At 44.2% G+C, this 70,037-nt stretch overlaps 5 protein-coding genes and 1 long non-coding RNA gene across 8 annotated transcripts; 3 read left to right on the top strand and 3 right to left on the bottom strand.

The window, feature by feature from the left end:
• Positions 1-12,885: 12,885 nt before the first annotated feature.
• Positions 12,886-24,098, bottom strand: enc3 (ectodermal-neural cortex 3). Its single transcript, XM_006803286.3, has 4 exons — positions 23,786-24,098; positions 21,686-22,720; positions 20,823-21,597; positions 12,886-14,153 (listed from the first exon to the last, which is right to left on the bottom strand). The coding sequence occupies exons 2-3, from the start codon at positions 22,706-22,708 to the stop codon at positions 20,851-20,853; spliced, it is 1,770 nt and encodes a 589-aa protein (XP_006803349.1). The 5' UTR covers positions 22,709-22,720; positions 23,786-24,098; the 3' UTR covers positions 12,886-14,153; positions 20,823-20,850.
• A 3,965-nt stretch (positions 24,099-28,063) lies between these two features.
• On the top strand, positions 28,064-31,250 carry timm13 (translocase of inner mitochondrial membrane 13 homolog (yeast)). Its single transcript, XM_087836335.1, has 3 exons — positions 28,064-28,320; positions 28,698-28,766; positions 30,240-31,250. Exons 1-3 carry the CDS (start codon positions 28,201-28,203, stop codon positions 30,336-30,338), a joined length of 288 nt encoding a protein of 95 aa, XP_087692461.1. The 5' UTR covers positions 28,064-28,200; the 3' UTR covers positions 30,339-31,250.
• On the bottom strand, positions 30,484-38,973 carry tmprss9 (transmembrane serine protease 9). 2 transcript variants are annotated; one of them, XM_087836333.1, is made up of 15 exons: positions 38,832-38,973; positions 38,630-38,757; positions 38,476-38,543; positions 38,220-38,395; positions 38,096-38,140; positions 37,430-37,543; positions 37,111-37,276; positions 35,848-36,122; positions 35,556-35,698; positions 34,670-34,952; positions 34,489-34,626; positions 34,243-34,411; positions 33,898-34,163; positions 32,402-32,538; positions 30,484-31,800 (listed from the first exon to the last, which is right to left on the bottom strand). In XM_087836333.1, exons 1-15 carry the CDS (start codon positions 38,971-38,973, stop codon positions 31,639-31,641), a joined length of 2,412 nt encoding a protein of 803 aa, XP_087692459.1. In that variant the 3' UTR covers positions 30,484-31,638. The 2 variants fall into 2 exon arrangements, with proteins under 2 accessions (XP_087692459.1, XP_087692460.1); XM_087836334.1 differs by having other exon boundaries at positions 34,489-34,602; positions 34,679-34,952.
• LOC148095946 (uncharacterized) lies at positions 33,646-35,872 on the top strand. Its single transcript, XR_015717202.1, has 3 exons — positions 33,646-33,780; positions 33,868-34,171; positions 35,842-35,872. It is a non-coding gene; the product is annotated as an uncharacterized LOC148095946 (long non-coding RNA).
• Positions 38,974-41,733: 2,760 nt separating the features above from the next.
• Positions 41,734-60,872, bottom strand: lsm7 (LSM7 homolog, U6 small nuclear RNA and mRNA degradation associated). Of its 2 annotated transcripts, XM_087836152.1 has the most exons (14): positions 60,660-60,872; positions 59,528-59,704; positions 57,715-57,832; positions 55,225-55,343; positions 54,756-54,813; positions 54,574-54,624; positions 52,553-52,645; positions 52,013-52,141; positions 49,367-49,473; positions 49,042-49,198; positions 48,824-48,961; positions 43,077-43,167; positions 42,894-42,965; positions 41,734-42,196 (listed from the first exon to the last, which is right to left on the bottom strand). In XM_087836152.1, the coding sequence occupies exons 2-14, from the start codon at positions 59,701-59,703 to the stop codon at positions 42,054-42,056; spliced, it is 1,452 nt and encodes a 483-aa protein (XP_087692278.1). In that variant the 5' UTR covers position 59,704; positions 60,660-60,872; the 3' UTR covers positions 41,734-42,053. The 2 variants fall into 2 exon arrangements, with proteins under 2 accessions (XP_087692278.1, XP_006803350.1); XM_006803287.3 differs by lacking the exons at positions 48,824-48,961; positions 49,042-49,198; positions 49,367-49,473; ... (6 more) ...; positions 59,528-59,704; positions 60,660-60,872 and adding an exon at positions 43,409-43,463.
• Positions 43,724-46,816, top strand: LOC102778543 (kelch-like protein 23). Its single transcript, XM_006803288.3, has 3 exons — positions 43,724-44,729; positions 44,861-45,272; positions 45,391-46,816. Exons 1-3 carry the CDS (start codon positions 43,760-43,762, stop codon positions 45,692-45,694), a joined length of 1,686 nt encoding a protein of 561 aa, XP_006803351.2. The 5' UTR covers positions 43,724-43,759; the 3' UTR covers positions 45,695-46,816.
• Positions 60,873-70,037: the final 9,165 nt, after the last annotated feature.

Genomic DNA, 70,037 nt, shown 5'->3' with positions numbered 1-70,037 from the left:
TGACTGGAAAGGAAAAACTCAATGCATCATGGGAATCCCCGGCAGCCTACATCTATTGCAGCATAACTAAGGGAGGATTCAGGGTCACCTGGTCCAGCCCTAACTATATGCTTTAGCAAAAAGGAAAGTTTTAAGCCTAATCTTAAAAGTAGAGATAGCGTCTGTCTCCTGAATCCAAACTGGAAGCTGGTTCCACAGAAGAGGGGCCTGAAAACTGAAGGCTCTGCCTCCCATTCTACTTTTAAATACTCTAGGAACAACAAGTAGGCCTGCAGAGCGGGAGCGAAGTGCTCTAATAGGGTGATATGGTACTACAAGGTCATTAAGATAAGATGGGGCCTGATTATTTAAGACCTTGTATGTGAGGAGCAGGATTTTGAATTCAATTCTGGATTTAACAGGAAGCCAATGAAGGGAAGCCAAAACAGGAGAAATATGCTCTCTCTTTCTAGTCCCTGTCAGGACTCTTGCTGCAGCATTTTGGATTAACTGAAGGCTTTTCAGTGAGTTTTTTGGACATCCTGATAATAATGAATTACAGTCGTCCAGCCTGGAAGTAATAAATGCATGAACTAGTTTTTCAGCGTCACTCTGAGACAGGATATTTCTAATTTTAGAGATGTTGCACAAATGGAAGAACGCAGTCTTACATATTTGTTTAATATGTGCGTTGAAGGACATATCCTGGTCAAAAATGACTCCAAGGTTCCTCACAGTGTTACTGGAGGCCAAGGTAATGCCATCCAGAGTAAGAATCTGGTTAGATACCATATTTCTAAGCTTTTCAGCGCCGAGTACAATAACCTCAGTTTTATCTGAGTTAAGAAGCAGAAAGTTAGTGGCCATCCAAGTCTTTATGTCTTTAAGACATTCCTGCAGTTTAACTCATTGGTGTGTGTTATCTGGCTTCATGGACAGATAGAGCTGGGTGTCATCTGCATAGCAGTGAAAATGTATGCTATGTCTTCTAATGATGCTGCCTAGGGGAAGCATGTATAATGTAAACAGAATTGGTCCTAGCACTGAACCCTGTGGAACTCCATAATTAACCTCAGTGTGTGAAGAGGACTCTCCATTTACATGCACAAATTGGGGTCTATTAGATAGATATGATACAAACCACTGCAGTGCAATACCTGTAATACCTACAGCATGTTCTAATCGCTCTAACAGGATATTATGGTCAACAGTATCGAATGCTGCACTAAGGTCAAGAAGGACAAGCACAGAGATGAGTCCACTGTCAGAGGCCATAAGAAGATCATTTGTAACCTTCACTAAAGCTGTTTCTGTGCTGTGATGAACTCTGAAACCTGACTGAAACTCTTCAAATAAACCATTCCTCTGCAGATGATCTGTTAGCTGTTTGACAACTACTCTTTCAAGGATTGGGTTAGGAAAGCTAGCAAGGAGTATATATCCATGCTAGCATTTATGGCGCCTAAAACACATTTATGATACACACATACTACACACTTGTAACATCTAACAAAAAACAGGCTTAATAATGACAATAATTGAACTAAAATCACAATCAGAAACATCCAGGTGGCTAAATATGCATTATATGTGTGTTTTACAGTGTTGGGAAGAAATGACACCCACCTCTCCCACAGGGGAATTGTAGAAAAGGGGAGAGGCAAAAGGGGCACACTGTATTTATAGGGTTGCACCAAAGAAGAAGAAGAAAAGAATAAGGAGGGGCTCTAACTGATAATGAACATAACTACAGGCTTGGAGGTCCTAAAAGTCAGGTATGAAAGGAACGGTTTGGGGGTTTAGGACACATTTTGTGTAATTATAACAATGTGATTTATGACCCTGTTACACGTGCATTTGCCATTGCGCCTCTGGAATAATCTCCCAGTTGATATCAGTACATCGGGATCAATTCAATCGTTCAAATCCCGTTTAGAAACACTAGTTTAACTCAGCTTTTTTCAAATTAGTGTGACGTTCATTGGGCCTGCAGTACGCCGTGTTAATGCAGTTTTAAGTATAATTGTGCTATTTCTTCTTTGTTCTGCCCGCACTGCGGTTTCATGTGAAGCACTTTGATGTACACTAGCCTCTTAAATGTGCTACATAAATAAACTTTTTATTCATAGATCATCAGTCAGATAAATGTAGAGGAATAAAAAGTGTAACATTTTCCTGCCATGAGGAGCCGAGTAGAAGCACAAGCAGGAAATGGAAATACTTGAGTATGTATACAGCACCCCAAAACTGTGCTTGCAGTAAGTGCAGCACTTAGTACCATTTAGTCTGGACCAACCCACAATCAGGGGTCGTTATCGTCATGACGACTTGAAATTTGAATCTGCAGGCAAATAGCAGTAAAACGTAAGATGCTTGTTTGGAGGAGCTCGAGTCTGAGTGCGAGGAAGCAAATATATGAAGCCCATCAAAGACCTGAAAGCTTTGATGGGCTGTGTCCTCCTCCTCTCGTCCCCCTGCAGTTTACTGGGTAATTACTGCATTGTGTAAACAGCTATTTCTGTAGCAAGTCTGAATGCTGCCATCACAATGCTCACATCTCCCTCTCTCCCTCGCTCCTTCACAGCCACAGGTCCTCGCTGCACTCAGAAATTAATCTGGTGGAGAGAAAGTGAGAGAGGGAGGGTCAAAGGTCGCACAAGTCTACAGGAACAGACGCAGAGTGAAATGTTTATACATGTGAATGCAGTTTTTTCAATGTCACGGATGCATGAAGTTCAGCTGCACAGCATGCGTGTTTGTCACTGAGATCTTAATTAAAGGTGCCAAACAACACTGCACGCATAGGTGTTTACTTTTTATTCTTCTTTCCATTTATAGAAACGTTGGAGGACAAAGCTGATTACAGGCTTCCTGAACGTCACGGCAGAACACCTGTATTGGATTTCATTAAAGTCTACTTTCACAAAGCTGCAGACTGGAGGTAACAAAAGCTTAAATGTAGGAGCAACTAAATAAACAACAAGTAAGTAAATAACAAGCCGTTACCAATAACAGCGACAGTGATACTTTTAACTCACAACAATAATGATCACTGTGATTGTGAAGTACAAACAGCTGTAGACGTTTTCCGTAGTGCATGTTTCAGGTGGAAACCCAACTTTAATTCGTTCCCGAGGGTTATGTACAAAACAAAGGAGAACAATGCCGGTCCGTACAAAGACGGACTTGATGAAAAGTCAAAGAAAAGATACGAGGAAAAAAATCAAAGGAGTGAAAGGGTTAGACCCTTACGAGCACACAGAGTTAGCGTGCTGCCCAACTTTCACCACACTCATATCTATAATTATACGTTCTTGGAGTGAGTGCATACACTCATGAAGTTTAGTAACTTCAGGTCACTGCAACAAGCCCAGGTACAGTTTACCGACGGATGGGTGCAGGACCATGAAATGCACCGTGTAGAACGAAAGACCATCGTACGAACAAAGGTAAGTTTACCTCACAAATCGTCTTCATAAATACACATTCGTTAACCGTTTATTAATACGACCTTTGAGCTCAACGGTAATTAATTAGCAGTGGAAATAATTTCTGGTTCATTACAGAAATGTAGCAGTGACAATAATACTGTATGCTGTAATCGTACTGGGCAATTAGTGATACAAAAAACTGTTTTACCCTGTGAATAAAAGTATATGTTTTTGTCAGTGTACCATGGAAATAACAGAAGCGAAACGCAATATTGTGTCAGGACAATTCACTATTTATGCACAATAAACAAAGGAGCATAGCGCGACCATTTCTGTTCAGCGCCAGACTTGCTTGTAACCTATATCACCAATTATGTTATGAAAAATGACGTAATAACTACAACAGAAGAGTTGGATGTTCTGGGACGTTATATTTGGTCTTTGAATGGCTGTAATCCAGGCCATCCGTCGCCTCTTTGTTACTTCGGAAACATGGCTCGAACAATTTCTCTTCAACGACGTAATCCGATAACAACCGATCTCTTTACCCGTCGGCTTCCCGTGGCTGTCATGCGACCGGCTATTGTAGTTAATAACACAGCTTCTTGACATTTTTGTTTCTTTTTATCGCTGTGTGACTGATTTCAATTGAAAGCCTGCGTGCGCTAGTACCGCTTGCCACGAGTTCCCAGAATCCTTTGCGGTTTTACCCCTGAATGACGTCATTTTTTCTATAGGCTAATCCGGTTGTTAAGTGGTGACGTGACGAATCCTACTTCCGGGCCTAAAGTAGTCTGCGTTTAATATGGCTTTTGTGTTGTTAACATGTTTAATCAAGAACGTAGATTTGGCATGGACAGAAGGGACATGTCCCCACCAATATCCAGCGATTATTAAATTGTCACCGCCAATAATTTGATCTCTTCGAGTAAAGAAAAACAAAACTGATAGAAGGAAAAGAAAAACGATCTGTCAACGTCTCATTAACCCAGCGGTGCAGAAGGAATTAAATTACGTTCTCTACCGGAGTCCTACCTCATGTGACAAATATGGCCAATGTGATTGGCTGTGCCTTTCAGGGAGCCCTGTTTAGTTTTAGCAGCGGAAATCCTGCGCTGCCAGGAGGAGAGGAGGCAGCAAAAAGGAAGAAACTGGATATAAGAAAGTGTTTTAAAGAAGCCTGTAAGTCACTTAAAGTCAAGTTCACTCATAAAATGTGTCCGTCACAATAATGTTACAGGCTATGCTAGGCTTTGGCTCACATCAGTCTAAAATTGTATGTCACCATGAATAACGTGTTTTGGAAACTAACTGCACAACATGCAGCACTATTAGTCTCAGTCTCCCAGTGTAGCATTTCTAATTTTGATTGAAACTGTCAGAGAAAACGGCAGCCTCAAGCAAGCCAGGATATTAGTTTACAGAAGCTGTTAAAATTATATGTCTAACGTTAAAATGTTGGTGACACAATAATTTCATCCTAATGGCACTGACATATTCATAGGGTTAATTTCTGAGACAATATATCGTGAGGTAGTCATGATTTTGCAAATATTCCACCTTGTAGTGCAGTTTGCACAATTTTTTTTAAAAATACACTCACCCTGCAAACATTACTGATGAGTGACTCATCAGCAATGTTTGTATAGTGCGCCTAAAATGTTGCATAATTTTGCCGAGAGATCTTTTACTTTGTGGTAATCTTAGATGAGTAGTTTTATGGACAAAACCCACCAGGTCATTCAGTGTTCCCTTAGTGCTAATGTGTAAGAGATGTTGATGTACTATAACTGAAGTAATGTTGTTAAGTCGTTAAAGTCATTTTCTTTTATTGTCGTGACTGTACTTGAAGCTATTTTTATTATTCTATGACACCTGATTTATAAGGAATATGGCTGAAGTAAACTAAAGTCTAAAATACTTAGTCAGTCATTTGTTTAATAGTAATTTAACATTATATATTTCACATGTAAAACTATGAATTGTAATTTTAAATGGTTTAAAAGCATGTAGAATAGCATATGTAGGCAAGTATATTTCTCCTTTTTTTATCAAGAAGCAAAGACAAAAAGGACAAAAATAAGAAACAGGGCAGGGTTCAGTGGTTGAATCATCCGTCCCCACCAATGCCAAAACCAAACCTACGCCCTTGTGTTTAATGTTTTGTATTTTCTTCTATTTAATCTCAAAGAGCTCCTAAAACAGTCAGTGATCACTGTTGACTTCCCTCGGCTTTTATTACCGCTAATCATTTATTTAAGCTCAGTTTTTAAAACCTTAGGATGTAGCTACAGCCCAGCCCATGCAGCAGTATATGAATGACTAACCTCGTATTGTGGATGGATTATCTCAGTTGTTCTCCTGGCTGAAGTTTGGTCCTTTTACAGCATCCTGCCATGCGATTACATTTGTTCCTGACCACCAAGAACACTCACGTTAACTTTTATCGAGTGGAAAAAAGTTAGCTTGTTTATATTATGCTAACATAGCTGTGTCGCTAGCGGTCACGTAGCACATCATTATATACCAGCTAGCCAAACTTCAGTAACCCTACAAACGTCACTGCTGTTTAGTTTTCTGTCTTCATTTATGTTGAAAAGTGATAACAGAGCTGTACATTTTAATTTGTTTCCAAAACCCCGCAGTCAGGACATGCTATATTGTATTTAGCTAGAAGCTAGCGAGCTAACTTCCTGCTAACTTCTAACTCCGTTAAATGTCATAAATTCCGTTTTCATGGATGCCTGGATGTTAAACTCAATTGTTACACCTGGTAGAGCAGAACGCTGATCATTTTATTAAAGATGAAAGACTTTAGACAGTTTTTCAACTCTCAGTAATGCCATAGTGATCGTTTGATATATGGACCTGCAGCGGAGTTTAGGCCCAGACACGGCTAGTGACGTCAGACTGAACGACCGGATTGTTAACTAGAACAACAATACGTTGTTCAAGTGGAACAGCGAAGCGCAAGTACGGAAGCCAAGGGGTTGTCACATGATTCGGAAGGCATTGTGGGCATTGTAGGCTCAGCCAATCAGAGCCAGCGGATTTCGTTACATTTTGCCGTAACACGGGCAGAAATCTTGCCGTTCAGCCTTCGTAACTTGAAATTTTCGTGAAACGGGGTCTTCGTACGTCGGGGTTCCACTGTACATGTTTTCATTCCCCATTTCATATTGGTACCAGTATCGGTACTGGTATCGGACCACCTCTAGTTTTAAGACTAAATTTCACCTCGTTAAATCAAACGTCCTGTTTTTTAATGTATATTTACTTTAAATTCCAAACACACAACACTCTGCATATGGCTCGGTCTGCTGCCAGCACACATTTAACTCAGGAGATTCAGTTCTGCCTTGCTTGGTGCTAGCCGACCTGTCAGCTCCTCAGAGCCCCTCACACACACACACACACACACACACACACACACACACACACACACACACACACACAGAAAGCAGAGACGAGACAACCCCTGCATTCGCTCCAGTGGTTAGACTGTCTGACTGGCTGTCTAACTGTCTCACACTCTGTTTACTCCTCATTTGCTTACCCAGCCAGCTCTGAAGCCTTGGAGCGGCTGCCAGCAGAGATGCCCACAGCTATGGAGAGGAGGGAGGGGGGGGGGGGATAACGAGGGGGAGACAGAAGGACAAATTTGACACCAGTAGCAGAGACGGCACAGACACAGAGACGGGGGACGGCATTGTTTGGTAATTGTATACTCTTACAGGCTGACAGTGTTGGGAAGGTTACTTTTAAAATGTATTCCATTACAGATTACAGAATACATGCCCCAAAATGTATTCTGTAACGTATTCCGTTACGTTACTCAATGAGAGTAACGTATTCTGAATACTTTGGATTACTTAATATATTATCATGCTGTTTACAACTACATGAATGTACTATTGCTGTGATTTATTACTGTTACTGAAGGTCCGCGGCTCCGAACCGTAGTAAAGGGACCTCTGGCTAATACGGTGGGTTCTGTGTCGGCTCGTAGCTGAAAACTAGCTTTACTTTGTTGTCTGGGTCAACTTTGCTAGCAGAGACAGAGAGAGGCGATGAAAGGCTGCTCCAACAGAACTTATTGTTTCAGAGGAAAACACGAACACGGTGTACAGTCGAGTCTTAATAGCTTACTTACAGCTGGGCTCGTCAGGCACTCTTCTTGGCTGCAGTGGTTATTATTATATTTACATGCTTCCAGCTCCCGTTTCTGCTCGATGACAGCTCATACTTTTCCTTTTTCTCCCTCCCTCGCTCACAGACACATAACGTGTATGGCAGTCCATTCTCCCTGCAGCACGGACTACACTGCCCATGATGCTACATTCTTTAGAGCTATACCTGTAGCATTCTGCCTGTTAGCTTAGCACAACAACAACAAAAAGGCCTCTCTCACCCAGGAAACACGCAGAGAGAGAGCGTCACCCTGTAACCATGGCAACCGTAACGCTGCCGCCTGGAACAACAGAACGTAGCTGTCAAACAAAACCCAAACAGTCCTGACCCGTGACAATATGAAACAGGGAAGTACCGCCGTGTACTCCATTTATTTCAACAAAGTAACTGTATAATAAATACCACCTTTTTAAACGGTAACTGTAACGGAATACAGTTACTCATATTTTGTATTTTAAATACGTAACGGCGGTACATGTATTCCGTTACTCCCCAACACTGCAGGCTGAACAGGCTTGTGGTCATTTTCTCAGTAGTAACAGGAGATAGACGGTGAGGCGGGGCATCGGTGATGAAGATTGATTTGTGCCTGTGCAACCAGGGAGGCTTATGTAAGAGTGAAGGAGGGAAGTTTCCTCCCTTCTGCAGTTCGACTCGCCTGCTGATTTTTTCAGCCCTGACAGACTTACACATGCAGACATGCAGTCTGCAAACTCCTCTGTGCGTCTGCACTTGGACCACATATTTGTAACTTTTCTTATAAACTATTGCAAGTTTTTGTATGCAAGTTGGGGGATCATGTTAAATGTTATTTGACAGGACAGTAGACTGGAAAACAGGGAGAGAGTGACAGGAAATGACATCAAACCCAGGTCACCTAAACCAGGTGAGCTATAATGGAGCGTTCACGTTAATATCTCGAGATCACAGGAAGCCTTGGAGCATCTTAAGATGAAGATTTAAGCACTTGAACAATCTTGATGCAGACGATAGCTTTGATTTATTCCCCTCTGAATTTAAAATTCAGAATTAAAGCCCCTTTACTCGCGGCTCAGATCTGAGCTGCCCAGAAGGCCTTTATTGATCCATCGATCGGGCTTCCTCCTGCCGACGCGTCATCGAGGCGTCTCCTTTTGTTCCTGTCCAAAGCAGGCGCGGCCCCCAGCTGAGGGGGTCTCAGGCCAGCGCACGCATGCCAATATTTGGGTGAGTGAGGCAGAGTGCAACGTCTCTGTCCGTTCCACCTCGCTGCTCCTTTTCTTATGGGTTCACAACAACCCCCCCGCTTCACACACAAACACACGACCACAGACACACATGAGGATGAAGCATAAATGCATATGTGCACAAAAACCACACACACATAAACAGAGACTCCACATATCCTCCAATCCAGTCATGACAGCTCATCCAACCCTCCATCCCCCTTTCCCAGTGTATGTGTGTGTGTGTGTGTGTGTGTCTCTGTCTGAGGTTCTTTTGTGTCCAGCGGACTTTGAAGCGTCTATTTATTCGCCGTGGTTTAATTGTGTTGTCGGCAAGTTCTGTTAGCATCACAATAGGAGCCGCTGACCGACCGGCTCATGGTGCCAGGTCTCCTTTCAGAGAGGCCGTTTCATTTTTAATGCGCCTTTGCATTGTTTCCAAAAATTCATAAATTAACCTTTTGATGAATCTTACCCACAGTGGCACAAACGTGTGCACATGCTTGACTGGACATGGCGGTTACAGCCACCATGCAACGGCTGCAGAGGCCCATTTTTCTTTGCTTACGTCCAATTAACAGCACACTTTGAAGTTTCTTTGTCTGTCGTTGGAATATTTTAACGACGCTGTTGCATTATGTCACTCGCGTTAGGCCAAAGACTGAACATGTTGGCGTACAGAGAGTCTTTTGGATTCAACGCGCTGTCTTTTTATCAACCTTTTAGACATTTAGAACTATGCAGACAAGAATTCAATGCTAAGAAAATAAAAAAGCTTCAGACGATCTGCTTTCCCAGCTCCGTCTTTGTGTCCGACACTCTCGGGCAGACACAGGCGCACTCACTGATGTCTTCATCCATCTGTCGTTCTCAAGCATTGTCAGGGTAGCTCATTTCATCTCCACTGAGGCCGAGGCGAGGAGAAAACAGAAAGAAAAACAGAAGGGGATGAAAATAGTGACGGTCTAAACTGAGAGTTAGTGTGTTATTCTGCAGCCAGAGGACAGAGAGTGGAAGCTGGGAGGAAGCTTGGACGAGCTGGACCGTGATCTGAGATTTTCCACTTTTTTCTCTAACTTTGTGTTTGTGAGATCAGGAGTCTGATACCATCAAACTGTGACAATTACAGTCTCTGTGTCCAAAAAGCCAAAACGAAAACACTGTCACTGCTTGAATGCTTGATTCACGAGTGCAGGTTATCCAATAATGCAATTGCAATGTTTTTGTTTTAATGTGTGTGTGTAGGGCTGCCACAAACGATTATTTTGATAGTCGACTAGTCACTGATTATCTTTGCAATTAGTCACTAATGGACCCTGTGCACGAGAAAATGCTAACTTCCTGGTTTGAGACCGGATGTGGGGTTGTACATTTCCGGTAGCTTTACTTTGCGGTCAATCGCTACTGCGAAGATATACTCCAAAATTGATGTCCAAAACTCGAAAACGGAACGATCGCGTTAAGTTACAAAGAGCAGAAGGTGGGAACACTCACCACTGTTGTGTCATAAAAATCTAATGATCAATTTTGACGTTTAAAGAGTTTAGATCGATCGGTTGTTTACATCACTAAACACAAGCAGAACTGCAGCAAAAGACACATCATCCACATTCAGAAGCACATCTCTGTATAGTGACTGGTCTTATGATTTAAACAGGCAAATGTTCAGCATTCAAACTACAGGTGAAGAAGTCAAACCAGATGTTTCCCCGTTATGTCGATATCAGCTAGTCAAGTACACACCTACACAGCATGTTAACAAACCGTGAAAAAAAGCCACACAAAAAATTAATGATTGCTGGTAACGGTTTCTATACATTAGTATTTACGAAGGGTATGTTGTGACTTACCTTCAAAATTACAGCGGTCCCTCGCTATAACGCGGTTCACCTTTCACCTCGCTGTTTCGCAGATTTTTAGTGCAAGTTTGCATGCTTATTTACGTCCTGCGTCCTGATCGCTGCAGACGATCTCCTCCGTCTCTCCTGTACAGTACAGAATCGCTGCATCTATCGCTAGCAGTGTGACTCTGAAGTGCAGTGCTGTATGTCCACGATGTACACGAAACGTTTTGCACCGTCAAAAAATAAAATTGGCTACTTGATTTCACATATTGCTGGTTATTTTTAGAACATAACACCCGCGATAAACGACGGACAGCTGAGAAATATAACGTTTGAATCCATTTTCTCTTTTCCCCTGAGGCGTGGGGGGAAAATATCGACAAGTCGATGAACATCATTTACAGATATATTGGGTAAATGCCCGAGACATCTATAGAAATGTGAATCGCCGCTTTATTTATTTATTTGCTTAACTTGTTTTGGACCGTAAACAGGGCGCGAATAGGATACCGGAAACAAACGTCCCCACAGGAGTTTCCGCACCGGAAGTAGCATATGCTAACGTGCACATAGTCCATCAGATCATCATCCATTGGAAGTAAAACTTACAGCTTATTGCACCAGCAGCATCTGCTCTTATATAACTATCATTAGCTTACAGCTTTAAGTGTTTAAGGTATGTGCTAACTAAAAATAAAGACAAGATGATAGTTTATTAAAGTTTAATGAAATTTGCAGATTGTTTCGGTGAAGTTTAATAAACTCCTTGCTATCTAAAATATAACGGGACACCGGAGTAAATTCTCGAGTGTCTCACACTTCTGATAATCAGCTGTCTGCTTGACGTTTATTCAGCTGTGTAAAAACTATAACTTTAATCTCAGCCAAACCGATTTACTCAGGAACAAATAAAACACTGAAAAAAGCCAAACAATAACATTTTTAAGTTATCTAAGTGACTTATATATCATGTTTAACCTGAGTAGCGAAAGACGGCGGTGGGTTTGAAAACGATTTGCGGGAGTGCGGTGTTCTCACGGCTCTAGTGAGCCTAGCCCCCGGCTAGCTATCGAGCTAGTGGCTAACAGACGTCTCCGAAAACGTCGGAGCGCTTTTGAAAATATGTGGTGTCTTGATAAACTGAGCAGATATTTGAGGTTTACACAGCTACATTCTCGCCTGAAAATATGTTAAACGTTTATTTTGTGACCCAGAAAGAATAATAAGAGTAATATTAAAACTAACTAGCTGCCGCCATTGTTGGAAACTGAGCTGGGCTGCGCTATGAATTCTGGGACACAGCTTCTTCTTCTTCGGAGTTTAACGGCAGCTGGCATCCTTGTACATGCAGTGCTGCCATCTTCTGTTTCAGTCCGTTATTACACTCTTAAATCCTACTACTTATTCCTGCGTCTTTTGTGATCTTACAAAGCTTCAAACGACGCGTCGACTATTAAATCAGTCGTCGACGATTTTGATAGTCGACGTAATCGTGGCAGCCCTATGTGTGTGAAACATGTATTTTCTGTTTTGATCTAGTTGATCTATGTCTAACTTAAAATCTGTCATTGTGCAGTAATTCCTTTTTTAAAAAGTACATATATCAGGGTGTGTGTGTGGTGGAGCTAGTATCTAATTTCCAGAGTTAACAGCCAAGTCTATCATTCCTGTGACAGTTTTCTAAATGTCCTCTTTAAACTTTATCTTTTAAAGCACCAAACAAGTCAAAGCCCGACTGTTTAAACACCTCAGAAGTGGAAATCCTGCAGGTTTGTTACAAACCTCGAGCTCGCAGGCAGCGCTCACAGGCTCCGCCCTCACGTTGAGTGTGGGTACATTCCTCTCTGGTGGTTCTCCTCCCTCTTCTACATGAACGTGCCAGCCCCACTTCCTCCCACCCAACGCCCCGACTGCACTGTTTGTCACGTAAATGTGGCCGCAGAAGCGTTAAGTCACAGGAGGAGCATCTCCTGACTGTTGGTGAGAATCATCAGGGTAGATTTTAAAGATCTGAGCGTTATGATGGTGATTTTAGAAAGGTTTTCTTCTCTGCTTCACATACCATGTGATCCTGACGCATTGTCAAAGAGATCAAATATGAGCAGTTAATCTGAGCAGGAAGCAGAGGGCGTTGCTGGTAAAATACCAAAAGCACTCCGAACCTGGAAACTATCTGAAGCACCTGTGTGATCGTACAGCTGCTGAACTCCACAGAGGACGAGCACGAGTCCAACAAGATGACATTTATTGAAAAGTAACAAACTACAGAACAAGTAGTAACAGACTGTTTCAGTAATAGCTTAATACATCAGTATATCTGGAGTACACCGTCACACATCGGAGACTTGCACAGAGAGCAAATTAACATATTTTTGACGATTTGCTACAAAAAGGCTTCGATTACTCACACTACCCGACCGGGTTAAGACAAAAGATACAAAATTAAGACAATTAAGAGAGTTGTGCAAATTTAAAGCCTTCTACAAATGAATTACGAGGCAAATGTACAAAACTATATACACCAAAGACAAAAACACTATTGCAGCTACGAGGCTATCACACGAAGTTTTGTTATTTAAATCCATAACAACACTAAAGTTAGATATTCAGGTTTTGGCAACATTTCTGTTTCAGATATGACCGACGCTTTTAAGCACAATCAGACATTTTCCACTTGGCAAAACGACATGAAGACGAGTTTGTATCACAAAAACAAAAAGTACATTCACTAGAATGAAATCTGTTTTCAGACGAGCGATAACTAAAGATGTAACCCTTCCTTCAGCAAGTACACATGACCCTGAGATGAAAACAGACAGAAATCATCATCTGAAAGCCGACACAGACGAGCGTCTCCTTCAAGTCGTGATGGGCCACGTTCCCTCTTTTCTCTTCCTGTTTTTGCGAGCTCGTATTTTCAGTTAGGAAGAGGATACAAATTTAGCTCAGCGAGATTGAGGGAAGCCCAAGTCCAACTTCTAAAAATACAGACAGGAAGATTGTTTCTGTTCACAAAATCATACACTTCCCCAAACGTCTCCTCTCCCTCGCCACATGCCGGCCGCAGCAAAGGTCTAATTCAGTCTGAATAAATTACACCTGAGTAAACAGCGTCAGGAGTGGGCGGGGACAAAGAGGGACGTCTCGACTTCCTTCTTCGCCGTGAAACAAGCTAAAGTGTGAGTTAGAGCGGTGATGCGCTGGTGAGGTGATGCACGTCAGCAGTGCTGACAGAGAGAGACGTGCTCACAAACCCTGCTGGACACCAGCGAGTCCACTGCAGACGCGGCAAAGTTACACGAGAAGCACGAGTAAACACATCGGGTAGAAAAACAAGTCTGTGCTGTTTCCAGGCCTTCGCTCATGTGCAGTTGGAGATAATGTGAATCAGTCTGGATGGAGAAACGACGGGAACACGCAAAACCCCTTCCTCTTCCTCTTCCTCCTCCTCGGAGCCGCTGGGGGGGGGGGCACATTCCTGCATACCAGACTCCGAGGCTCATCTGAGGGAAAAAGACAGAGAGGGATTAATGTGCTGGTCCCGTGAACTCTGCTGTACAAGGACCCTGTATGAGAACGCCGGCACATGACCAGAGGGCCTGGACGTTCTCAGGGGGAGGAACGCAGAGACCTCCAGGCTACACAGCAGCTTATCACTGAACGCAGCAACATTTAACCATTTATGTTGCTTAGTAATGAATATCTGAGGGTTGCAGACGTTGGGACCTGTGAGCACATATTCCAAAAACCATCTGCTTTATCCTGATAAGAGGCTTTATGTTGCAATTCCTGCATCTGCAAGCAGCATTTTTTAAAAATACAAACACTGTAATGAATTCTTTGGACTCATATTCCTCTGCAACCTCACTAATTTTCCTCTCGTGGCGGTACGAGGAAGTCGTCCTCTGGATATTTGGGACGCTGGACAGAAACCTGAACCTGGTGGTTTGCATACTGCACATTTGCAGAGATACTGATAACCCGCCTGCAGCGCGAGGCGGCGAGTTCGTACTCGGGCTCTGCCGGGGGTTTGTTTGAATAACCTAAAGACTCTAATTTCCACGGCTGACAAAGCCCGATGATACTACAGAAGCCTTCCCTGATCCACGCACATCTGTGACTGTTGTGAATACTTTGCCTGAAGCGTAACAGGCAGACACAGTTGGAGCGCTGTGCTACGAGAACAAGAAACAAAGAAGTAGTGCGAGAATATTTGTTTGCACGTTTAATCTCGATTGCTGTGATAGGCTGGAGCTGTTCAAGCTCTAGTTGTTCATCGCTGCGAGCGTGCTGATTCCACCACTGCAGCAGACGAGTCGGCGACATTTCCAAATCTCTATAGAAGCTTCCTTTGAAAAGGAGCTTTGTTGTTACGCTGCGTTTCACCTCCTGATATTTATTCTTGAACTCTGTCAGAGGAGTTTTGCCTTGTGAAATGAGTCGTCTTTGATTGGCTGCTTTTCACAAGCGGAAGATGTTAAAGCAGCAGGTGGGTGGAGCTCCGAGCGTGGAAGAGAAAGCGTCCGTTGAGCATTTAAACAGCCTGAAGCTTGCAGTGATTACTGGCACACACACTGTATATACACAAACCTCAGCTTTGTTAAATTGTAACCACTATTTTATCTTTTTTTGGCTTTATTGCAAATAATCATATCATTCCAATTTTACCTGTTCATGGTTCAGTAAGACTCTACAGCTGGGCTCCTCAGCTAGCTTAGCTCATCCTGCCTTGAAAAGCACGAACAGCAGCGCTCATTGCATCGCAGGCAACTTTAGGCCTCTGCTTTCTCTGTCAGTGCACATGTGCACGGCTCACCGGCAGCACCGGTTGCTGTGCAGATGATGAAACCCAAACACGCCGCCACTTTGCTCAGACTGTGACAGTTCTGTTTATCAAAGCTTCATAAGAACTGCGGCTTCAGGCCGTCACGTCCAGATGAGCTGAACCGCGGCCCAGACAGTGAAGAACATTCACCAAGTGCTTAAAGACGCCAAAGCAACAAAGAGGTAACGTACTGCCGTGGTTAGTTCATCCACTGAGAGATAATATCCTCGTCTCACATGACCAAACTTCACCTTGGATGAACTCCAGACCGTCACTTCCTTGTTACCTGTCACATCAAGGTCAGTTTTGCGCAACACCGCGCTGCATCGTTTACAGCGTTCACCTTTCGCCCACATTTCAAAGTACGGCTCTTCATTAGACGCAACTGTAACCCAGGAATTATCCAGGTGCGCTGTGTGCCTCTGCAGACCAAACAGATGGGCGGGGACTAAATGCTGGGACTAATCTGCCAGGTTCACCTCATGTTACACAACGTCCAGTTTGAGGCACCTGGAGAGGAGCGGCTCACAGAATGACACCTGGCGTGTTGCAAAAGCTGCATTTAACTAAAACCCACATCTGCATCTTCTAGAAGCCCAACGAACCAAAGCCTTTCTTTAGCCCAGTCCTTTCTTTAGCGGTCCCCTGTGTGCAGCGAGGTCTGTGCCATGTTTACTAATGACCACCTGAAACTGCAGCGTATTGACCAACGCATGAATCGCAGTCACTTCATTTACATGAGTTTGCATTGTTTCCAGGGATGTGTGAAGGACTCTGGGAATGAGCTCCGGCTTAAAGCATAATGAGGCGTGCCTGATGAATCGCTGCAGAAACAAAGAGCATCTCTGTGACTGGACCAGCCTCACTTTCAGCACCACTTCAGCAAATATTACGCAATTGGGATTAATTACCAGGCAGTCTCACTGTTTCCTTCCCCAGCTGGCTCTCTGAGGGGGGGCGCTGTAACTGTATGACAGCTCGTCTCTTTTTAAGGGTCTAATCGAATTAGTCTGGGTGATTATTCAGCCATTTTAAGCATCGTCTTCCCTTTTCTCCTTTTGTTGGTCCCAGCGTGGAGAAAAGACCAATAAAAACACCATTAGGTTTATGCAAATTTCAGCATGTGTGCTGAGGGCTGTAATGTGGCAGATTGATTACTCGGGGGACCCGAGACCAAGTGTGCGTGCACGTGCTACTCTGACTGTACGTGCACGTGTGCGTGTGTGTGTGAGCGGGGGGGCGGGCCTTGTTGTACACAGATGCCACAATAAAAGCTTCATTCAGCCCGTGCTCCTGGTGGCCCTCACAGCGAGGCATTAATAAAACATTAGTATTGAGTGACTGAGGCCTCTGCTGTCCTCCTCCCCAATCCCACCGTGACCTTTCCACTTCACAGCAGCTGCTTGGGGATGAAGAGAAACCACCAAGGAGTCCCTCGGTAACCTCTGACCTCTCCAGGTGTACCCTATCACAGAGAGCCACCTCACAAGAGCGTCGGTTAAAGCCGTTAAAAAGCTGAATTGTGAGGGGGGGGGCAAAAGCTCAGGCATCATAACAGGCATCTCAAGGCTATTACAGTTCAGTGGCGAGAGGATCCAGTTACGTGTTGTCTGCCTGTAGTCTGGCACCAACGACCGACCAGGCCGTCCCCCCGGATGCCGTCCAGCTTATCATTTCCCAAAAGACGCACTAAATATACGAGTCTAAACAAAACGACACGCGTTTAGTTCTGCGTGTTTTAAACCCGTCTGGGAACGTCACAGGCTCTTACTCCCATTCCCAGAACAAACACGAGCCTTTACAAACACTCTTCCCCCGTCCACAGTGGGTTCTGGCTTGGCCTTGAAGTCTGCGGTTAGTCACATCTGGTGGAAATGCACAGGGCAACAAACTGCAGTAGGTGGTGACAAAAAAGAAAAAGAAAGACACGGCACGGCTGGTAATCCCATACAGGCCCCGCAAACCACAAGGCGACATTAACAAATCTTTACTAATGGGAAAGCAAGCCACACCTTCATTCCTCCCAAATTAGAGTGAGGACGGCTGGTTTTTACTAGGAAGGGCAATGCCAGCGATGTGTGTGTGTGTAAGTGAAAAACAAGTGACTTTACTATTGTGTAAAGTCTGCTGGGAGGGAACAAACACACACTTGCAGAAACACAGTATTCTTCTCTCTAACTCCGGCTGAAAGTCAAAAACTTTGGAGCAACGTATTTTTAGGCAGGCGTTAGACTCGGCTGCCAAACGCTGGAAAATATAGCTTTGCTTCTCCTGGCCCTCGCTTATCTCCTCCTCTCCTTCAGTTTGTACGTTTGTGTTTGCCCCCTCCTCCTTTCTTGGGTGTGTGAGAGAGAAAGTCAACAAGGGTCTGAGGAAGGAGTGTGTTCAACAAGCTGGAAATCTGAGCTTTCTCCATCTGTGCAGTAATTAAACATGAAGGCAGTCAGCAGCAGGACGGCAGCTACTGTAACTGCGAGGCTTCATAAAGACGCGGTTCCTTGATCTTTCACAGGCAGCCTGTCTGTCTCCATCCCAGCCCAGAAACCTCGGCTACCATGGATACAGTGGCCCATACCAGCAGCCCCATAATGCTAAGCCCCCAGCTCCATCATCTCCAGCTGTTTACTGTCGACACAAGTCACACATAAGCCTCCGCTTCTCGCTCGCCTCTGCTTTACTCTACTTTCAAACTCTCTGGCAGAATAACAAGAGGAGGTGCCTTTACTGTTGCTTTTGCACTGTGGGGGAGGAGGATTTACCCAGGATGCACCTGGGTCTGTCAAACAGAAAATAACAAGCGAGACGACTATATGAGAATTTTAACTTGAGCTGTAGCCACTCTGGCTATTTTCTAGCCAAACATTCGTCAAGCACATATGAACAGCTCACATCTGCATTTATGATTATCTGATCGAGTCCGTCTAGTTTCAGTCAACTTGGTTCTTAATCACGATCTCTCAGGCTCATGGTGAGGCGCACAGCATGTGAAGCTGGAGGAGACCCAGCACTAACCCCCCAGGGCTGGAAAGTAAAACCAGCGCAAAGCAACAAAACCTGAAGTTTCTCAAGAGGCCACTTGAGTCTGGCCCCAAAAGCGAGTCAGTCCACTTATGCCTGGATTATACTTTGTTGAGGATACGGACAACTGGAGACCCGAAGGCCAAGCAGTCACTCCTGCTTCTCTGAAGTCGGCTTGTTTTTTTGTTTTGACGTCCTCAGTGCAGGCAACAGAAATACAGATCCTCGTGTCACTGCTTAGGCTTCAGACTCCCACATTAAAACAGCCAGGAATGAAAACATTTGCTCTCTACAGACAATTTCAATTTCCATCACAACAGCTATTCTTTCCATAACACGGGATGGCAACTGGCATACGACTAAAACTGAAACTTTGTAATCGACATTTACAAAGAAACGGCTGATGTCATATTAGCCGTGTCCATTTTTTGTTTACAGTCTCTGTAGAAAACAATTAAGTTAGCATGAAGAGTAAAAGTTAGTTGGACCTTTTCTAACTTTAGTTACTTTTGCAGAGTCACATGCAAACACTCTTGTTAGCTTTAGAGCAGATAGAGCCAGGCTAGCTCTTTCCACTCTCTGTGCTAAGCTAAACTACACGACCGCTGGCTGCAGTGTCGTAAAACCCCTCCTTGTTTTTTCCTTTACAGTTTTATTACTGTAATAAAGATAAAACCCTTTAATTTCAAATTCAATAACTACAGCAGCATTCAGCTGTTTTCCACGGATCGCACCAGAACTGAAATAAGGTCACAGCATGGGCCTCGTGAAATTTCAAACCACCGGGAACGTGTGAAAAATAAAGAAATAAAGCTGCTCACTGCGCTTGTCATTGCACCGTGTAAAAGCAGAAAACGCCTCAGGAGCAAAGCATCAATCGATAGACTCGCATGAAACTGAAAACTGCCCCTGCCTTCCCCTCAGGCCAGTTGGCTCCTATTATTCTTCAGTTGTTGTAGTCAGTCATATTTTTATACCCTTTAGACTTTCTCTGTTCCTAAATTCCTGATGACTGGTTTGACTGTTTGTCACCGTGGGAAAAACTCGTCAGCACGTATGGAATTCATTTTTCTTTTTTACTTTTTGAAATCCTTCAAAACCTGGGATCAAGTCGAGGACTTGTTTGTTTCTCCGTCCTGTAAAATGTCCAAATCTTAAGTCTTGCTTCACACGAGCTAACAAACAGAATGTCTCTGATCTTATCTAAAGCACAGCGAATGTGACGCATCGACTTTTCAAACTGCCTCGTTACAGGCACCCCGTTAGCAGCACCGGGCCTGCAGAGCTCCCTGCACCCTTTTGCCGTTCACTACAAGCACAGACCTGATGCCTGCCTCTCCACCTCGCTCCCGTCAGTGTCAGAGGTCTTGTTGTGCAGCTCTCGCTCTGTAATTATCAGCACCGCTGACATTCCTCCTGCTCTCTAAACCAAGACTCCTCCATGTTTACCCGACACCCAGCCGGCACAGCAGCTCGATAATGTGTAACCACTGTAACCATTAGCAACCCTGAAAACACAGAAGAGTCTTTAAACTGGACGGTTTAAAGAGGCATTCACCTGGACTGTGTAACTGTGTAACAGTGTAACTGTAACAGTGTAACAGTGTAACAGTGCAACTGTAACAGTGTAACTGTGTAACTGTAACAGTGTAACAGTGTAACTGTAACTGTGTAACTGTAACAGTGTAACAGTGTAACAGTGTAACAGTGTAACTGTGTAACAGTGCAACTGTAACAGTGTAACTGTGTAACTGTGTAACTGTGTAACTGTAACAGTGTAACAGTGTAACAGTGTAACAGTAACTGTGTAACAGTGTAACTGTGTAACAGTGTAACTGTGTAACAGTGTAACTGTAACTGTGTAACTGTAACAGTGTAACAGTAACTGTGTAACTGTAACAGTGTAACAGTAACTGTGTAACTGTAACAGTGTAACAGTGTAACTGTAACAGTGTAACAGTGTAACTGTAACAGTGTAACAGTGTAACTGTAACAGTGTAACAGTGTAACAGTACAAGTGTAACAGTGTAACAGTGTAACAGTGTAACTGTGTAACTGTAACAGTGTAACAGTGTAACTGTGTAACAGTGTAACTGTAACTGTGTAACTGTAACAGTGTAACAGTGTAACAGTGTAACTGTAACAGTGTAACAGTGTAACTGTAACTGTGTAACTGTAACAGTGTAACAGTGTAACTGTGAAACTGTAACAGTGTGCTAGCCAGGTCCCACACATGATCTGAAGATTTAAAGGGGAACTATGAATAGCACACATACAGTAATTGACATCTTGTTTGTTTGTGTCACTTTAAGAAGCTACAATTACTCACCGCATAACCTCAGAGAGTCAGTGCATCTCTATGCTGAGAGGTACTTCCATGTGCTGACGAAGGCAGTGGGAATGAGCGAGTAGGGCACGCTGGTCACGCTGTCCCAGGAGTCTGACGCTGGATCGTAACAGTCTAGCGTCTTGCACCTCTGAGCCCCAAAGTACCCTCCGACCACATAAAGCCTGTTTCCCGACGCCACTGCGTGACAGCTGATCCGTTTGGCTGTCACGTCGCCAAACTTTGACCACTGGTACGTCTCGCTGTTGAACCGATACGCCGAGCTGGCAGAGAATTCGGTGTCGCCGCCGATCACGACGACGTGGTTGCCGACCACGGCCGCTGCCGTGTATCGCCACAGCTGCGGACAAGCGGCCGGCACAGACCACCGGTTCTGGCAGGGGTCGAAGCACTGCACCTTGGGGTATTTGTCTCTGTTTACGCTGGTGCCCCCAAAAGCGAAGAGTTTGTTTTTGGCGCCGACAACGGCAGCGTTGCTCACTCCTTCTCTGAGCGGGGCCACGAGGGTCCATTTATTGGTCTGAGGGTCGTACTGTTCCACCTGCTTGAGAGAGACAGACGGAGAGGCGGGGAAGGATCCGGCGAGGGAAGTGTGTCCTCCCACTACGTACAGCATGTGGTCGAGCTCCGCGGAACCGTGTCCGAACCTGGCTACCAGCATCGGCGCCGCTTTAGACCACTCGTCGTGTAATGTGTCGTAGACCCACACATCTTTGGACGCTCCATTCTCAGATCCACGTCCTCCAGTAACATAGACCTGAGGGACAGAGAGAGAAAGCGTGTTTACATCGTCGAGGGGTCATCAAGAAAAATGACACATATAAGTCGGATCATTGCATAAATACCTTGCAACCAATGGCGCAGGCGCTGCACTCTTTCCTGGGACTGGGGATGTCTGTTTTGGGGGTGATCTCCTTGGTCTTGTTATCAATCACGTAGACTTTATCACACATGAAAGTCTGACCTCCGAGCAGCAGCAGGGCCTGGCTGACTTTTCTTGGACGTGCACAGAATCCGGTTACGATCCCATCGTTCTGGAGGATCCGCATCTTACACCGCACAGCGTCTTCGACGATTTCCCGGCACACCTTGTGGCACATCACCAGCTCCTCTGAAGCGACGTTCTTCAGCAGGTACGATTCAGGCAACAGTGCCAAGCGGACGCAGCGCAGCAGCTCGGGCAGCTCGCTGTGCCTGCGCTCCATGTCCGCCTTGACCCAGTCGATAACGGCCTCGTACACCAGGCTCTCGTCCTCCACCTCCAGTTCCTCGCTAAGGATGAGCTCCTGAACTTTGTCCTTGGGGAGGCTTAGGAAGTCTTCTGTCCTAAAGAGAGTAGCAAAGTTCGCCAGGCACATCCTCCACGACAGCTCATACAGTCTCTGACACTGGTGGGCGTCGGACAGCAGCATCATCCCGAGACAGTTGGACTGGTGAAGGTTCTTTTCCAGAAACTCTGCCGCCGCGTCCCTGATGTCGTGAAACTGAAGCATGTCTCCAGCTTCCAGCAGTGACTCTGCATTTTCCTCATTGATGATGACCCGGGCTGAGTAAGCGTAGTCAAGCAGAAGCTCCAGCACTTCCGGGTGGAGAGAGTCGTGGAAGTTGACGTCACCGTCGTGACTCTCCCTGAGCCCGCCGCTAAACATGGCCTCGAAGTACCGGCTGCAGGAGGCCAAGACGGCGCGGTGGCAGGGGAAGGAACGGTTGCCGGCCTTCAGCACGACATCTGTGAAGACTCTGCGTTTGCGTAGCAGGTTGAGCTGAGTCAACAGGCTGTCTGCGTGGGACGTCTTGTGGAAGAGTTGGATATTCATCGAGCCAGAACTAGAGCGAGACTTTCTGTTTTCGTGGTTGCTGACAGACATCTTGACTTGAACCTGGAACACAGAGACAAAAAACATGGATAAGTTAATCTTACAGCTAATTCTAACATTTCTATTTTGATTACAGTTGGCCAGATATAAATCTTTTGACGTGAACACTCCTCCCATTTGATGATTAAACAAAAACTCTGCCGACACCGATGAATGGGCTGTACATGAAATACTCTTATCAGTATGTCAGGCTGCAGCGGAAACGGACTTCAGACTGCGGAGAGATGAAAGGAGATCAGATAAGGCGCACTCCCACGTAAACCCAGTGTGTGTTAGTGCACCAGTGATTTACACAGTGCTAAAATCTATAAAGCATGCATCAGTGTCAGAGCCGTGAGAACAACCGGCTCTTAGAATAACCTTCAACGATTAAGGTTAGGCTAGAAGCAACACCTGGGTGTTTCCACCCTCTTCCATTTCAGGGCTGTGAGTCACCTCCAAACACGGCAAAGCCAATAAATTCCTGCCAGCTTGTTGTGCTTCTCAGCTGGCTCACATACAGGAGCTTTCAAGCCCACATAAGATGTGACACCTCAGAGCAGCTCCTCTAGGATAAAATTATGTAACCGCAGTGCAACAAGGGAGAAATAGAGGGGGGGGGGGGCATTTTCTGATCGTTTATATATGAAGCTTGAGTGGGAGTGACATTATATGGTTTGTTTAAAAATTCTAGGAAATATTTCAGCTACCCACTTGTCCTGGCACGGCGCGGTTGGCGAACAAAGAGCCCACATTTAACTTGAAAACGACCAAATAAATATCTTCCGCTTTAAAGCGCCCATTGTTTCACAGCAGATAAATTTAAATCGGCCATTCAACCCAGCTGAAAGAGGGACGGTGGACTTCCGCGCAGGGGGGTGGGGGGGAAACAGCGTGAAATCCAATTCGTTGTGTGGAGTAAATGTGAAACTCTGGTCAGCACTTCCAGCATGCGCTCAACTTTCCTCCCAAGTTAGCAGCTGCAAAGCATCCGGGCGCTACAATCGGCCAGATCAAAGGAAACACTGTTACAGCTCAGCAATAACAAACACGAGCGCGCACGAGCGCTGTGCTACGATTGGATCTTACCTCGATGGCAAAGGCAGCGATCCCGACTCCTTTCTTTATCTCGGCTACAACTTCCACCCGTCGTCGGGTTTGTGTTTGAAGTTGTGGCACACTTCAGGCGAGTCCGCTTCCCGACGTTAAAGCTGTATCACACCCTAAACTCGCGGGAGACGGTTCAGCCATCTGTTTGTCTTCACACTCTTGGGTTTGTGCCCGAAACAAAACAATTTTTGGAAAGTTAGCCGCTCGCTGTTTTCTGTGGGTGAAGCCAAGCAGCGTGCCGGAGAGCGACGAGCTGAGAGCAGAGAGAAAGAGTCGAAGCAGCAGCGGTGGTGTTTCCTCTGGCTCCTCCCACTCCTGCTCCCGCCGGCCAATGGGCTCAAACATCAGCGCAAAGCTTTCCTTTATTCTCCAGCCAACCTGGATCAGTGTCCGTCATTATGTTCAGAAACCATCGCCATGAATCACCCGAAACACCTGTCACCGTATGTTTCACCTGCCTGCTTTGTTCTCGCCTTTCCTTGGCTTGCGCGTAAAGAAGAAAATCTCCATTTCAGCGCTATCAATGAACGCCAAGTAGCCTGTGTTTGTAAAGGATTTAGCGGAACAACACAATGGAAAAGGGGTGTCTGTGAAAAAAGACGACATAACGATAGACAGAAAAGATCACTGGGAGGAAAAACTATCCAGGACGGCATCGATGCTTGTAAATACGCACAGGGTTAAAACTACACGTGTGATACAGGCTGATGTTTAAGAAAGGGTTTCCTGAAAGCTGTTTGATGTCACAAAACAGCTCTGAAGATCATTTAAAATGACCTTCACAGACCAGTCTGCTCACCCAGCTCTGAGTCAAAGTGAGCGAGATGAACAGTATAAACATAATTTCATGAAATAACTATTGTTACTAGAAAAAATCAGCGCATTGATTGTGAAAGACAGGTGTGACGTTGTAAATAACTAACCACAATTTTACATCATATAAGATTTAATAATCTGCTCTCTAGAAGGTTTTTAGAAAGTCACAGGTCCACCCACACACCCATCCCCACCCACAGACAATTCAGACCAGAAACCACACAAACATTTTGCTTAAATTACTGAGATTTCTTTAGATTTTTTTACAACTCGGTCAGCTTTTGCATTATTTTGCACAATTTTTATAACACAGAGGTCTGAGTGTTGCACAAATCTTCCATAATGCTCACAAGAATAAACACTGTGGCAGTAAATCCCAACATGTTTGATTATTTTTGAAAACCACGAAAATAGCAACCATGTAGATAACAGAGCCTATGCCATGCAGTGGGATGGGCTCCAGCAGCCCCCTCGTGATGCCGAATAGGATAAGTGGGAGAAAATGGACAGATCAACTGTGTACATTTTAATTTTGGAATGTAAACTATCTAAAGGTTGACAAAGAATTAAAAAATTAATGATTAGAGTAAGAAAACTTAAGGTTCTTAAAGGATTTTCGCACATCATACAAGACGGCCAGTCAGTAAAATATCTGGAGCAACAGTCTTAGTGATCATATGATTGCAGGTTGAGGGCTGTAAGTTTCTTCAGCTGAATTCTTGGCATTTTCTGCAGGAATTAAGCACTCGTGAGGTTTGCAACAATTCATAAAGAATGCGCCTCGGATCCAAGCAGCCTCTCAGGACGAGAAGCAGGTCAGTGAGTCGTCTAAGTCTAAGCTTGTACTTGTTTGCAACTCAAAGTTTTAGAAAAGAGACTAAAGTGAGAAAATGTAACAATTAAGTGTCTGTGCGAGTGCCAGCCTTTGCTGGGACGTGTCCTGACATGTCTACATGTGCGACTGATGATGTGAACAATTCATTCTGTTAAGGTGTGTCAGTTCCAAGGCTCTCACGTTGTTCCAGTGGGTGAATTTAAATGGATTTGAATTTCTGCTAATGTTATTAGTGATTGTCGTGCTTTGACAGGCCACAGTGTCTGCTGTGGAAAAGCGTAATAGAAGTCAGCAGAGAAAACCTCATGGATTTAAACAACACTGGTTTGTTTGTGCACCGAGAAGACTGAAGTCCACCAGAGTGGGTGCCACACATCTCGGGTTTCCTCTGCCTCTCTTCCTGTTTTGAACTCCTTCTTAGTGTCGCTCAGCAGCTGCTTTTGAAGATTACAAACTGCGGCTGCTGCTTAGCTTTCAGAGTTTGTGTGGATGAGAGAAGCAGTGTTTTAAGCCGTCTTCCCTTTTATCCACTATTTCCTCTCCTATTATTTGCTTGACAGGGGATTTACATTTGAGTGCATCTCATTTATCAAGTAAGCAAACGTCTCAGACGGCGAAACGTCCTGGAGTAACCTAACATCCTGGTGCAATACCTCAAAGTCTGACAGTCATAAACTGGACTGTCAGACTGTAGCTGCTGCTCATTACTGCTGGAAGAGCCAAATGCTTTTATGCACACAAGTGTGCCTGAAGGACATTAAGAATTTAAGCAGATTAGATTAATGAACTCATGATTGTAATCTAGGGTTAATTCATTTTGCTGTGCTTTAACCCACTCCTCCCCTCCCCCGGCCCTTTCGACCCCCAGGGCTTGAAGTCTAACCGGTCTGTGGAGTGTGTGTGTGTGTGTGTTGTTCCAAGCTTTGTATGACTGGTCATTAATTACTGTTGGGCAGGCGCAACACTAATCAGACCCCCTACGATTGTTCATCAACACCCCCGACAGTGCAATAAACCACTCAGTGAGCGTCTGTTTAGATGACAGTAACCGCCACTCCATTGTTGCCTACACTGTACCACTTATTTGTTCGCTCAAGGCAGGTGGTCTCCTTAGTGAGGTCATCGAGTCTGAAACATAAAGCTGGGGGTCCTTGGAGAGGCCATCCTTAACCCTGGGCCCCAACGCAAACAGCTCAGAGCTTCTTCTGACTTTCTATTCCTGTAGGCGACTCTGGCTTTTCATTTATTTTAGCCTGCAGTAAATGTTTTGGCTCATGACCCGCTTATCAAGGACCGCTGACATGTTTAGTCCTAACATTTATTTAAAATGATGTTATCTTTAAACAAGTAGATATGACAGAATTGTCCCTCCTTTTAGAGTGACAGCCCATCCATAGATGGAAGAGAAATGCAGTTTAGTGTATCCTGATCAAAGTAACACACAGAGGATCAGGAAAACATGTGCTCAGACTACAATTTAAAGAGTGACTGCTCCTTTCAAAGGATGTCCGTGTGTAACTATTTTAAATAAATCTCACAATCTAAATTTAAGGGGTGCATTAAATATTTTTTATTATTATTTTTAGTTAATAATAAAATAAATACAAATTATGACTTATGGGTGGAAAATAAATTAATACAAAATTCATTTCAGTAGAGGAAATCAGCCTCGTTACAGATTAAAGTCTTATCGTGTTCAGTGACAGGAAAGTTGACTTCACATGGTGTTGATCTGCACAAAGAACATCTGCTTCATGAGCAGTCACAAACATGTATGGACACATGTAACTGTTTACAGCACACTGTGAAAGAGCCTAACTGAACTTAGTCAAACTCGAGGGAGTATTTAGCGGAGAACAGCTCCACCGTGTGGCAAACAAGAGCACTTTCGTTAAAGTGGATCATGTGCTAATCGTAGGGGTGACCAGATGCCCTTCTTCATGTTGGACTGCACCGCATTTCTTACCCCTCACGCCCCTGTCACGCATATTGAGACAACGTGCCGCACTTTGACCGGCTCTGCGGGATGTGTTAAAGTCTGGATTTTTATGCCCAACACTCTGAAACCAATAGGAGGGAAAAGTCACCTAAACGTTACACGCTTTGCAGATTTTGAATCAAATCATCCAACAGAAAATTTAGCCGCAGTTTATATCGTTTTTTTCCCCTCTGGATAATTTCATTAGTTTCACACAAGAAAAAATGTGGCGTAAAGTGACACTACACTGTCTCTTAATTGGCTAGAAAAATGCTAACTTTGGCTCAGTAAACATTGCATAGATGATGAAATATAATGATGATTAACAGACAGGAGAAATAACAGGACTATGTAAAAACTATTGCATAAAGTTCAGATCCGCTTCATCCTTATTTTATTTACTTAGCAAGAGAGTTGCTTTTAAATACCATTTATTTGGCCTTTACATGCAAACCCGCACAGTACCTCTCTGTATTGCCAACATGTCCCACAAAAACACCGTTTTTAAATGTTCAAATGTAAATATACATAGTAGTACTACACCTGATCTGTAGGAGAAATGCTACTTGTAGCAGTACAGCTTATGTTGGGGAAAAAACTACATTTCCCATGAAACCGAGTGGCTTACACGGAAATGACGCAACGGGCACAGCTTCTGTCAAGGGCATCGGAAGCTAACGCCGGCTAAGGCTAGCAGCGGCTGTTTGCACGTGTATTGGAAGAAGCTCCGCAAAGGTGAGTTTGAAGAACACGACTGAGGCGGAAATGGACGGCTTCGGTTCCGACTTCTCAGCAGGAGGGTCCGGCGGGAAAATGGACACCGGTACCATCATGGAGCAGGTCAAGGTCCAGATCGCGGTGGCTAACGCTCAGGAGCTGCTGCAGGTAAATCAATGAACACGGCTGCTAAGCTAGCAAGCGCACATTGGGGTTCGAAGAAGTGCTGAGTGCTTTTATCCTTACGGGTCAGAGCTACACAGCTTTACAGTAGCTTTGTTTTTCGTTCTGTGTGTAAGACTGTTTTATTTTTTAGCCCGCAATAACTTCTATAAGGTTGATGGATCCTGCCAGCATGTAAATACATGGCTCATAGAAACACACGAGCCAGCACTGAAATGCTGCCGACACAAAAAGATCCTTTTGAGCCACAACGTTGGAGGGTCTTTTAATGCATATCTGTTTTTTTAAAAGTCATGCAAATATTCTGCGCTGCTGCTGCTGTCAGAGTAGTAAATGCTAATAAAACATTGTTTATATTTCAGAGAATGACCGATAAATGCTTCAAGAAGTGCATAGGCAAGCCTGGAAGCACACTGGACAACTCTGAGCAGGTAGGCACTGGCTGAGTCGCTTCAGTGATGCCCTGCTGCCCAGAGCAAAGAAGTGATCACGTTTTAAGAAAACAGGAGGGCATAACGGAAGTGCTGCAGGGCGCTAAGGCTTACCTGACAGGTGCTTTTGAGTGGGGCAAGCGCAAAAACATAAGGTGCTGCTGAGGTACTCCATCATCTTGTAGAATAATATATCAGGATTATCGTAGGATAAGATGGACCAACATGTACCGACTCCTGAGTCTTCATCAGTGTGTCGGTTAGAGTTGATCTGCATTGGTCTATCTCTCCCTGCAGAAATGCTCCTAGCATATATATATATATATATATATATATATATTAGGGGTGTAACGATACATAAAATTCACGGTTCGGTTCGATACTTTGGTGTCACGGTTCGATATTTTTTTCGATACAAAAAAATGTTCATGCTTTTTTAATTTGTCATTTATTAAAATTATAAATATATATTTTAACTCAAAAGTACAGTTTTTAAATTTAATGTTGCTGAAACAACAAAGTAATAAAAAATAAATCTATCTGATGGAGGAATCCCTCATCTTTGGAAAAGAGAGTTTATTACAGAGAAATGTCTCTTTCCAAAATAAAAGCTCTACTATACGCTTCTTCTGGGCTATATTCTCAGCAGCATATTAAACATATCAGGTCCCCATAAGGAGAATCATGTGCTAACGGCTGTCTAAATGACTCGGGTAAAGTTTGTAGCATGCGTGCTTGTTGTTTTTGTCTGCTTCCACTTGTCTTTGCACGAGGATGATGTCGGAGTAAATGTGCAGTCATATTCGTTGTGTTCCCACTAGTGCTGTCAGCGTTAATCTGAAATGACGTTAACGCCACAACACTGCAAATCTCCGTTAACAAGCTACCGCGGATCGCCCCGTGCGTGGGGCTGGACGGCGTCAACACATTAACGAGCTAACTGCGCTAACGCACTAGTTCCCACCAATGTAATTGAGCATTGCTGGCACATCCAACATACTGTTGTACTTTAGTCCATGACGCGCTTACCTTCAGGGTCATACGTCACATGAAAACCAAAATAGTTCCAAAGGCCAGATCTGAATGAGGGTGGGGGAGGTTTAATTTGCCATGTTGCAACGAGCTTAGCTTCTGTCTTGCTAGCTTGCGCTGCGCTCAGTGGATCTGTGCTCGACAGTGCAGCCTAGGCGGAGTAGTCGAGCGCAGATCCACTGAGCGCTCAACACAGACAGCATCGTCAGAAGAAAAGTTGATCAAATAAATTAAAAATTTTGTATTGTTCATACATATGCGAACCGAAAGCACTGTATCGAACGGTTCAATATCGATACGAGTATCGTTGCTCCCCTAAAATAAATAAATATATATATATATAAAACATTTTTTGGTATTAATCAGTTTTAAATCGGTTAAACTCTTTGTAGACCACGAGTGGTTTATTTCTCTGGACTTTTTTTGCTTTGTCCCTAACAGAAGTGTATCGCCATGTGTATGGACCGGTATATGGACGCCTGGAACACCGTGTCCCGAACATACAACTCCAGACTGCAGCGAGAAAGAGCTCGCATGTGAACTCCTCTCTTCATCTTTCCCTTCGTCAGGCTGCTGCACACAGCGAGGGCCGATGCAGTGCTCTGCAGGAGGGCCCGCGCTGTGCACGACTTTGCCACGCAGCGGCGCAACATCTGTCACAGTACCTCTGACAGGCAGAGCACAGCCTGTGGACTGCAGCCATAACGGTGTCTCTGCGGACAGTTTTTATTTTGCTCTGAGGAACAGTTCACTACCAATGTTAAATCGATTGTGTGTTTTATGTTAGAAATATAATAAGTCATCGTCTGCGGGTTCTTGCCGTGCTGATTGGAAACACTAAATTACCTGCTTAGGTGTGAATGTGTTTTAAGTGTTTGCTGATGCTGTGGCAGGAGGCGGAGCCTGCTGTGCTGCTAAAAGGACTCCAGGTGCAGTTTGGCTCAATAGGCCCACCTTACTTACTGTGACTCATCTCCCTGCCCATCGAATGCTTCTGCCTGTATTACCAATAACAGTAAACTTCTCCCAGTCACTGCAGACTCTCCTTTAAACACTGTTTCACATTCTTCGCCGGGTGATTAAATATTTCCTGGAGCCTTAAAGAAAAAAAGGAAGAATGGAGAAGCGTTTTGGTGTTTTCACCAGCATGAATTTGACATTTAAAGCCTCCAAACAGACCTATATCAAAGTACACCTGGAGAACAACACTGTTTTGTCTGACATGTTTTCTGGTTGTCACTCTATCTGCTGCCCTCCACAGTAGTGGGTTTGTTCCAGCGGGGTCTCCCTCGCCCTGACGGGGTACTGCACCTTTCTCAGCTTCGTGTGTGCGGTTTGTTAGATGTTTGGGAACCTCCTGAGTTTGTGTGAGGAGCCAGAAAAGCTGTGAACATCATTTGCAATCAGTGATTTTTTTTCCCCCAAGAAAAAATAATAAATTAATCAATCAGGCGTTCTCTCGTTTCTGATCAAAAACATCCACCAACAGAGCGACACCGAGTCCCACGTCACTGACTTTGTACAGAGTCGACTTTCCCCACAAATCCACGTTGCAGTAAAAGATCACAACACCATTACATTTACCCATAAATGAATCCCATATTCATACACAAAGCCACGTGCAGTGTGTTTACCATCCATGACAATAAATAACGAATAAATACTCCAAATGAATGTTTAAGCCACAGCTCAGGATTGTTTCCTCGGTTCAGGTAAAGCACAGCACTACCGCCAGCACCCGTGACCGGAGGGTCACAAAGGTCAGGGCTGTGTACACTGAGTGTTTGTGTGTGGCTGTTTAGCATGACCTCAGTTCTCTGCAGACACAGTTCTTCCTTCATCAGAAGGGAAGGTATGTGGATATCCAGCTCCTGATAGACGTCACACGAGTGTAAACTCCCGGGAAACCGACTCGGCCGCATCCGTGTCCCCAGCTGGTTACTCCAGCGATAAACCACTGACCAGAGGGCTGACGACACGTCAGCGGTCCTCCAGAGTCTCCCTGCAATATCAAAAAACATCAAGTTTCATTTGGAATTTAAATAACTTTAAATTCTATATAAATGTGCTCTATAAATAAAGTGTTGATTCATTCATTCATTTATAAGAGCAGAATAGCCGACTGAAGATGAGTATGGCAGCAGGGGAGTAAATGTCAGTCTGCGGCTGAGCCAGGAGCTCTGACCGAAACAGGAATGCGTGAGGCTTTCGTTACATAAGACGATTATGGGGAGGGTGCAGCGGGGTGGCCTGCCTTTGCTGAGGAAGAAAGCGTACATTTTCTATCAGGTCAGCGTTTGTGAGGCGGTCGCATTTTCTAGATTTATTATTTTTGGAGTTTTTTCTCTTACATCTGATTCTTGTTTTTAAACCTTAATTTATTCGTCAGCCTTTTTCCAAAGGTGAACCAGAGAAGCCTGTAAGGGGGGAGGTTGACTTTGCTCTGGCCTGGTTAACCATTCACTGTAAAGACACCACAGTCATTCTTCCTACAGCCTCCGAGCACTACATGCAGTGCAAAGCCTGATGTTAAAAGTCTCCAGGTTAGAAACTTTTTAACGATTGTGAAACAGGAAGTGCAGAAGTCTGTGAGAACATCTTACCAAGCAGGTGTCCCGACCTCCCGCCATGAATCCCGCACACATCATGTTTGAAGTCAGAACGCTACCGTATGATTGCTGACAGTCCGTCTGGTCAATGATGTTCACAGCAGCTTTCTGTAGCAGGTTGGTCAATGAACCTGAGGAAAGAGCATTACACACAGAACAGGTGTGATCGCAACACCTGAGTACCAGTTTTTTTGTTGCTGTGGAGACTAGGGCTGCCACGATTAGTCGACTAGTCACGATTACGTCGACTATCAAAATCGTCGACGACTGATTTAATAGTCGACGCGTCGTTTGAAGCTTTGTAAGATCACAAAAGACACAGGAATAAGTAGTAGGATTTAAGAGTGTAATAACGGACTGAAACAGAAGATGGCAGCACTGCATGTACAAGGATGCCAGCTGCCCTTGAACCCCGAAGAAGAAGAAGAAGCTGTGTCCCAGAATTCATAGCGCAGCCCAGCTCAGTTTCCAACAATGGCGGCAGCTAGTTAGTTTTAATATTACTCTTATTATTCTTTCTGGGTCACAAAATAAACGTTTAACATATTTTCAGGCGAGAATGTAGCTGTGTAAACCTCAAATATCTGCTCAGTTTATCAAGACACCACATATTTTCAAAAGCGCTCCGACGTTTTCGGAGACGTCTGTTAGCCACTAGCTCGATAGCTAGCCGGGGGCTAGGCTCACTAGAGCCGTGAGAACACCGGACTCCCGGCTAATCGTCTTCAAACCCACCGCCGTCTTTCGCTATTCAGGTTAAACATGATATATAAGTCACTTAGATAACTTAAAAATGTTATTGTTTGGCTTTTTTCAGTATTTTATTTGTTCCTGAGTAAATCGGTTTGGCTGAGATTAAAGTTATAGTTTTTACACAGCTGAATAAACATCAAGCAGACAGCTGATTATCAGAAGTGTGAGATGCTCGAGAATTTACTCCGGTGTCCTGTTATATTTTAGATAGCAAGGAGTTTATTAAACTTCACCAAAACAATCTGCAAACTTCATTAAAATTTAATAAACTATCATCTTGTCTTTATTTTTAGTTAGCACATACCTGAAACACTTAAAGCTGTAAGCTAATGATAGTTATATAAGAGCAGATGCTGCTGGTGCAATAAGCTGTACGTTTTACGTCCAATGGATGATGATCTGATTAGTGACTAATCGCAAAAATAATCGGTGACTAGTCGACTATCAAAATAATCGTTTGTGGCAGCCCTGGTGGAGACCGATAAACAAAATTCCATTCAGAGGCAGATAAGTCAGAAGCTAAGCTAATAAAGGCTGCAGTCATATCACATTCACTCGTGAGAGGCCGAACAGGCCTCGGATCACGGAGCTATTCCTGCTTTTCTACCGCTGAAGGCTGAGTTACGTCAATAACGTGAAAATGATCTCACCTCTCGTGCTCCCCTGCCTTCATTTCTTAGTAAAGACATTTCATTTTTTTCCTGCAGGACGTTTAGTTTTGTGGGTTCATCTCTCACCTCCCTCTCTCATGGATCCCCACCCTGTGATGTAGCACTCTGCGCTCTTTAAGAAGCGGTGTACTGGTGATGGAAGACAGACAGACTGGATGGTGTAAGACATCGGGGCTGGGACGGCCAGCTCCAGCAAAGCCACATCATGGTCCATGTTGGTGCCATTAAAGGCCGGGTGGATGATTACCCTCTGGATGGGGACGACCAGGGCTCCTACCCCCGATCGCAGCACAGATCCCAGGCTCACGGCCCAGTTATTGGGAGTAGAGTCACTTTAGATGTAAGTTATTAATATTAGAATCATTCCTGAGCTTTCAGTGAAACGAGTTTCGATATAAATGTATGAAATACCTTTTGAAGCAGTGCGCTGCAGTCAGTAACCACCTATTGTGAATGAGCGTGGCACCGCATCTGTGAAGCCTCTGGTACTGAAGACTCCCTATCCAAGGCCACTCTCCCCTCCGAGCTGTGACTCCACCCACGATCCTATGGGAGCCCAGTGCAGGGCGCACGCCGCAGTCTTAAAAAACAAAACGCAGTTAAGAAGAATGACCCTTAAGTCCCTCGTGCTCCGTCCTTCGTGCATTTTAAGTTTACCACAGTTTCTTTCATCAGCCCCATTGGGACAGTCTGCGGCTCTGTCACACTCCGGGTTGACCTTGCTGATGCAGGAAGTGGAGCTGCACTCAAAGTTTCCACTGCAATTCAAGGCTGGAAAAAATTGAATAAATGAATCTCAGTAACCGATGAAGCTCTTAAGATTAAGGAGCTTTCAGGCTGACATTACCAGACAGTGGTAGCCCTGCTGCAGACGACACGTTGTCAGCTGAGGTCCCGAGTGCTGGTGGGGTATTAAACTCTGTCACTGTGGGAACATGCTGGCCATAACCATGAACCGAGGTGGGATCAGTCTGGCTTAGAATCCAGTTACGGAGCCTGGTAACACGGGAATAAACCCCAGGTCTGTTGACCTGAGCGCAGCCCACACCCCAGCTCACTATCCCGGCCAGGAAGAATCTTCCCGGGGCCCCCTCGCACACCAGAGGTCCTCCAGAGTCCCCCTGCACACGACACACATGAGCTGACAGATACTCTGAAAAGTCATTTTTGGTGACTTAACTATTCAGCATCAGGTGATCCGTCCTGGTTGGTCAGGATTAGCATCATTAGGCTAATCACCACGGTTTTAAGCATCAGCTCTGAACCTTGAACGTCACTGAGCTGCTGGGAGACATGTCTCAGAGCATGCTGTCTTTATTAGGGAGACAACACGACAGAAGGGGCACGATGTTTACAACTGTCAAATATCAGCTGCTGTAATTCACAGTTATTGCTTTAAATGATGAAACAATTATGTAATAAGTGCAATAAGTTCATATTTTGTCTAAAAAAATAACATTTTACGTACAGAAATATAAATTTTTCCAAAACATGTTGGATAATTTATGCAACATCAGATATTTTGAAGTGGATTTCCATCAGACTGAGCCTCTCACGGTATCATTAACAGCACACGGTGATGCTGAGACGAACAGATGGCTCATAGTCTCAGATTTTAAGGGGAGAACGGTGCGATCCTCAGACCTTCATAGGTCATAGGTATAGAGATGCCCCCTTTCTCATCCTGTTACAGCCACTGCATGTGAACCGTTTCCACCACTGACCTGACACGAGTCCACCTTGCCCTGCAGGAATCCAGCACACATCATGTTTGGAGTGATCGCTCCTCTGTACACAGATGACTTATTGCACATCTTGGAGTCGATGACTTTGACCACAGCTTTCTGCAGCGTGGAGGGCAGCGTGACTGCAGAAGAACACACGACACACTGATTACTCCCACTTGTCATATTTCACCTTAAAGGACAAGACGACAGCTTTCAAGAACAAGTTTTTAGCATTTTCTTTTCTAAATTACTCGTCTGTTGTGTTTTGTGTGCATTCCTGCAGACTCACAGCTGAACTGGTGTACGGCACCCCAACCGGACACGATGCAGCTCTGACCAGGTGCAAAAACATGAGATGGGGAGGGCATGCAGACAGGCTGCACGTAAGAGCTGAACGCCAGAGGCGTCTCCAGCTCCAGCACAGTTACATCATTGTCCGTGGTCATGGGGTTGTAGTCTGGAGACACAGTTATGGACTTGATGTCAGTCGTTCTGGACTCTGTTTCCTCACCGCTCACCAGCATCGCCCCAACCAAGGCGGTCCATTCTTTGGGGTTATTGACCCTAAAACCAGAAGAGGCAATCATAAATGATGGTGAATATTCATGAAATGGGATTGTTGTTTCTTAAGGACTTTTCTAGCAAAAGCCAGAACAGAATATTTGATCAAAAACAGAAAAAACTGAAAATCATTTCCAGGCCCATGTGCAGATGTGTCCTAATACTGATTTATTGTAAAATATGTATTTAAAAGTACCCAGAAACATCTACATCATAATTAATGATGAAGTAATATGCAAATTAATTTAATGGTGCACTGGTAGATAACTTTATTACTTGTGTACTGCTGGGTATCTTTATCAGTCTTGCCCCGCCTCTCTGAGCCTCATCCCCACACAGCTGCTCGAGGGGGCGGGGCCTTTTCTATCTTTGCCCCTACATTATGAAATAACCGAGGGGGCGGGGCCTTTGAGCTTGCAGTTAGAGAGGCCCCTTCACTGTCCACTTTCAAAACATGTCTTAAAACCCATTTTTATTCTTTGGCTTTTGACCTCAGTGAGACTTAGTTTCTCTTGTAATTAAATTATTTATTTATTTAATTACTTTATTTTTGCTTTTATTTATATCTTATGTAATTTTATTATTTAGTTCACATGTACAGCACTTTGTGTCAGCTGTGGTTGTTTTAAAGTGTTTTATAAATAAAGGTGATGATGATGATGGTGATGGTGATGATGATGTACTAACGAGGTAAATACTAGTAGACGTGTGTTTGAAAAACAATTTATAATTAAAGCTTTAAAATGAATAGCATGGACAACCACGGACAGTATTTACCTCCAAAATTAGCGCGGAAGGAGCAAAGCATACAAACACTACAGTCAGTCCGTGCTGTGCTTCTGTAAAGCACCTGTAAACTGTGAGCTACATTTCTGCTCTCCATACTCTCAAACAACGGCATTGAGCATGTGAAGGTTGAAGCTTAATGATTGTCTTGATTAGCATCCAAAAATGTCAAACGACTGTTTTTAAACGGATTTCAATCAGCTACCTCTCAAAGCAGTGAGCTGCACTGACGAGCCAGCGTTCGTTGACGATGGTGGCTCCGCAGATGTGCCGCCCGTGGAACCTCAGGCTGACCTGCCACGGCAGCTCCCCTCGCCGCGCGTCCTCACCGCCCACCACCCGACTCCCCATGGCAGGACGCGTCCCGCAGGCTGTGGGTTGGGTGAAGAAAAACTAGCGTAAGTGATTAAAAGCAGATATGTCCCAGTATATTCTGCTCAGGTCTGTGGTAACGATGCACACTCGTTAATAACAGGAGGAATAACGGAGCTACTGTGATGTCTGCTGTAGTTTGAGTCATTCACCACAGCGAGCTTCATCAGATCCATCCGCGCAGTCTGGGACGAAGTCGCACTCTGGGTTTACTTTAGTGACACATTCTCCGCTGTCACAGGTGAAGGTGTTGTCAGGACAGCTGGCTGCAGAGCCGAAAAAATGCTTTCAATATGCATGAAATAAATGAATAAATAACAACAACAACACATAGTAGAGTTTTTGCAAAACTGGTGACTTATCAAAGTTACAATTCTTACTTCTAAAGATAAATTTGCACATTGAAAACCTGCTGAAAAATGGACTGTTTCCGAACACAAAGGCCGATTTTTGGCTCCTGAAAAGCTGAGACTTTGTTGAACACGATGCGCGATTTAACAGGATAATGAATGAACGGATGTTTCCAGATGGGAGTGACATCATTAGGTGAACATTTGAGTTTAGCTTGGCTAATAATAAAAGAAATGAAAATACTTTTTTGAGGTTATGGAAGTCAGATAAAGAGTTTGATGTTTCTTATACAAATAAAGATGTAAATGATAAACTACATTTCCACTGCTATAAATTTATAAAGTGTTCAAATACATTTTTACAGTTTTCACTGTAAATTTCATTCACAGTAACTTTCCTGTCCTGTAAGTACTTTTAGTCATTTTTACATTACTGTTAAATTTGCAGCACAAATGTGCGTAACTTACCTATCATACTGTCTCCAATAGCATAAAACGACTTCCCACTGGCTCCTACAAAGAAGGAGGAATGACAGGTTACGATCTCCGTCACTCCTAATAAACGTAAAGACTCTGGTGACAGCTTTACTACCCAGCAGGATGACAGCGTCGATCTGTCCAAACTCAGGCACCTCCAGCGGTTTCCCGTGCATCGATGAGCTGAGTCCTGCACTCAGCAAGTCCTGAACAAAGTTTTCTGAATACTGCTGGATCTTAGACACCCTGAAGACGAGTCGGAGCGTCGCCATCACGTCTCCATTAATGTTACTGTTAGGAAGGCGAGAAGAAAACTGGCTATGTTGCATCTTACATCCTGTTTGTGTCTTGAATAAATGGCTCAGTCTTACCCATAGGCAACAATGCTGCAATCAACAAAGTGACGTGTTGTGGATGAGGCGGTGAAGACGTTTTTAATCTGAAAGGTGAGAATCAGCAACAGTTGAACACCTTTAAATTAATTTAAAATGAAGACCTGCGCTGTCATTGTGAATCAGCACTAACCCTGGACTTTAACACTGAGGACAGCACTATGGAGAAACCAGAGCTCCTATCCTGCAGCGCAGCATCGTACTTCAGACCTCTGAGCTCCACTGTCTCCATGAAATGATGCTGCTCCTGCACAAGGTACGCTGCAGGTAACGCAGGAGGAAGTTATCAGTAAGTGAAATCTAACATGACACCCAACATTCGTGTGCAGGCTCACCTATAACCAGGCCGACAAAGATGCCAATGATAAGGAAGAAGAGGAGGAAGAGTATGAGGCCGCTCCTGCAGCAGACAGAGCTGGAGGGAGCGGCAGGCGAAGATGACCACGGCCCTCGGCCTTCATCCTTCTGCGCTTCCATGTTGGATTCACGGCCGTCACAGCCCACCGACGGTCTCCATAACGCCTCACAGACAAAACGATTCAAGCCTGCGTGAAATAAACGCGCTGCGTGTCACTGGAGTTAGTGTGACACGAGACTGGACACATGATTTTAAACAGACACACACACACACACACACACACACACACACACACACAGAGTTACATTTAAAGATACTTTTAGTTCTCAAAAACTGTCAGTAAAGGAATAATGATCATAACTACTCAAACTATTCAAGAGTACAAAAAAAGTTACCGCCCGGCGGCGCAGCCGGAGGAGTGCGTAAAATAAGCCACGGAGGCCATGTCGCTATCACACATCAGATGTGGGGAAAGGTCACAGTAAAGACAAGAAAACGTCCGTAAATCTGCAGATAAACTCCACACAGCGTCTCCGGCACGTCTCACACAGCGGAGCTTTAAACAATGCAGGCTTTATGTTCTGAGGTAGACTCACTCACCTCTTCATCTGTTGCTCTCAGCACTGACATTTACAACATCCCGAAGTTCCAGCAGGAACAGACACTGAAGACCGGGCGAGGACACCAAGAGGTCCGCTATTTGTTCCTTTAGCCAGGAGGCGTGCCTTCCCCCGTCCCGCAGGTAACCCACCTTTCTCTGTTTGCCTTTAAAAGTCGGTAAGTCTTCACAAATCTCTGGCAGAGCCTCCTTCCATCCTTGTTGATCCCTTTGGTTACACCCCGGTGTGCACAGGTGTTTCTGCTCTTACCTCATAGCTGACCTGCAGCTGACCTGCTGTCCACAGTCTCCGGGTAAATATCAAACACGCATCTTCAGTGCAGCAAATTGCAACAAAGCAGAGATGAAAACGCTCCAGAGCGGCTCCGGCGCTGCTCGTCAGTGCTCCACTGACACAGTGACTGAGCAACAGGAGGAGGAGGGGCCGAGCCTCCTTTAACTCGCCTTTTTGTTCCTGGCTGCAAGTTCTGCACTTACAACAAGCTGGCAAACCATTAAGGCTCCCAGCGCCTCCAGTCTGACACTTTACTGACCTCTTGCATCGAGGTTAATGGTGCACAAGTTCAAAGTGTATTTAAGGCTTTATTCATAGTTTCCATAACTGAAAACACACTTTAACTACTCTGTAATTATTTGAACAGGAACAGTTGTTCCTCATTTCAAAGCACATAAGTCTACGTTTAACAAAAAATGGACACGTTCTGCTGTAAAGCTCGAGGTGCAAACTGGGATTATTCCCCCGCCCTGCTAAAGCACTTCCCAGACTTGTTGGTGTGTTTGCAGGCTTGAAGTTTATCTTCTCACACTCAGACACTCCCAGTATTCCTTTCAAAACTTTAAGATCATGACCGACATCATTACACTGTTAACACAGATCACTGAACATGACCAGGTGATTCTGTCAGGTGTTTAAGTACAACGACCGCTCGCTGTGAAGTCAGGGGGATGAGACAGTATTTTTGTGATTTCCTGGTGCTCCAGATGTTTGCAGCTGGTGAAACTGGACTGCACATGGATCAGCACACTGTGTACTATGATGCCATGCTGCTGTAATAGATTCATGTTTCAGCATCGTATTGCTGAAACATGCAAAGCCAAAGACACCAGTGGGTGGGAGCATGTGTTGGTCTAAAACCTGTAAAAACCTTTCAGCATAAAGTCCACGTCCACAGACACTGACCCCCCCGTGACAGCAGAGATGGAGAGGTAGCTTTATGGAGGCAACAAGCCCGATGGACTCGCTCGTCTTTAGTCCAAGTTTTCAAATAAGAATTTAAATTCCATCACACCGAGTTTTCCGCCAGAGAAGGCCGGGACGTTTCTGGATCACGTGGCTTTCTCTTCAGATGATTTCTTCTTGTCTTTAATGTGCATTTGTGGACGACACAGTGAACTCTGTTCAGTGTTTTTGAGCCCCTGCAGTGATTTCCACAACAGGTACAAAAAACAACATGTCTGTTTTTAATAAAGTTTTTGATTCTTGGCCTCTTCTGATGACGTCTTGTACTGTAGACATATTCAGTCTTTAAGTTCTAAAATTTTAGTCACAATTTCTGCGTTTCTGAGAAACTGTCTCTAAGCTGCTTCTTCCACAGTCGACCATGTCGGGCCTCAACCGGCAGCAGTTGTTTCTTACAGCTACACACAAACACAACTTCTCCTCTTTCGTAGCCTCCATATCAACGTTTCTGCAACATGTTGCTGCCATCACATCTTAAAATGGCACATTTACTTAGAAAATTATTATGAATAAAATACAGATTTATGAAATAATTGCATTGTTTTTGTGCACATTTTAAAGAACGTGCCAACTGTTTTGGAATTGGCGTTGCATTGTTATGCATTTGACGTATTTTTTTTGCTGGCTAAGCTGGACAGCGAGCAGTGGGTCCAAAAGTATGGAGCGAGCCACAGAAGTTGGAGTCTGGATGAAAGGAGAAAAGCGGGAACTCATTTCAATAAAGGAGTTTTTAGGAAGGATAAACACGAGCCTGCTGATGCAGTCATGCCTGAGTCTCTGAGTCTTTGCTTGGTTTTACCGAGTGATTAAAAACTGAAAGTGTGAAATGGCAGAGAACACGTGAAACTCAGTGTACGAGATAAAAATGGAACCACATCTAACTCGTGGCAGCAGCTGAGTCATGCTGCTGTTAAACTACAGCGACTAAATCACATTCAAAGTGGTCGTTTTCACAACCTTCGTGTAATTCTGAAGGCAAAGATGTGCAGCCAGCAGAGTCGAAACTTCCAAAAGTCGGCATAATTACATTTTCACTTTATTTTCTTATCAAAACAACAAAGAATAGTAAAAAGTTCACTTATTCTGGATAAAAAGAAAATGGTACTGTTTACACATCCCACATTTATGGGCTCTTTACAACACAAATCTTTACAAATTTGCACATCAGACTGAAATAAAAGTGAAGTGCGTTCAAACGTCTTTTTGCTGCTTAACTAAATCGGCTTGGCTCCATTAATGATTACCGTTATTGTTAAAACGAAATAAAAACTAAGGAAAAGAAACAACGAAATATTCAAGTGTGTACAAGTACGTGTAAGTTAGCAGGGAGAGCTCGTGCGTTAGCCGTCCTGCTGCTGTATGAATGGGTTCGGTATGGCTTCCATGCCATCCTGAGGACAGATCAGCACTACGGAGGTTCCTCTGCAGACCACCAGCCCCAGCTGCCGGGTGTCTTCTGTCAGCTTCAGCTGGTCATCTGGATCTAAACACAGGAGTAGCAGGAGCACACAAGTAAGCGTCACATTATCTACGACAGCAGTCGATGCTGCACGATCAGCTTAAATACAGACATGGCTTTAACAGTAAGCCCCACCAGTGTTCAAGTAACTCCTATGAGCTACTCAGTTTCAGTTTTTTCAACCCTAACTTCACTGTGGTGTCGCTGAGAAGGTTTATCCTTAATATCTCAGGTGCAGGAGCTCCACCCACCTGCTGGAGAGGAGCTGAGTGAACATGAGGCTCAGTTTAAGTTAAAAAACCCAAAAACAACAAAACTTTATTTAAACTCAGCTGGGCTCACGCTTACACCCACACGCTGACGTGACTGTAGCACAAAAACTCCTCAGTGTGAGTGAAGGCTACAGCTGTCACAGCTCACACTGAGGCTGCTGGTCGGCCCTGAGCTGAGGATCAAAGCTTGGTGAAACACACAGCTCCACTCAGTATATTAAATAACATCTAAATACTTTCACCATCACCAGTAGCGTTATTTTACTGGGTCCTCCTTCAGTAGATGTGATCAACACTCAGGTTAGTCTGGCACTGCCTCAGTGTTGCAAATGACTCATTTAGGTTCAGGTTAAAGGAAACACTTCAGCGCTGGCGCAGTCTTGTGTCATTCTTTGTTCCTGTAAATCATTTTTCTCTTGCACGGTCTTGACTTTAAAGCGCACACTTACCGCGCATATATTCAATAGTGCCGTCCAGCACCAGGTTCAGCAGAGGGTCAAATCCTTTCAGGACACCGCTGGCTGAGGAGGAAACAAATACACGGTGTAAAGTCTCCATTAGCTGGAAATAAGGACAGCAAATCCCGCAGCGCTGCTTAACTGTTAGCTTGTTATCATAGCTAATCCACCTACCTTCTCGTCCTCCTTGAAACTTTACACGAATCGGCTTATCGATGTATTTGGACAAGTCGAAGATGCTCTCCTTTTTCTTTTTGTCTTTATCCTGCGCAGAGAAAACAAAACACGCCGTTTGTGAGTCGCATGTGTGCTAACAGCTGAGCATGAGCCCAGCTAGCTAGGCTAGCCGTGTTAGCTAACGCGGTACAACAAAAACACGTCATATTACTTTGAATGTGCTGATTTACATCCCGGGTTGCGGCTGAAACACACACTCACGGGCTAACAGCACATCTGACAACGTTAAAGGTGCAAAGGCAGAGAAGTATTTGAATGTACGAACTCACCGCCATGTTAGCTGCGTGACACGGAAGTGAAATTTCGACCTCAAGAATGTTCCACCAATCAAAACACCGAGCGCCTTTACATGACGTCACTGCTTTTTAAAAATGGTTTTATTGACTCTTCATGATTTGATTTACTGGGGATGGTATGATAGGGTGAGTTAGTTTTTATATTATAATATTTTATATTATAACTCACAGTTTTATAATCAGCATCTGCTTTTGGTACTGACCCTTTTCCTTTGCTGTCAGTCGAGGGGGGAAAGTCTATTAATACCACCAGCTGGTGTGTTGCAAAGCAGAGGACGAGGATCCGAGCAGAACTCAGGAGGAGGGGTGGCTGTTTGTTGTGACATGGCTGACAGAGGTGACCATGAGCTGAAACTGCAGAGCTTTGAATTGACGCTTGTATCAGAAGAAGAGGATGAGTCTGCTTCACAGGTGAAGGACTCTGCGGCTGATATAACACCTGATGCTAGCCTACAAGTAGAAGGAGAGATTTTTTATGTCAACCGCCAACATCTGGCCCTGCAGAGCCCTTACTTCAGGGCTCTGTTCTTTGGCCGTGGGTTGGAGAGCAGCAAGAGGCAGGTAGAGATTAAAGGTGTGAGTCTGCAGCATTTCAGGACCTTGATGGAATTTACCACAACATGCAGCCTGTCTTTGCACAGAGAAAATGTTACGGGCATCCTCGAGACGTCCGACTTTTTGCAGCTGGAGCGAGCCAGGCTGCTGTGCTGTAAGTTCCTGGAGCGTGAGCTGCACCTCAGCAACTGTTTGGGGATGATGGCCTACGCCTGGCAGCTGGGCTGCACTCAGCTTTATGCCGCAGCACGACAGGTGGTGCTCACTCACTTCTCCGCTATTTCAGCTGAAGAGGATTTTCTGTCTCTCTCAAAAGAGTCAGTAGCAGATCTACTTGCCAGCGACGACCTAACCATCCATAAAGACGATCTGGCTCTGGAGGCAATACTGCGCTGGGTGTCGTTTGACCCTAAACGAGAAGAATATTTCCTGGAGCTCATCGAGCTGGTGAGGCCCGAGTCTCTGTCCTTGCCTTTTATCACTGAACTCTTGACCAGAATGAAAAGCTCTGACCCCAGAGCCAGGCTCATCATAAAGCTCAATGAACATTTCCCAGCATCTTGGTCAGTGGGCAGGTCAATGACGAGGACCCGGGCCAGAGAGACCCTGTTCGTGCTGGGCGGGCCTCATGATCAGGAAGAACAGGCGCTGTACCAGTATCACCCGATGAGTGGTAGATGGCAGAGCTGCGCCCCCCTGCAGAGGAAGAACCTCACACAGTACTCTGTGGCTGCAGTGGGTAATGGATGCATAATGAAACTGGCAAAAGTTAGACGTGTGCTTATTTTTCATGTGCAGTATTTTTAATATTCTTCAGTTTTTATGATCTTACATGAATATTGAACATTAAATTTTCACTAATTTATTTAGGAGACAGCGTGGTCGTGACAGGTGGCTACTTCCGGGATGTTCTGTGGTTCAGTGTGGATTGGGTCCGGATCTACGAATGTGGGAACCAGCGCTGGGTGGACGGGCCCGCCCTGCAGAAGTCCAGACACAGCCACTGCTCCACAGGGCTCGAGTCAGTCCTGTATGTCCTGGGGGGAAGCATGGACGAAGGTCTCGTGGATGATGTAGAAAGGCTGGTCCTTGGGTCAGAGGAGGGCTGGGAGGCGGTGAGTCCCATGGTCAGGGCCGTAGAGAGGGCAGCCACTGCTGCTCTGGGGTCGTGTATCTACGTGGCGTGCGGCCTGGATGAAAATGGCGAGGTTTATGGTGGAATTCAGAGGTATGTGGCGATGGAGGATCAGTGGGATGTGGTCTCCTATTCTCCATTTCCACGGTGAGTATCTTTCTGACACTGCCAGATTTACATTCTTATGAAGTTTGAGCTTTCATAATAAACGATACAGGATGATCAGCTGACAATCAAACAGAAAGATTCATATGTTTTTCTTTAGATACGACCTGGTTGCCACGGAGCTCAACAGTGCCCTCTACCTGTTCGGAGGCCGAGCCCTTCGGTTTGACGTGGAGACAGATGAGTGGACGGAGCTGGAGGAGGAATGTCTGAACAAAAAGTTCTTCTGTGGCTGCTCCTCAGTCACTGGGCAGATATACCTGCTCAGCGAGAGGAGGAGTAACAAAGCATTCCCGAACATGGTGCTGCTGGACCCGTACATAGACACCTGCATTGAGCTAGATGATGCTATACCCTGTCCCGTGCCCCTCAGAGGGTGTGTCACTGTAAGAATGATCCCATGATGCTCTATGATGGTTGAACGAATGTGGAAATGTGCAAATCTCTCGAGCTCTTTCTTTATATTTGGTCAGGAAAATGGGGAATGGGTGCAGCAACTCATGCAAACATGAAGGGAAAGTCACCTTTAATTTTTCAGCACAGGCTGAACTCTCAGGCAAGCTTTAAGTTGTCTTCAGGAGTAGTTCTCCAGGCTTCTTGAAGGACATCCAAAGCTCTTCTTTTATTCTATTCTCTGTTAAGATGATCCCAGAGATCAATAACGATGAGAGAGCAGGAAGCAGGCGGAAGAGTCTGAGCAGGTGGAGGTTTGAAAGTCAGAAGAAGCAGAATACATATGTGTGAATAAGAGGGAGACATGCAAAGAGCAGTGATGGTGAAGGTAGATCCGTTTAAATATCAACCAATCAAGAAAAAGGAGAGTCCAGAAGAGAGTGGAGTCAGGGTGGAGTGGGTGGAGACGAGTGTCAGGAGTGATTTTAGACAGAAGGATAAAAGCAAGAAGCTACAAGATGCTGGAGAGCTGCTGTGATGTTTGGAGATGCTAGAAGCACGCCTGGAGGTGGCAGAGTTACGATTTTAATTTGGAGCGACGAGGACTGATGGAGCGGACAAGGATGTTGAATATGGAGCTGCCAAGCAGGAGGCAGAGAGGAAGACCTGAGAAAAGATTCATGCATGTGTGAGGTAGGACATGCAGACGCTCGGTGTGACAGAGGAGGATGCCGTCTATCACACGGTGGAGTTCCTGCAGATCCCCAACACCACTGGCTGAGCCTCCACTGTGTTTCACAGATGGCTGTAGACACACTGCTGCACCTCTCTCCTGACCTCTCCTGTACACACTGGCCACGATTTGAACCAAAAATTACAAAATGTAGATTCACTCCACAAGACTCGCTGGCACTAATTTTAAGTCCAATTTGTGTGTAATTTGGCAAACCTCTCCCTGTTTCCTTTCATCAAGAATGGCTTGTGCACAGCCAGTGAGAACATTTCTGAGGAAATCAGCGAACAGCAGATGGATCAGCTGAAGGGCCAGATGCATCTCTCAGGTCCTGTCTCACGGTGGTCTCATCGTTATTGATCTCTGGGATCATCTTACTCGTTTATGAACAAGTAAATTCATCCAATCTACTTGTTCATAAACGTGACAATTTGCAGTGTTTTGAAAGGAGCATTGCAAAACACTGTGTCACGGTCCTTGTGTGGTTTTTTTTCATGTAACTCTTTAGGACAGGACGTTCAGAGGCTGTTCTGCTGTAGACAGATGAACACCTCTTTAATCCTCCACAGATGTTTAAGGACTCGCTGCGCAACATAAAAATGAATGAAAAAGCAGCAAACCTCCAACTTTCATGAAGCCTGGAGCAATACTGCTCAAGAGCACTTTAAAAATGGTAAATGTCCTGTATTTGTATAGCTTTACTAGTCCCTAAGGACTGCGCTTTACATATCCAGTCATCCTTCACACACTGGTGATGGCAGCTACATTGTAGCCACAGCCACCCTGGGGCGCACTGACAGAGGCGAGGCTGCCGGACACTGGCGCCACCGGGCCCTCTGACCACCACCAGTAGGCAACGGGTGAAGTGTCTTTGCCCAAGGACACAACGACCGAGACTGTCGGAGCCGGGGCTCGAACCGGCAACCTTCTGATTACAAGACAAACTCCCAACTCTTGAGCCACGATCGGCCCTACCAAGAGGGTGTCTGTCACCTCGATAGCAAAACATAAAGAAACGTTTGCACAGTACTGTGTGTGTGTGTGTGTGTGTGGGGGGGGTTCTTCATTAGTATGAACAAAATGTAAAAGTGTTTCATAAAAGCTTGACTGAGTTTGTACAAGTTTTATTCAGAAGTCGTTTATTTAAACTGTCCAAGTTGTCACAAATCAACACTCATAATAAAAGTCAAAGTTTCATGAGGACATAAAGTGTCTCCTGCTTTTATATCTTCTTAAAAACAACATCCAGGTGAGTCTCAGTCACGGCGTCGGCCCGTTTAGCGCGCCAGCGTTTCACTTTAAACCCCCTGTTGGCGCGTGGGCGTCAGTGACGTCACATCCCCGCAGGACACGCCCTGTTTCTAACCCTATCACAGCCATCGTTACATAAATGATGACTGGATCAGCATGTTCACCTGCAGCACGGTGGGAGGACACATGTAAAATCACACTAGCAAACATCAGAACACAATTTGGTAAATATTAAAATATTCAGCTGCTAATATCTACATTAATTTTTAACCAGGAGCGTCGATGTATTTAACGCCACTGTCTAAAATAGCTCAATAATGCCCGTCTGTGTCAATCAGGTAGAAATGACACGTAACACGTCACAATAAGGCCTTTCCTGTGTGTTGCTCCAACAAGGGGAACTTAGTAGCACATAGTGTTCAAAACACAGCAGCCAAGGCACGAAACCAAAGACCCGAGTAGGAAATCGTGCTGCCCGTGAGAAAAAGACACGATGCACAGACACGCACACGGTTCACGTCCGTGTTTGTAGAAGAAATACTTTTTGTAAAGGCATCAGAAAGGGCAGCGCCTTCTTTGTGCACCAGGGGGCGCCATCGTTCTCCTAAAACGTCTAAATCTGTCGCAGAAAAATACAACTTTAATCATAAGAGGGATTCAAATACAGATTACAGTGAAAACAGGCTATAAAGTGATGTATCAACAGATTTACTACAATCAGAACTGTATGCATGAGCAGCCATGTGGACATAAATCAGTCAGAGTAGTTTGTTCCATTTAAAATAGATTACACTGTATTTTACACAAGAATTAATGTTTTAATACAAACAATATTTTTTTAACCTCTCACGCAAAAAAACAAAGATGAACTAAAACGCTGTCCTTCATATTTTGACGTTCTTATAATACAGGGACCAGAAGCGGCATCGCAGTGATCGCACGCGCTCATCGTGTTTTTATTGTTGTGATATTAGTGTTATGAGCGGTGGCGTTTCTTCCCGACGTCACATTCGGTGGATCAACAATCATCTGTGCTTCTTTGCTCAGAGGCAAACCCACCCTGACCTGAAATCATCAACGGACCATGTTGGAACCACTATCTGGTTTTGGGTAGTCTGCTGTTTCTGTTTGTCTGCTTGCTCAGGTTGTTAAGGACGCAGTTGTTAGCCAGCGATGCCAGTCTGGAGTTAATCGCATCCTTCCTCTGCTCCCAGCTGCACTCGCCCCCATCTTCCTCTTCTTCTTCATTGTCATCCACCGGACTTTCCTCATCGCTGCGCACGTCACCCTCGATCTGTGGAGAAGAATAAAAGTTAACCATCCGATTCCTCGTTTCCTGCAATCGCCGCCTGCTTAAACAGCCCCTCGTCTCACCTTGCCCACGAAGGCAAACCTGTAGACCATGCGCAGGATGAGGTAGGCCCAGTAGATGTGCAGCAATTGTAGCACGAACAGAAGAGCGTTGAAGAAATAATAACCAAAGAAAGGCTCGTAGAACTGCATTGAAACGATCAGCGTGGTGTGGATGATCCTGCAGGGCAAACACAGAAACAGTGAGATCAGCTGTTCCTACGAACTCTCGAGCTTCAGAGTGTCGTACCGACTGTTGGAGAATCACTTTATCTGTGCTCTAAGACAAACCTAGCTGGACATTTACACACCAACACATGAAACCACGTCTGATTTAACAGTTTCTCACCTGCTTGGAAAAACGTACAGCCTCGTGACGAGGAACACCAGAGCAAAGAGGACAAACAGGACGTCGCATGTGGTCGCCCACAAGGCGTAGTGCAGCATCTTACCCACCTGTCGGAAACAGGAAGGTAAAAGTTCCTGTGAACACGTTTAGGTTTCCTCTAAGCGCTGCAGGTGTGAGCCCCCCTCCCCACAGCTTCCTGTTCATCGGCCCTGACAGGAACGACCTGCTCAGGTGTTTTCAGGTTATGTCATGTTTGATTTGTGGTCACACAATTACTGATGTTCTAATCTTGGACGTACGCCAGGGTCAGCTCCACCCCCATTTTCACTTTTAAATATAAAAAGTCATTTTTAAACATCGAGCACTTCAGTGTGTTTGTCCTGCAGGGGTCTCAGATCTATTCAATTCAATTCAATTTTATTTATATAGCGCCAAATCACAACAAAAGTCGCCTCAAGGCGCTTCATAGATACAGAGAAAAACCCAACAATCATGTGACCCCCTATGAGCAGCACTTTGGCGACAGTGGGAAGGAAAAACTCCCTTTTAACAGGAAGAAACCTCCAGCAGAACCAGGCTCAGGGAGGGGCGGGGCCATCTGCTGTGATTGGTTGGGGTGAGAGAAGGAAGACAGGATAAAGACATGCTGTGGAAGAGAGACAGAGGTTAATAACAGATATGATTCAGTGCAGAGAGGTCTGTTAATACATAGTGAGTGAGAAAGGTGACTGGAAAGGAAAAACTCAATGCATCATGGGAATCCCCCGGCAGCCTACGTCTATTGCAGCATAACTAAGGGAGGATTCAGGGTCACCTGGTCCAGCCCTAACTATATGCTTTAGCAAAAAGGAAAGTTTGAAGCCTAATCTTGAAAGTAGAGATAGTGTCTGTCTCCTGAATCCAAACTGGAAGCTGGTTCCACAGAAGAGGGGCCTGAAAACTGAAGGCTCTGCCTCCCATTCTACTTTTAAATACTCTAGGAACAACAAGTAGGCCTGCAGAGTGGGAGCGAAGTGCTCTAATAGGGTGATATGGTACTACAAGGTCATTAAGATAAGATGGGGCCTGATTATTTAAGACCTTGTATGTGAGGAGCAGGATTTTGAATTCTGGATTTAACAGGAAGCCAAAACAGGAGATCTGAACAGGTTAAAGTGTAAAGACGTCACTGAGTTTACTGACTCGAACGTTATCTCTTCTTTTAGTGCAGCGAGAGAGAAAACGAGTGGGGGAATCACGTGACGTGAGGGTGCGGCTGGCTCGAAATCAAACCTCAGACTCACTGATGAACTCAGCTGCACTCAGTAACTAATCATCTATTGGATTTGAAGCCAGCTCGTTTTCCCTTCATGATCTTTATCAGCGTCCAGGCGACAGCCTGTCACGCCCGAGTTGACGCGACTGCATATTTCCTCATCTCATGTTTCGCGGAAACAATCATCATCGTCACTTCTTATCATTGGAACAGCCTCACAAAACCCACAGACAAAGGAACAACTGTGGTGGTAAAAGCTTTACAGCCACGACGAGCAACAGCAGAACAAAACCTGTCGCTGTGCGCGGCTCACACGTGTGTGCTCGTGTGAAAGAAAATAAACAATATAACAATAATCTGCGAGTATAACGATGCAGTCTCCTCCATACTGCGCCGTGCAAAAGTCTCAAACCACCACTCAGTGTTTTATATTTTGCTTCCGAGGCGCTCCTGGAATTTTTAAAGGTAGCCTTGAGCAGCGGTTTTAAACTTTCTCACCTATTTTCAGTCCAGTCCGTGGACCTGAGTCACTTAAAACTGATGAATGTGTCGACACACAGCAGACAACTTGGCAAAGACCCAACTCGAGTTGAACCTCGAGGCACTTACAGGTTATTAGTGTTATTAGTGAACTTGTGAAAAACATCAATCATAACAGAGTTTGACAGGAATATTCCAGCATCATGTGAAGTGTCTCTGTGAATATTTTTAAGGGAACTGAACACACGGAGGACGAGAAGAAAACCTGTCCTTGAAAACTCGGGAAGAACCATCAAAGACCTGTTCCAGGACCTGAGGGATACATCTGTCCCTTCAGCTGATCGTCTGCTGTTCACTGAAGCCTCCTCAAAAATGGTCTCAGTGGAAGGCTGGCTGTCAAAAAGTTACTCTTCAGGCAGGGAAGCAGGGAGAAATGGGTGGGCTACGAAAATTACACAAGAAATCCAAAGAAAATCAGTGTCAACAAGTCCTGTGAAGTGATGAATCCACATTTGATCCAATTTCTGATTCACCATTTGGAAAGCATCCGACTGGCTGCACTGACAAACAATCTGCAGTCAAAATGAACCTGGATGGAAAACATGGACCAGCCTCCCAGAGCCTGCTCATAGTTTCCAGTGTGGTGTCATCCTGACAGAGAACACAGCATCCAAGAAGAGGTTTGGGATGAGCCTCGTGAAGGTAAAGAAATCTTCCTCAGAGTTCAGGCTGTATTCCAGAATAAAGGTGGTCATACGAGCATGGACTTATGGACGCTTGAGAACGAGGTAGCGTATAAAAGTCACTTTCATTTCCAAATACGCTGCACTCACGTCCCTTTTGTTAGAAAACAAAGACTGAAGTAGTGGTTTGTGCACACGGTGTATCTGGAGGCAGGTGTGGTGTTTTACCTCGAGAATAATGTCGGCAGAGTCGTGAACCAGCATCACCAGAGTGCCCACCCTCACATAGTTGGCAATGTAGGAGAAACCGATGAGAATTATGGTGGCGATATGATGAACCACCTGCTCCTTGAAATCCTAAAACACAAACACACATGCATGCATGCATACACTTAAAAACATGCAGCAGCATGAACAGCAGCTGCACGGGTGCCGTTTGAAACCAGCATGGTTAAAATATCAAATGATCGTCTGCACTGATTCGTTAGTTTAAATAATACAAATATGACAGCAGCAAAGCCTCCTGAAGGACAGAAGCACTGAAACGAGATGACTGTGAATATTTACAGTGTTCAGTACAGTTCAGGTTTCTGTGGAGAGACTGAACTGAAGATTTAATATACTGTCAAAGTACAGAGTTACAGATAATCACAGTTACAGATCATCCAGAGCATAATCTGCATTTGCTTTTTTCACCATTGGACTAAAACGTTACATTTCAGGGATTAAACGTGGAATAATAACCAGCTGTTTTCAGTTAATACTCACTTTTCGCTTCACATCCACAGAGATGCTCAGAAGCAGCGACAAATAGAAGCCCATCTCCAACATGTAATACCAGTAATGAGCCTCAGACACAGGCTGATGAAGGAGAGAGCGACAGCAGGTCAGTGTGATCAAAACAGAAGCTAACAAACACCATGCTCATTTGTCCAGACTTAGACAGCAACAATGGTGATGCAGCAGCAGCATTCACAGACAGATGTGTTAGATTGTTAATCACTAGGGCTGTCACGATTAGTCGACTAGTCACGATTACGTCGACTATCAAAATCGTCGACGACTGATTTAATAGTCGACGCGTCGTTTGAAGCTTTGTAAGATCCCAAAAGACGCAGGAATAAGTAGTAGGATTTAAGAGTGTAATAACGGACTGAAACAGAAGATGGCAGCACTGCATGTACAAGGATGCCAGCTGCCGTTAAACCCCGAAGAAGAAGAAGCTGTGTCCCAGAATTCATAGCGCGGCCCAGCTCAGTTTCCAACAATGGCGGCAGCTAGTTAGTTTTAATATTACTCTTATTATTCTTTCTGGGTCACAAAATAAACGTTTAACATGTTTTCAGGCGAGAATGTAGCTGTGTAAACCTCAAATATCTGCTCAGTTTATCAAGACACCACATATTTTCAAAAGCGCTCCGACGTTTTCGGAGACGTCTGTTAGCCACTAGCTCGATAGCTAGCCGGGGGCTAGGCTCACGAGAACACCGGACTCCCGGAAAATCGTTTTCAAACTCCCCGCGAACTTTCGCTACTCAAGTTAAACATGATATATAAGTCACTTAGATAACTTAAAAATGTTATTGTTTGGCTTTTTTCAGTATTTTATTTGTTCCTGAGTAAATCTGTTTGGCTGAGATTAAAGTTATAGTTTTTACACAGCTGAATAAACGTCAAGCAGACAGCTGATTATCAGAAGTGTGAGACACTCGAGAATTTACTCCGGTGTCCTGTTATATTTTAGATAGCAAGGAGTTTATTAAACTCCACCGAAACAATCTGCAAATGTCATTAAAATTTAATAAACTATCATCTTGTCTTTATTTTTAGTTAGCACATACCTTAAACACTTAAAGCTGTAAGCTAATGATAGTTATATAAGAGCAGATGCTGCTGGTGCAATAAGCTGTACGTTTTACGTCCAATGGATGATGATCTGATTAGTCGACTAATCCAAAAATAATCAGTGACTAGTCGACTATCAAAATAATCGTTTGTGGCAGCCCTATTAATCACTGAACTCTAACTACATGCTTTTGAGGAACTGAAAGAGTTTAATGAACAGTTTTCTGAACTGATTCCTTTAAGTGTGCTGAAGCAGGTCTGGGCTTTTTGGGGTAGTGGAGGCAGATATTCAACTCTGCTGAGTATTTACAGCTTCACCTGTCTGATAGCTGCAGGGGTGAAGTCTAGCAAAGGTTCAGTGGCCACGTAAGAACTCCTCGCTCTCATTTACAAGCACAGAGGACGTGCTTCATGCACAGGAAGTCATGGCGTAATCTTAAAGAAAAACATTTGGAGAAGACTCAAGAGTGAAAGTTTGCAGCGACACAATGACAGGAAGTTGACTGAGGTATTTACCCTAAAATACCCTAAAAAAATCAAGTCTGCAGTAGCAGAGCTGTTATCAGTTAAATGCAGCTAAAGAGAGTCGTGGCTTCCAGGGAAGAACGTGTGCCATCATCCACACGGCAAGTTAAAAACCACAAAAGCATTCAGAGCTTTGCAGTCAAGGAAGTCGGAGTTGAAACATTCTGGGTGGAGTCTGCGTTAAAAACGATCAGCGTGCTCCTTCTGCACTTTCCTTGCTTTAAGTAGATCCTATTGTTCTTAGAGACCGGCTGAAGCAGATTTTCAGTTTCAGCTCACAGACGTCTCTGCCACCTAATTCTTCATGAATATAAACGTTAACTTAACAACAGAGAAAAGAATCAAATGACCATGAATTAAAGAATCTACGACTCATTTTACACTTTCTGCAAACCCCAACAGCAAAATCTGTGTCCTACCTGTTTGGGATAACCCCTCCAGCACTCGCTCTGATCCCAGAACCACGGCGTCTAGAAGATAAAGGAAACGATAAATCTCTTCGTCTCGATCTTATTCAAACATCGTAGTAAGCAGATGTAGATTCTCAAAATTCAGTGAAAGGATTCGAGTCTTTTAAAGAAAAAAGTGACGACACACTTACATCAATTAGCGAGCCGAGCCCTGCTGTGAACGACGTGAGGTAGAAGACGAAGCGCCAGCTGCAGATAAGAACAGACGCGTCATCGATTAGCGCTGCGATGTCACAGTGGCCCAGTTTGATTTTAAATGGGCGAGTCGAGTGACACGAAAGCTTTAGTTTAGGAACAAAACTATCATGACCTGGATGAGAGTTTTGAAAATGTCATTTACATGGTAGTAATTACTTTGGTGCAGCATGAAGCTCCACTGTGGAAAAGCTATAAAACTTAAATGTTGTTACATTTTCCAAAGCCATCTAGTGGGCCGGCTCGGTGTCTTTGCTGGGCCCATTCTGGCCCCTGGGCCTTATGTTTGACACCCCCTTATTAGCGGATGCTGTGTAAATGAACTATATAGTTCTATGAGATCAGACAAAGATGTGACATCTGTCCAACAGGAAATGGCTCAACGACATGAGAAGAAAAACTCACGAGGCCTCGCAGAACTTTTTGGTGCTGCTGGGTCTGTCCTGGTTCCTTCTGTGTCTAAACCAGGTCTGGATCTTTCTCTGCGAGAGTCCACACTGCTTCCCCAGGCCCACCACTTCACTCTGAGCACACACACACACACACACACAGATCAGCACTCGTCCTGTGGACGTGCAGCTCTGCACCCACAGAGATAAATGTGCTTAAAGCACACGACCACTGTTAGTGTGACCTTCCCTCCCTACATCACAGCGCCGAAGGTCCCTCTGCTGAGTGAAACCTAATTACAGGGTTCGGTGTGACACGTGCATGTTTTTGTTTGGCTACACAGCCTCTCTGCACCCCCAGCAGCTCCAGCACTGTATCAAAGGATAAACTGTGACACCACACTGAGCAGTGAAATGATTTTCCCACGATTGTGTTGTGCAACAGAAATACAGTCGTTGTGTTCAGGAAATAAATCTACTTTGTTTCACAACGTGTTTGTGGCCAAGTTATTTACATGGGGAACAGCAAAGTCGTTAGCTGCTGCTGCTGCGGCTGCTGCTGCTGGGGGCCCCATGGAAATAGATTTGCAAATAAGCCAGAGCATGCATGCACACACACACACACACACACACGGGTAAAAACAATGCAGAAAGGCGCTCATGGAGCGGTGCGTCTCCACTCGATATGCTCAGTCATGCCTCGTCCTCACAGCTGTACACCCTGCTTGTCTGCACAGGAACACGGCTGCTCTGCTGCGATGCCAAATTACACCAAGAGGAGGGTGGAGGACTTCCATGATTCGGAGAAAAGTAACAGTTACAGACTAATAGCGCTGGTTTGTCCTCAGATTTTAACTAATTATTCTGATTACCAGCAACATAACAGGAAAGATTAATATCAAAGGGACAGACAGGATTATGTTTAAAAGGAAGATGATTGCTTCTCTCACAGTGCAGCGAACACGCCTGCTATGAACTGAGATGTTTTTGTAAGCTCGAGCCTCGCAGCCTGAGCTGCATCTCTGTGGGGACGGCCCGCTTTCAAACTGTTCCTCGTTCCAGAGGAAGCTGGCACACAATCGTAGCCACGCCCAGCACGCATGAACTGTTTGTGTGACACAGTAACAGATGTTCCTATTTATTAGGGACACACTAAACATTAAGAGTGCCTGGCTCAAGGTGATGTAAATGCATTTACATTTGCATTGACTTTGCAGGATGTTTACATATTTATATAGATGATCATGAGATACAGTTTATGTGGTCGTTCTTTAACCAAGACGGAGGTCTGAGCACAGATGTCGTTTTTAAGCTCAGTATAAGTATCCTAAAAAATGGGAAATACTTTGTAGGTTTTCATGTTTTCAGCACACTAGAAAAATCTGGGATCATCTCTCAACCTGATCTTTGACCTGTTGGGCTGCATGCTTATAAGCAGAGAAGTAAGGGATTACTATCGCAAAAACAGTAATTAGATTACTGTTACTTTCCCGTAGGAACGCTGCGTTACTGCGTTACTAAAACCCTGATTTTTTGCGAGAATGTCTCATGACAGTGACGTAAGCGAGTGCGACGTTCGTGACAACAGCTGTGTGCAGATCAACAATGGATCATATATCGAGTGCAGAGAGAGTATGAGCGTGCAGCGTTTAAAGCGTGGAAGTACTGACCTTACTTTGAGTTTGATTCCATAAAAAGTGACAAAAACATTAGTGTCCGTTGTGCGTGGGAAGAAAACTTCTTTTTACAGCGAAAAAACCCCTAAACTTCCAAACAAGCACCGAGTAGCTACGACGTAATGGGAAACTCACAGAGAAACTCGCGGATTCTTCCACTGACCGCTGCACACCTGCACCAGGGTAACCCTCCGCCTACCCCACTCCTGCTTTACAGGTGAAAATAGAGCAACAGGACCGCTAGTCTTTGACTTTATTTATTTTCTGCTGTGTTTTACTTGCATCTATTTGAAAGACTGAGTGTAAACACACACAATATTTTATTTTATGTGCTGGAATGTGCAGAAAATAGGTTTAAATGTTAAACTAATTTCTTCCAGTCAGAGAATGTTGCAGATAATTAAATGTTTGCTTGATGCATAAAGTTAAAAGATTAAAACTAATAAAACAAGTTTTAAAAAGAGACTTTTCCATTTGATTACATTTTGTATGATGATTATGCAGAAAAAGTAGAATTGGGCTGAAAGATCTATCACTTTATCACCTGTTCAGGTTGTAAATCGTGTTTTTAAAAAGTAACTAAGTAACTAAGTAATTAATTACTTTTGAAAATAAGTAATCAGTAAAGTAACGGGATTACTTTTTTGGGGAAGTAATCAGTAATTAATTACGGACTTCAATAATTCATTTATTCATATATTGGTGGAATATTTACTGTATTATACAGATGAGTGTCACATTTAAAGCAATGACTCTGTCGTTGCATTATCCCTGTTACGTGTACCAGTAGTGCGCTCCACGGACAGTTAGAGGCTCCTGTGAACACCAACCTGCGATGGCTGCTGGCTGTGCTGTTTATAAAACGCTTCCAGCTTTGGGATGGAAGCGGCTCGAATCCGAATCCGATCCTTCACACCTAAGACTCTGCTGAGGGGGATGGCGATGACCCTGAGAAGACAGAGAGCAGAAGAGATGCTGTTTTATATATATATGCATATATGTGCATAATAGCAAATGCAACCCTGTTAATAAAACAAAGTATGTGTGATGTCATCAACAGCTGCTCGATGTGCTCCAAACACAGAAGAGCAACGAGAGGAGCTCATTACTCCTGACAGCCTGTGGAGCTGCTGCCGTGGGCGGCTTGTGCCCAGACAGCCTTTGGCATTATCCGATCCAGCATCAAGAGACACTTGATCTGTGTGTGTGTGTGTGTGTGTGTGTGTGTGTGTGTGTGTGTGTGTGTGTGTGTGTGACAGACGGAAGGAGACAGAAAGATCAACAGAATAATACAATATGAGGGTATCAGCAATGAATACATGTTTAGATAAACGTGCGTGTGTGTAATTCTATCTCAGAGATAATGATCCTGAAGTGTGCACGCAGGGAGATAATGAGAAGGTCAGGGCAGCTTCACAGAGGGACACACAGCGCTCTGGTTACAGGAACACACACACACACACACACACACACAGCTGTGGCCTGAGAAGACTGCGTGGAGACACCTTCCAGCTGGCCGACGTCTACGCGAGCACAAATGAAGGTGCCCACCTCTACGACTCGCCGTCACCCTCTGACCCCGGACTGCTCCCACAGCTAATGTTACCAATCTGCTAAAACATCGCTGATGAAAGTACAGACGAGGACGCTAATCTTCAGCCCTCACAGACACACAGCAGCTGACGATGATGATAATGGAAAGGCGTGCTGCTGTGGTCATGTGGGCCGCGTCTCTGGTTAACTGTACAAACAGGTTTACTGTGATGTTTCTGTTAAAGCAGCTTTGCTCACAAGCATCAACGTGATTGGCAGATTACAGTGAAAGCTCTCGTCAGTATTTTGGTTCATCAAATGTCTGATTTTGTGCCTCTAACATTCTGAAACATTCAATCCTGTAAAACCAAGAAAGTGTTTGAGACACTGAGACAAACGCATCATCAGACCAGACTCACAGATTCACTGTAGCCTCCAATTATTATTATTTCTCTTTAATTCATCCAAAGGGCAGCGTGTTCAAATGTTACGTTAAAGTAGAACGCTATGAAACGCTTATAAAGACGAGTGAAGATCTACTAAGAAGTGTCAGGTATCTGAAGATAACATTCAAATCCCTTCAGCTGTGACAGCAGAAATATTCTGATCTTAGGGAATCTCTTGAAGCACCTGGAGGACACATATAACAAGCACTAGTAGGACTTTCTGTGCAATCACCCCGACAGCAGCCACTGACTGGTTGGTGTGGACTATACCCTGCAGAGGCAGCTTACAGAGAATCAGCATGCATCGTAAAACCTCAGCTATAAACTTCTGTAGTCGCCATAAGAGATATTTCCCCTCAAAAACACTCAGACACACTTTAACACAAGGCTGGAGCGAGCCTGGGGGAGACGGGACTCTCACACAGCATGTAGCGCATGAATAAAGGGAAGAGGAGGCGTTCCTCAGCAGCTTAGCAGCAAACACCCTCCAGCCAGCCACCATGACCAAAACAAGTCAAGCAGAAAATTACTTTTACCCCACAAACAGCATCACACTGCTTCCTTCAACTAACTCGGTAAAACTGAAAAGGCCACATAACTTACTGCTCTGCTGGTTTCAGCCCAGCAGATAAAAAAGCAGAGCTCGCCGTGAGCTCGGCCTCACCTCTCAAAGATATATCTGATGGCTACGAAGATCAGAGCTAGTGGTAAGGTGTAGATGAGATGCCTGGGTAGAGGAAAGTGGCCCTCTCCTTCCTTCATCTCCATGTCTTTCCAGTGACTCCCAGGAGGGATCCAGAACTCTTCCCGCCACAGCCACTCGTTCAGCAGGGCCTCCATTCTGTGGGGCATGAAAGAGGAAGAGGTGAGGACTGTCTGGCTGCACAAACACAGTTTACCAGAACAGGAAGCGGATTCAAATGAATGACAACGAGGACAAGAGGAAACTGTTTGCTCACGCACAGAAACGATGGAAAAGAACAACAGCACAGAGTCATCGCTGCTACAGCATCAGCTCACGTGTTTAGATTACATGATCAATAACGGTGATTTCACCTCTTTACATCTAGTTGATCAGCAGTGCAGTGTTTTCCCAGGAAATATTCACAAAACATTTTTAAGCAATAAATTAAAAAGCACAGCAGCAAATACGACACTTCAAATGAATTTGAATTGTTTCATGTTTCCGGCTTTAACAGGTTACATTTCCTGAAGCCCGCAGCAGCTGCAGCCCGTCACAAACATGAATCAGACCCAAACTTGTTGCTGACTGAACGGGACAATCAGCTCATCAGCATTTCAGAAAAGAAACCTGGTGTTCAGGTCCAAACACCTGAGCAGCGATATGATCAGCAGACGAGTCTCTGCGTGCTTTTCATCTACGCAGCGCAGCCTTCATGCGCACACACACACACACACACACACACACACACACACACACACACACACACACTGTATGCTGTAAGCTCACTACTGTTATTTCCTGTAAACGGTTTGCACGGTCTGGGTTTAAAAGCTGCAGCTGCTGAGATCCAATCGATCCGCGTATCGATCAGGTCGTAGCTGTGGAAGCGCAGATGTGAACGCCTGCGCAGTCAGATGACAGACAGACCGTAACCACCGTGCGCCGACTGCACGGCGAGTGCATCAGATTAAAACAGCAATAATTGATCCATCAGTTATTCGCGGAAGCACAGCAAACCCACGGGTCCATCAACCATTCAACAAACCACGCAGAGAGCTTCGAAACAGCGTTTCTGTATCTAACACACGCAGAGAGGAGATGTTGTGCTCACCTGTCGATCCTGTGATGGGAGAAGGCGAGGCAACAGCGGCGATTTAGAGAGGAGGGGCGTGTGGACGCACCCCGCTCCTCCCAGCGAGGGCGGAGAGGGCGTGTGCTGTCATCATCATCATCATCATCATTTTCTGCTCCGGATCTTGCGCCACAACATGAGGATCACAGTATTTTCTCACCAGCCAAAATCTGCTCAGCCACTCACTGGGACAATGCCACGTGCTGCCGACAGGGGGCGAGAGGAGGCGCGTTCAAATGAGGCTCGCGAGATTTTCTGCTCGAGTTGTAATTTTACTTCTGTTTATTTGGGGGGGGGGGGGGGGGGGTGTTTCCAACATATCGCAATTTTGGTGGTTAAACATGAGGCCCGGGGGCCAAAATGGGCCAGGAATAACTTCAGTTCGGCCTCTTAGAAAAATATGAAGGAGGGCAAAAAATGGCTTAACTGTGTTTTTTCAAAATACGTTTTACAGCTTTTCCTGCTGACAGAGACACCCCCCCCCATTTTCATCAATCAAACAAAAGTTTCTATTTTTTAAAGAAAAATATAAGATAAATACGGTGGCCCTGAGAGGCCAAAAGCGCTGCAAAAAGAAAAACACTTGCAAAAAGAAAAAGCGCTGCAAAAAGAAAAACACTTGCAAAAACAAAAAGCGCTGCAAAAAGAAAAACACTTGCAAAAAGAAAAGCGCTGCAAAAGCACACACAACACAACGGAAATAGGAAAAAACACAACGGAAATGTTTCTGGGGAGACAATAACCGGACGGACCAGTTGACCAAAACATGCTAACAAGTGCACTGGGACTGGGAGACACTTCAACGAAGTGGAAGCAGAGCGGCCAAAGAGTAAACTTCCAAAAGTAAGTTCTGAATATTATGTCACTTATTTATGTGCAAATGTTTAATAACGAGGAGCATTAAAACATTACTGTTGGCCACATGCCGGCAAAGTTATGTGACATTAGCGATGTTTGTACTTTCAGCGTTTACTTTGTTTTAAAGTCTTTACTTTATACGCCGTTAGATAGTCGACCTTAATCTTACAGAGAATCTGATGATTTTGTGGATAATTAAAATCAGTCATATATCCACAAACACAACAGGCTGAAAGTCAGTGATGCTGCTCGGTTTGCAGTCCTGAATATCACGGCACAAGCAGGATTCACTGCACTGTTAATGTTAATTATGTCATATTGCTGCCTCTGTTCGGTGGTGTTGAGCCAAACGGACTTTAACGTGTGTTTGAACGAGCTGACGGTTCACTCATTGTAGCGACTTCCACAGTCGCTAGAGCCCGGGGATGGAGCCCGCCTATTTGCCTGACGCGCTGTCAACTTTAGCAATAATGCGAGAGGTGGAATTGTTTGCTTGTTTATTAAAGTGTTTACAGAGTAATGTCATCTCGAGATTTGGACTCTTACAACGTCACAGGCTCTAATGTAACAAGACGAAACATGTTGTGCAGCGGTCAACAAAAACTACGGCTACCCAGCCCTCCTCTCTGTCAAAATCAAAACCAGTGAATGACAGACTGACAACGCCCTCTTAATGTCGCCGCTAGCACCCACGTGACTCCCATTACACATCACCATAGCAACCAAACAAATGAAAACCCAGTGATCATCAAAAAATTCAATACATTTAATTATGGTTCCTACACTCATTAAGCTGAAAGAAAGATGCTTTAATCACAGCAGTCACACATGTGTCCACTGTACCAGCTGGGAACTCTTCTTGTTTAGCACTCGTAATAACACTAAATCCTCCTGTTTGTAGCAGTGTGTACACCTGAGACTGTCACCTGTCTGTCTGTCCTGCACTCTGTCTCTGTTTCTTTCTCTCTGATTGTGGAATAAAAGTATGAACATGTATTTATAAGTTACACTTGTGTTTGAATCCTGCAGCTTATCACGCATTTGATTTCCATGTGTGACGACTGCAAGTGTCCAGAGTGAGGACAGACTGAGGGACCCACTGCTGCACATCATCTGTGAGGCTTTGCACCCCTGATGATCCACCAGGAGAAACTCGGCAGTGTGTGAGGAAGAGGAGGAGGAAGAGCCAGCAGCAGCTGACAGATGGAGAGAATAGACAGACTGTTCCCTGTTTGTGAAGGACTGCTAGGAAAGTTTAGAATAACTAATTGTCTGTCCTGAATCAGTCTTATTAGGTAATGTTCAAATAATGTTATCATCCAGTGTTTTCAGTGTGGGAGAAAGTACTCAGGGCCTTCAAGTTACACACTATGAAAGGCAGCAACAAGTTTAATATTCAGAAACCTAAAGTATGTATCAGCAGCTGAATGGAGCTAAAAATAATTGTTTGTTTCAGTTCTATGAAGCTTTGAGTATTTTGGATCAGTAGCACTGCTGTGTTTGTTGCATCATATTGCTGTAATTGTTTATATGCTTTATATATTCTGAGGTAAGTTGATCTATAGTGTTCATCATATTCTATAAGGATGTTATGTGTTTGTAGACTTTCTGCCCAGTTTGACCCATTTAGCAGAAGTCAGCCTGTTTAAGGCTCTGATATCTATTCTGTGTGACTTAAAGCAGTTATGACATGGTCTGATTTTCTCACCCAATAAAGGAATATTCAATATATCAGTCTACTCTTCATTCTATCAGAAACAGTTATCACAGCTCGTACATTTGCTTCTTCCACACATATATGTAAGCATTGAGCCAAATTTAGTAATAATGCCAACATATTAAAAGAACAATATTTGTCTCTTATATATAATACATCTATATATACACTGTCACAGATACTTGAGTGTCTTTAAGGGAAGATTTAAGGTGATAGGAAATATAAATAAAATCAACTTGAATCTTTACTGAAGCTCAGTGTTTGACACAGAGTTCACTCACATGTGCTGTACCAGTGTACCTGCACATGTGATGTGACAATAGAAGTGATTTGATTTGAGAGTTCAAACTCACTGCTGTAATAACTGATAATGATTAATATAATAACTATAATATTGGCCATCTCATATTTACACTGACTTTAGTCTCATGAACAACATTAACTATTTGTTATTTACTAGCTAATCTTAAATGACTGTTCAGTACAGATATGAAGCCCAACAATCATGTTTTACAGTCCTGTGGTCTCAGCCTCAGATACTTATTAAATCACACAAAGCTCATGTAGAAACAAACAAACGAACAAAATATGTTCTCCTTCATTTCTGTCAACCACACGTTTCCCGCTATCATGGTTGCTAGGCAACCTGGGCAGCGCGACGGAGGCTAGACCGTCCCATTTCACAAGCCTCACACTTCCGGCCTTAGCGGTCTTTGAGTACGCGGCCCTTGAGGACCGTTGAGGCTGCGTACTTTAAGGCTGCAGGCCCTGAATTGGGATACAGCAATTCAGGGACTGTTTCCGAATTCAGGGTCTGAAATGGGACGGTCTAGCCTCCGACCCGCGCTGCCCAGGTTGCCTAGCAACCATGATAGCGGGAAACGTGTGGTTGACAGAAATGAAGGAGAACATATTTTGTTCGTTTGTTTGTTTCTACACGAGCTTTGTGTGATTTAATAAGTATCTGAGGCTGAGACCACAGGACTGTAAAACATGATTGTTGGGCTTCATATCTGTACTGAACAGTCATTTAAGATTAGCTAGTAAATAACAATTAGCTAATGTTGTTCATGAGACTAAAGTCAGTGTAAATATGAGATGGCCAATATTATAGTTATTATATTAATCATTATCAGTTATTACAGCAGTGAGCTTGAACTCTCAAATCAAATCACTTCTATTGTCACATCACATGTGCAGGTACACTGGTACAGCACATGTGAGTGAACTCTGTGTCAAACACTGAGCTTCAGTAAAGATTCAAGTTGCATTTATTTATATTTCCTATCACCTTAAATCTTCACTTAAAGACAAGTATCTGTGACAGTGTATATATAGATGTATTATATATAAGAGACAAATATTGTTCTTTTAATATGTTGGCATTAGTAAATTTGGCTCAATGCTTACATATATGTGTGGAAGAAGCAAATGTACGAGCTGTGATAACTGTTTCTGATAGAATGAAGAGTAGACTGATATATGAAATATTCCTTTATTGGGTGAGAAAATCAGACCATGTCATAACTGCTTTAAGTCACACAGAATAGATATCAGAGCCTTAAACAGGCTGACTTCTGCTAAATGGGTCAAACTGGGCAGAAAGTCTACAAACACATAACATCCTTATAGAATATGATGTAACACTATAGATCAACTTACCTCAGAATATATAAAGCATATAAACAATTAAAGCATTATGATGCAACAAACACAGCAGTGCTACTGATCCAAAATACTCAAAGCTTCATAGAACTGAAACAAACAATTATTTTTAGCTCCATTCAGCTGCTGATACATACTTTAGGTTTCTGAACATTAAACTTGTTGCTGCCTTTCATAGTGTGTAACTTGAAGGCCCTGAGTACTTTCTCCCACACTGAAAACACTGGATGATAACATTATTTGAACATTACCTAATAAGACTGATTCAGGACAGACAATTAGTTATTCTAAACTTTCCTAGCAGTCCTTCACAAACAGGGAACAGTCTGTCTATTCTCTCCATCTGTCAGCTGCTGCTGGCTCTTCCTCCTCCTCTTCCTCACACAGAGTTTCTCCTGGTGGATCATCAGGGGTGCAAAGCCTCACAGATGATGTGCAGCAGTGGGTCCCTCAGTCTGTCCTCACTCTGGACACTTGCAGTCGTCACACATGGAAATCAAATGCGTGATAAGCTGCAGGATTCAAACACAAGTGTAACTTATAAATACATGTTCATACTTTTATTCCACAATCAGAGAGAAAGAAACAGAGACAGAGTGCAGGACAGACAGACAGGTGACAGTCTCAGGTGTACACACTGCTACAAACAGGAGGATTTAGTGTTATTACGAGTGCTAAACAAGAAGAGTTCCCAGCTGGTACAGTGGACACATGTGTGACTGCTGTGATTAAAGCATCTTTCTTTCAGCTTAATGAGTGTAGGAACCATAATTAAATGTATTGAATTTTTTGATGATCACTGGGTTTTCATTTGTTTGGTTGCTATGGTGATGTGTAATGGGAGTCACGTGGGTGCTAGCGGCGACATTAAGAGGGCGTTGTCAGTCTGTCATTCACTGGTTTTGATTTTGACAGAGAGGAGGGCTGGGTAGCCGTAGTTTTTGTTGACCGCTGCACAACATGTTTCGTCTTGTTACATTAGAGCCTGTGACGTTGTAAGAGTCCAAATCTCGAGATGACATTACTCTGTAAACACTTTAATAAACAAGCAAACAATTCCACCTCTCGCATTATTGCTAAAGTTGACAGCGCGTCAGGCAAATAGGCGGGCTCCATCCCCGGGCTCTAGCGACTGTGGAAGTCGCTACAATGAGTGAACCGTCAGCTCGTTCAAACACACGTTAAAGTCCGTTTGGCTCAACACCACCGAACAGAGGCAGCAATATGACATAATTAACATTAACAGTGCAGTGAATCCTGCTTGTGCCGTGATATTCAGGACTGCAAACCGAGCAGCATCACTGACTTTCAGCCTGTTGTGTTTGTGGATATATGACTGATTTTAATTATCCACAAAATCATCAGATTCTCTGTAAGATTAAGGTCGACTATCTAACGGCGTATAAAGTAAAGACTTTAAAACAAAGTAAACGCTGAAAGTACAAACATCGCTAATGTCACATAACTTTGCCGGCATGTGGCCAACAGTAATGTTTTAATGCTCCTCGTTATTAAACATTTGCACATAAATAAGTGACATAATATTCAGAACTTACTTTTGGAAGTTTACTCTTTGGCCGCTCTGCTTCCACTTCGTTGAAGTGTCTCCCAGTCCCAGTGCACTTGTTAGCATGTTTTGGTCAACTGGTCCGTCCGGTTATTGTCTCCCCAGAAACATTTCCGTTGTGTTTTTTCCTATTTCCGTTGTGTTGTGTGTGCTTTTGCAGCGCTTTTCTTTTTGCAAGTGTTTTTCTTTTTGCAGCGCTTTTTGTTTTTGCAAGTGTTTTTCTTTTTGCAGCGCTTTTTCTTTTTGCAAGTGTTTTTCTTTTTGCAGCGCTTTTTCTTTTTGCAAGTGTTTTTCTTTTTGCAGCGCTTTTGGCCTCTCAGGGCCACCGTAGATAAAAGAATAAGAGGCCCAATGAGAGCTAATATCTTCATGTTTTTTCATGTATGTGGCTAACACATCTGCAAATGAAATCTTTACAGTTAAACATTATGAGCCAGCAGCTTTTAAAAGAGATTCCTCGTGACCTCAGGATGCACTGTCACACAGTTTTACGAGTGATGTTAAAGATTATGTGCTCGTTATCAGCAGACAGGAAACCAGAAACAGAAGCAAAGCAGAGAAAGAAATGCGACGCATCCTGTCACTGTAAAATCTTATCAAGCTGTGTGTTGCACCAGAAAGCTGATAAGCTTTATGAGCTCACATGATGTTTCATTCCAGTCATATTTCAACAGCACATGAATCAAAGAGAAATGCATGATGGGAAGAGCCCCACCCAGCAGTGCTTTATAATATACAAAGCTTGATTTTCTATTTAGTCACTGGGTCAAGGTCATTGAATTCAGTGAAAGCCAGTTAATTTATTTTGACATCTAAATATGTCACAAAACTTGCTTTTCTGCTTCTCACCCAGATAAAAAGTGATTATATAACTGGCTGGATACCAACAATGAGAACCTGCACAGCTGCCCGATCACATGTCGAAGATGATTTCGTTTTCTTTATTTGGAGCTGTGAACTAATTCAGTGTATCAGGTAGTGCCAGAGATTCATTACATACTATAGTAAAAGTGTGCGTCTGTTAACATAAAACACAGTTCATGTGTGTTGGAAAATCATTTATAGTAAAATAAACACATCTCCAAAAGTTGATTCTGTTCATCTGGACGTCTTCAGTGGGAGAAACGTTTCATCATCATCAGGTGACGTCTTCAGTCTCAGCTGACTGCAGCTTTCAATCTTATCAACCCGACATTTGCTGTAATGTAAACCCCAAAACACGCTGCACCAAAGGTTGGTCCACCCCAAGGATTGGGAGAGGAGGCCATTTATGTGAAAAGGGAAAGACCATCTCTGAATGGAGGAGGGGGCCTAAGGATACATCTGTCACCATCTTACATGCTGTGATTGCAGCCATTCCCCAACTCTCTGTGACCGGGATTCATGGCCATTGATCAGTGGGTTATGGTCAATGGTCATGAGAATTTGTATAATTATGATCATGAACTGACCTCCCAGCCCATTGTTCCTTCACTGGGCTGGTTTCAGTCATTATGCAAATGTCGGGTTGATAAGACTGCAGTCAGCTGAGACTGAAGACGTCACCTGATGATGACGAAACGTTTCTCCCACTGAAGACGTCCAGATGAACAGAATCAACTTTTGGGGATTTACCTGGATGATTGCATCAAGAAGTTTTCTAGCACATGTCAAATTTGTGTGTTGCTTTTGTATCAGTGATAAATGGTTTAATCCACTGGGTTTGTTCTGTCATCAGTGCACAAACAGTGTGTGTGTCTGTTTGTGCGTGTGTGTGTGTATGTTTGTGTGTCTGTTTGTGTGTTTGTGTGTGTGTATGTTTGTGTGTCTGTTTGTGTGTGTGTGTGTATGTATGTTTGTGTGTCTGTTTGTCTGTTTGTGTGTGTGTGTGTGTGTATGTTTGTGTGTGTCTGTTTGTGTGTTTGTGTGTGTGTGTGTATGTTTGTATATTTGTGTGTGTGTGTCTGTTTGTGTGTCTGTTTGTGTGTCTGTTTGTGTGTGTGTGTCTGTTTGTGTGTGTGTCTGTGTGTGTGTGTCTGTGTGTGTGTGTGTTTGTATATTTGTGTGTGTGTGTCTGTTTGTGTGTCTGTTTGTGTGTGTGTGTCTGTTTGTGTGTGTGTCTGTGTGTGTGTGTCTGTGTGTGTGTGTTTGTATATTTGTGTGTGTGTATGTTTGTGTGTGTCTGTTTGTGTGTGTGTCTGTGTGTATGTGTCTGTGTGTGTGTGTTTGTATATTTGTGTGTGTGTATGTTTGTGTGTGTCTGTTTGTGTGTGTGTGTGTCTGTGTGTATGTGTGTGTGTGTGTGTGTGTGTTTGTATATTTGTGTGTGTGTGTGTGTCTGTGTGTGTGTGTGTGTGTGTGTGTGTGTGTGTTTGTATATTTGTGTGTGTGTGTGTCTGTTTGTGTCTGTTTATGTGTGTGTGTGTGTGTGTGTGTCTGTTTGTGTGTGTGTGGGTGTCTGTTTGTGTGTGTGTCTGTTTGTGTGTGTGTGTGTGTGTGTGTGTATGTTTGTGTGTGTGTGTGTGTGTGTATGTTTGTGTGTGTCTGTTTGTGTGTGTGTGTCTGTTTATGTTTGTGTGTGTCTGTTTGTGTGTGTGTCTGTTTGTGTGTGTGTGTGTGTGTGTGTGTGTATGTTTGTGTGTGTCTGTTTGTGTGTGTGTCTGTTTGTGTGTGTGTCTGTTTGTGTGTGTGTCTGTTTATGTTTGTGTGTGTCTGTTTATGTTTGTGTGTTCCTGTCTAGCTATCTTTGTGAGGACCAAACGCTGCATTCTACTATACTTGTGAGAACCAACAGTCACTTGTGTGACACACTCACTGGTCCTCACAAGTTTGAAGCCTTTTTGAGGCTCAGAATGTGGTTTTAGTGTCAGGGTTACAGTTAGGTTAGGGTCAGGTTTAGGGTCACGCTCAGGGGGTTGGGAAGCGCCGGTTCGATCCCCGGGCTCTCTGTCCTGGTCGTTGTGTCCTTGAGCAACACTGATGGCGCGATATGGCAGCCTTGCTTCTGTCAGTCTGCCCCAGGGCAGCTGTGGCTGCGACTGTAGCTCCACCAGCGTGTGAGAGTGAATGAATAGTGGAATTGTAGGGCGCTATATAAATGCAATCTATTATTATTTATGTGTGTGTGGAACACTGGTGTTCAAATAAGCACGACAGTGAGTTTGTTTCCTATTTTAAAGCCAATCACAACATGAGATGCACAAACACTGCAGACTGGTTAATGAGACAAATATTAGAATAACTGTGAGTTTTTAAAACGTCTTTAATAATGTATCCAAGCACATGTTGAGAAACTCTGAATGTCTGCTGTAGTTTCAGATGCTCTCAGCAGTTCTGTGTTGACCTCGTAGCCTTATTGTGTTGCATTATTAAATTCTGTCCTGTTAACCATCCTCTGCTGTCCTCAGGGAGGAACGCTCTCTATGCTCTTTACCTTCTGCATGGTCGGTTTTTGGATTCTTTCCCTTTTTGATACCTGAGCAATCACGACGGGATTACATCACAACTTTAATATAGAAAAAGACTGCTGGTATAAAGGTGAGCAGTTTTCTTTATGCACTGTGACCCTGAA

Source organism: Neolamprologus brichardi, chromosome 23, assembly GCF_056152115.1.
Source record: "Neolamprologus brichardi isolate AB-2024 chromosome 23, ASM5615211v1, whole genome shotgun sequence".
NCBI lineage: Eukaryota > Metazoa > Chordata > Actinopteri > Cichliformes > Cichlidae > Neolamprologus > Neolamprologus brichardi.
This window is presented reverse-complemented; position numbering and strand designations above follow the sequence as displayed.

Bases quoted from the DNA above. Each gene is read 5' to 3' on its own strand.
- tmprss9 (XM_087836333.1), bottom strand. From the start codon at position 38,973: ATGGAAGCGCAGAAGGATGAAGGCCGAGGGCCGTGGTCATCTTCGCCT. The intron at 38,758-38,831 runs GTGAGCCTGCAC...CGTTACCTGCAG, and splicing joins CTTTGTCGGCCTGGTTATAG to CGTACCTTGTGCAGGAGCAG. The intron at 31,801-32,401 runs GTAAGATGTTCT...TTGATATTGCAG, and splicing joins GAGGTCGGGACACCTGCTTG to GGAGACTCTGGAGGACCGCT.
- lsm7 (XM_087836152.1), bottom strand. From the start codon at position 59,703: ATGGAGGCCCTGCTGAACGAGTGGCTGTGGCGGGAAGAGTTCTGGATC. The intron at 54,625-54,755 runs GTAAGTGTGTCG...TTTATCTTCTAG, and splicing joins GGCTCGGCTCGCTAATTGAT to ACGCCGTGGTTCTGGGATCA. The intron at 52,142-52,552 runs GTGAGTATTAAC...TTTGTGTTTTAG, and splicing joins CTGTGGATGTGAAGCGAAAA to GATTTCAAGGAGCAGGTGGT.
- timm13 (XM_087836335.1), top strand. From the start codon at position 28,201: ATGGACGGCTTCGGTTCCGACTTCTCAGCAGGAGGGTCCGGCGGGAAA. The intron at 28,321-28,697 runs GTAAATCAATGA...TTTATATTTCAG, and splicing joins ACGCTCAGGAGCTGCTGCAG to AGAATGACCGATAAATGCTT. The intron at 28,767-30,239 runs GTAGGCACTGGC...TGTCCCTAACAG, and splicing joins CACTGGACAACTCTGAGCAG to AAGTGTATCGCCATGTGTAT.
- LOC102778543 (XM_006803288.3), top strand. From the start codon at position 43,760: ATGGCTGACAGAGGTGACCATGAGCTGAAACTGCAGAGCTTTGAATTG. The intron at 44,730-44,860 runs GTAATGGATGCA...TAATTTATTTAG, and splicing joins GTACTCTGTGGCTGCAGTGG to GAGACAGCGTGGTCGTGACA. The intron at 45,273-45,390 runs GTGAGTATCTTT...GTTTTTCTTTAG, and splicing joins TCCTATTCTCCATTTCCACG to ATACGACCTGGTTGCCACGG.
- enc3 (XM_006803286.3), bottom strand. From the start codon at position 22,708: ATGTCTGTCAGCAACCACGAAAACAGAAAGTCTCGCTCTAGTTCTGGC. The intron at 21,598-21,685 runs GTATTTATGCAA...TCTGTCCCTCAG, and splicing joins CCTGCGCCATTGGTTGCAAG to GTCTATGTTACTGGAGGACG.